At 46.8% G+C, this 72,089-nt stretch overlaps 1 protein-coding gene across 1 annotated transcript; it reads left to right on the forward strand.

The window, feature by feature from the left end:
* The first annotated feature begins 21,846 nt into the window (after positions 1–21,846).
* Positions 21,847–47,661, forward strand: LOC147092054 (putative G protein-coupled receptor 139). Its single transcript, XM_085976419.1, has 3 exons — positions 21,847–21,989; positions 26,952–27,037; positions 46,739–47,661. The coding sequence occupies exons 1-3, from the start codon at positions 21,847–21,849 to the stop codon at positions 47,638–47,640; spliced, it is 1,131 nt and encodes a 376-aa protein (XP_085832545.1). The 3' UTR covers positions 47,641–47,661.
* The last annotated feature ends 24,428 nt before the right edge of the window (positions 47,662–72,089 follow it).

Raw genomic sequence — 72,089 nt, forward strand, 5'->3', positions numbered from 1 at the left:
CAACCCTGTTGCCTGTGTCCTGTCACAGTCGCCATTACTGTAGTTGGTGGTGTGGTTGGCGCGTGTGCCCAGTCATTTATGCCCCTGACTGTTTGTGAGCAGTTCGAATTGCTCCCACGCCCCTGGGTTCTAGACACCGGACTTAGGTACAGGCGGTGATCCAGAAAAGACTCGAGTAGACAGGTTGTTGGATGTAAGAAAAGCAAGACTTTATTGAAACAGAAATTAACACAATCTTATGAGAAGTTACTAGTAGAAAGTTACAGGCAAATACAAAATAACTATACTTATACAGGGAATGGGGTACACATTGCACATCGAGGGAAAACCAGCTATCTTAACAATCCCCTTATCCTTATCCCACCCCCTATACCTAACTAGATTAAGCTATGAGGGGCCAAAATTCATGCTCACCAATCCAAAATCTGCTGAGTTCAAACAGCAGTGGGGCTTGGGGTTCACTCTTTGTGCTCTCTGGGGCCTGCGGTCGTCAATTGGTCTCGGGGCACTGCAAGGGCGTCATCCAGGTACAAGTACCCCAAGGTTAGAGTCTTTGCTTGAGTTCTTTACCTCGCTGGGATGATGGTTCCTCTTCCTCGGGCGGCATTTGGAATTTGCATGAAGATAGTCGAAGGTCAGCTGGATTGAAGGCCCGATTATTCGAAGCGTTCTTCAATCGTCTCCCAATTCATCTTGTCTCATCTCATCTCACCTCGCCTCATCTCGTCTCGTCTCATCACATTTCACCTCCTCTTCTCCTGCCTCGCCTGGCCTGGTTTCCCCATGTTCGCCTGTTGCAATGCCGGGCGTTCCTGATTGGATGGGGAAAAGACACGGGCAGTGGCCAGGTGGCAAGCATGGGAGGAAGAAAGGAACAGCAGCCACGAGGGCGAGGAGCTGGAGCAAGCGAGCAAGAAAGCGTCGGTTGTCAGTGGGCCTACAGTTATACTCCTTTGGATGGCCCTTATCTGCGCACCAAATCTGGATAGTTCATTGTCCCAAACTTGGCGGGCTAGTTTAAATAATTGTAGCAATTTAAACTAACTGTTTTTAGATGGCTGGTGATCGCACCTACTGGCCTGATGTCTGAGCTGTATCGTTATTAATGCATTTTAAGCGGCCTCCCCTGCCTCGATGGCTTCCTTAAGCTGTTTCTGATTATTTATTCAAACAGCTTGATGGCCCCAAGTAAAGGCCTAACTGGTTTTGGTCTGTCTCCGATCTGGCTTAATGCATATTCAGAGTTCTGTCTGCTTTTCAAAGTACAAATTCCTTTATCACAGAAACTGCATTAGGTTTCGATTTCCCCAAAAGCTGCTTGTGCCACAGAGTCCAAGCTTTTAAAATCTTGCTGGCTTTTGGTCACGAGGTGCGGACGCCATCTTTGTGTACCCTTTTCATTAATATGTCCATGCAGGGTCCCTTTTATTAATAATAAACTTTGGGGAAAAGTTCAAATTTTGCGAATCCTACAACTGTCGGAGCGTCTTTACTGAGGGAGTGCTGCACTGCAAGAGGGGCAGTACTGAGGGAGTGCTGCATTGTCAGAGGAGCAATTCCGAGGGAGTACTGTCTTGCCGCAGGGATCGTCTTTCGGATGCGACATTAAACCGAGGCTTCGTCTGCTCTCTCTCAGCTGGATATAAAAGACCCCATAACACTATTGGAAGAAGAGCAGAGGGGCTATCCACAGTGTTCTGGTGAAAAATTATCTCAATCATTATCACTCAAACAGATGACCTGGCCGTTATTGCAATGCTGTTGTTGGGAGCTTGCTGTGTACAAACTGGCTGCCGTGTTTCCTACAGTACAACACTGACTTCACTTCCACATTAATTATGTGGCTGTACAGTGCTTGGAACATCCCAAGGTCGTTAAAGGTGCTCTATAAATGCAAGTCCTTCTTTCTTAAGAGTGACTTTCAAAAGTTAATTCGGTATATCCTTGAAAAGGAGAAATTTTCAGGACTGAGGGGCAATGGCTTAATTGTTCACTACCATTCACGAAAGTATATGACTGCTTTGAAATAATCTGATCTGTTGCCAGTGGGATTGCTTGAATCTGTCTAATTTCATCCCACTGAGCACGAGGTAAGTGACATATCATAGGATGTATGGTGTCCTCAGTGTGAAGGCGAGGATCATTCTCCACAGATATTGTTCATTGGTCAGTCCTACCAATATCTTCATTAACAGATGCATATGCGATAGGTAGATTGGTGAGGACGAGGTCACACAGGCTATTTTCTCATGTTGATTCTCCCACCACCTGCTGCAGTCCCAGTCTGGCAGTTCTTCAGGGCTCGGTTAATGATGGTGCTTCTGAGCCACTCTTGATGATGGAGATTGAAGTCACCCCCTCCCCATTCAGAGAGTATATTTCGTGCCCTTTCTTCTCTCGGTTCTTCATCAGCTGAATCAGGGTGGTAGGTGGTAATCAGCAGGACGTTACTTTGCCCATGTCTGACGGGAAGCAATGAGACTTCATTATGTCCTTAGGCAATGGACAACCCCAACATCGACAGACAGGAATGCTGTACTGATATCGTTGGCCAGGAGTTCAGACGTTTCAACGTAGACATCATTGTCCTAAGTTAGACCCAGCGGGCAGCGGAAGGCCAGCTCATGGAGCAAGTAGGTGGTTACACATTCTTCTGGAAAGGCAAACATGAAGAAGAACGCTGCCTCCATGGGGTAGGCTTCACCATAAAAAATGAGCTAGTTGGACGCCTGACAGACTCCCCTTGTGGAATAAACGAACGTCTCATGACTCTAAGACTCACGCTAGCCCAGAACCAGTCCATTACGGTAATCACTGCGTGCGCCCCAACACTGGAAGCCACCGACTATGCCAAAGAGGAATTCTACTCCACCCTCAAATAATCCCTGTCCCAATTCCCAGCGGGTGACAAGCTAATCCTCCTTGGCGACTTTAACACCATAGTTGGAAAGGACACGGACCTCAGGTGATGTGTTATCAGCAGAGAGGTGGTAGGGGAATCCAACTCCCACAGTAACCTCCTGCTGATGAAATGCTTAGAACATGGCCTTGTCATAACCAACATCTTGTTCCATCAGAGATACAAATACAAGACCTCATGGCAACACCCTCGCTCCAAGCATTGGCACTGCTGAACTACATCATCATCTAAGCGAGGGACAGCAAGGACGTCCATATCACACACACCATGACAGGAGCTGACGACTGCTGGACAGACCACCTCCTAATCCGCTTTGTCATCTCCATCAATGTAGCCCCAAAACAACAGCAGCGACAGAAAGAATGCCACAGGAACATCAGTGCTGGAGCACTCAAAGTCCCTGCTAAGAAAGCCGTATACAGACTGCGCCTCACAACCAACCTGCTATCAGTGCTTCAATCAACTGGTGTTCTGCATAAAGATGTGCAAACACATCAGCTGAAAATGGGTGGTAGGTGGTAATCAGCAGGAAATTACCTTGCCCAGGTGTGACTGGAAGCCATGAGACTTCATTATGTGATTATCCCAGTGATTCAGGGACACAGTTTGTCTACAGCACCTGGTCTGCACTCAAGGCCTCCATAATCAGCACCTGTGAAACACCAAGACTAGTTCGACAAGAACGGCCATGGGATGCAGGAGCTAATAAGCTGCAAGCGCAGGGCATTTCTGATCTGGAAACAGCACACAACTCGAGAGCAATAAATCAGCTCTACAGACGCCTGAAGGCCAATGTCCAACAAAAAGCTCACGATCTGAAAAACAGATGCTGGGCGGAGAAAGCGCAGGAGATCCAGCAGCTTGTCGACAACTACAATATGCATGGATTCTTTAGCACAATCAAATCCACGTAGGATACAAGCACCCAATGTCCTACCCCACTGCGGGCCAAGAATGGAGAGGTAATCAGCAAGGAGAGAGAGGCAGCCAGTGCCCGATGAAAGGAGCACTTCGAACGTCTCCTTAACCGAGACTCTGTATTCGACGTGACTGTCCTCACTTCCATCCTGCAGCATGATACCCGCTGCCACCTCAGCATAATCCCAGCCCGGCATGAGCTTGAAAAGGCCACCTGGCAACTGAAGAACAACAAGGCCTCAGGAGCTGATGGAATCCCCGCTGAGGCGCTATAGCATGGCAGAGAAGCAATATTGGCGCGAATACATGAACTCATTTATTTTATTTGGAAGGAGGAGAGCATGCCAGGGGATCTCAGAAATGCCGTAATCGTGACCATCTTGAAAAAACGTGACAAGTCCGATTACGGTAATTACAGAGGAGTCTCCCTGCTGTCTGCCACAGGGAATGTCATTGCAATAATCGTCATCAATCGTTTTCTCCCAGTGGCTGAAGAGCTCCTCCCAGAGCCGCAAAATGGATTCCGCCCACTAAGGAGAACAATGGACATGAGTCAAATACAAGAGAAATGCAGGGAACCACTCCAAATGCTGTAACTCGCCTTCTTTGACCTCAAAAGCCTTTGACACTGTCAACCGTGAGGGATTAGGGACTGTCCTCCTCAAGATAGGCTGACCTCAAAAGTTTGTCATCATCATTTGCCTGCTTCATGACGACATGGAAATTGTGATGATGAAAAACAGATGCCCCATAGACCCAGTTCACATACGGCCCTGGGTCAAGAAATGCTGTGTCATCGCACCAACTCTCTTCTCGATCTTCCTGGCTGGAATGTTCTATCTCACCCTCAGTTAGCTCCCTGCTAGAGTGGAGCTAATCTACAGAAAAAACGGGAAACTGTTCAACCTCCGACGCCTCCAGTCCAGACGCAAAGCCGTCCCATCCTCTGTCTTCGAATTAAAGTAGGCAGACATCTGCGCACACTCGGAGGTCGAAATCCAAACCTCGTCAACACCTTCAACAAAAAGTACAAGAGCATCGGCCTTACACTAAACATCCGTAAGGCAAAGGTCCCCGACCAACCTGCCCCTGCCACACAATACTGCCCTCCGATTATCAAAATCCACGGCAATGCCTTGGACAACGTGGCCCACATTCCATACCTCGGGAGCCTACTGTCAACAAGGGCATCCATCGATGATGAATTCCAACACCTCCTTCAGTGTGCCAGTGCAGTCTTCTGTCGCTTGAGGAAGAGAGTGTTTGATGACCAGGACCTCAAACCCGGAATCATGCTTGTGGTCCACAGAGCAGTAGTGATTCCTGTCCTCCTGGACGCTTCAGAGACATGGGCAATGTACAGCAGACACCTCAAAGCACTGGAGAGGTACCACCAACGCTGCCTGCGCAAGATCCTGCAAATCCATTGACAGGAAAGGCGCACCAATGTCATTGTTCTCGGTCAGCCCAACAACCGCAGCATCGAAGCTTTTACCACTCCAATGGACTGGCCACATCATCGCATGCCCGACATGAGACTGCCAAAACAGGTGCTCTGCTCGGTGCTCCAACACGGCAGGAGAGCCCCAGGTGGACAGAGGAAACGCTTCAAGTGCACCCTCAAAGCATTCTTGGAGAAGTGCAACTTCCCATCCGACAATTGTGAATTCCTGGCCCAAGACCACACAAAGTGAAGGAGAAGCATCAGGGAAGGCGCCGAACACCTCGAGTCTCTTCGATGGGAGCAAGCGGAAGCCAAGTGCAGGCAGCACAAGGAGCGCACTTCAACCCAAGCACCCCACCCACCATCTGCCCCACCTGTGGCAGAGACTGTAGATCCCACATTGGACTCATCAGTCACCTGAGAACTCTTTGTTAGTGTGGACGCAAGTCATCCTCGGTCCCGAGGGGCTGCCTAGCAAGAGAAGAAGAGGCAATGTTGAGGACTCGCAGGATCTCTCCAAGCTGACTGTATATCCCCGTGACCCAACCTCTGGTGACTCTGTCCTACCGGCGGAACAGGATATACCCTGGGATGGAGATGGAGGAGTCGGGAATGTTGATTGATAGGTATGGTTCTGTGACTATGGTTATGCGAGAATTCAATGTTTCCAGAGAGTATCATGGAGTATTGAGACGGTTATAAGGCATTTATCTCATTGTTTGATATTTTAAGCGTTTTGCTTTAATTCCTTGGTGTCAAGCCTTTGCTCGTTTTATTAGCACCATTACGAGATTGGTAGTTTGAGGTCAATCATTAGAAACACCATGATGTTCTTGTTCTAGATTCAGGCAAATAGAATGCCCTGGGAATCAACTCGCTGAACTTAGGCAGGAACATGTAATCTTGGCTGCTCGGGGAATTAAATTCCTGGAATGAGGCGGGAGCAGTGTAATCTAGGCAGCCCTGGGAATGAAATTCCTGGACTGAGGTGGGAGCAGACTAATATAGATGGCCCTAGGAATCAACTTTCTAGAGTGTGGCGGGAGCAGTTTTATCTAGACGGCTCTGGGAATTAAATTCCTGGACTGAGGTGAAAGCAGTGTTATGTAGGCGGCCCTGGGAATTAAGTTCCTGGACTGAGGCTTAAACAGTGTTATCTAGGCGGACTGGGAATGACGTTCATGGTATGAGGCGGCAACAGTGTAATCTTAGCGGCCCATGGAATTAATTAACAGGACGGAAGTGGGAGCAGTGTAATTCTAGCGTCCCAGTGAATTAATTACCAGGACTGAATTGGGAGCAGTGTAACTCGGTGGCCCAGGGAATGACATTTCTTGAGTGAGGCGGGCGCAGAGTAATCTACACGGCTATCGGAATGAAAATCCTAGACTAACGCAGGGTGAAATATTGTGCATATGCGCACTTTTGATTTAAAGCTGTGTATAATAATGTGAGCATGATTGCCTTGCAGTGAAGTTTTGGGGTGACAATGGCTGTTTGTCCAATTAATGTAATTAATGCCAGTTACAGTGAGCCCCAATGATATCACTCGCGGATTTCCCGCTGCTCTAAATAAGGAGCTCCCTTAACTGTGGGACTTCACACAATCAGTGCGTTGCCTCCAGCACAAAGACCACCAACCTCTCACAGAAGGGATGTCGTGGGTTCGAGGGTCTCTATGGAAAGTAATCTTGAACAGTGACATTTAACAAGAATACATTGGAATAACAACAGAAAATGTCAAAAACACTCAGCATCCATGGAGAGAGAAAGAGTTAATGTTTCAGGTCTGTGACCGTTCGAAAGAACTGAAAAGGTTTCAAGCTGCAACAGATTTTAAGCAGGGGCAGGGAAATTGGGGAGGGGTGGAGTAAAGAACCAAAGGGTCTGACTGTGATTGGGTGGAAGGCAGGAGTGGTTCCTCTTTTTGCGAGACAAATAAGTTAAACAAATAAACTGTAAACAAAACTCTAATAACCCTTTAAATAAACCTTAACAAATCAAATTAAAATTTGGTTGTTTGAACTAATTATGCACTCCAGAGGCAGGAGTGGTTAAATGTTGCAAATGGGGATGGGAGAAAAATCAACCGCTGCCGCCTGAAAAAAAATTGGGGTGGAGGTTATGGCCCGAAATTGCGGAACTCAATGATAAGTCCAGAAGTCTGTAAAGTGCCGAATAGAATGATAAAGTGCTGTTCCTCGAGCTTAAATTGAGCTTCATTTGAACAGTGTAAGAAGCTGAGGACAGAGAGGTCAGAGTGGGTGGGGAGCAGAGAATTAAAGTCACTGGGGACCGGAAGCTCGGGGCCAAACTTACAGACTGAATGGAAGTATTCGCAAAACAATCTGCATTTGGTCTGCCCAGTGTAGTGGAGTCCGCATCTTGAGCAGTGAATACAGTATACTAAATTGCAAGAAGTACAAGTAAATTGCTGTTTCACTTGGAAGGAGTTTTGGGGACCTGGACAGTGAGAAGGGAGTAGGTAAAAAGGCAGGTGTTGCATCTCCTGCTCTTGTACGGGAAGGTGCCGTGGGGAGTGGAGGGGCTGTTGGATTGATTGAGGAGTGGACCAGCGTATTGTGGAGGTTGCGGTTCCTTCGGAATGCTGAAAGGGGAGGGGAGCATATACAAAACATTTACTATCCCCTTCTTGTTGCTGTTACCGTTCCTTGAAAGTAACTATGACATGATATTAATTCTATAAACCATATTGCACTGTAATATTATTCTTGTTATTTACCGTGGAATACTCAGTTATTAATGGTATTCTGTGTTTCAAGTTGTTACATCTTTGTTAATACAAGAGTTGTTGTTTAGAAACACATGAACATCCTCGCTGCTACTGGTGTTCTTCGTAAGTCTCTGTATCCAGAAAGTAATTCTGTAAATCATTTTCACCTGTATTACTGTTCTTGTCATTTACTCCCACCACACCCTCTCGTTATTGTTGGTTTTCCTGGTAAGTCTCTGTATTAGGTTATTAATTGTATAAATCGTGTTTAACTTTATTTCTCTCCTTTTCGTTCTCCATCCCACCCGCAATGCTGAAGGCTGTTGATTCTGAAGGTGATACAGTGTTACCAGGATTCAACTGTTCTATGTTCAACTCAGGAAAAGATATTGGATGAGACCCTTGGCTTAACGAATTTCCTTCTGCTATCTACACTGAACATTTGCAACACATCAGAAGAATGTTGTCTTTGTTGAAGAGACGTTTCACCTAATGGCGAAAGATCATCGACCTGAAACGTTCACTCTCTCTCTCTCCACAGTTGCTGCCTGGCCTGCTGAGCATTTAAAACATTTCCTGTTCTTATCTCAGATTTACAGCATCCACGGTAATTTACTTTTGTTTTCAACGAATAGTCGGCATGCTTACTAACACAGATTCACGGGACGACATCCTGACAGACCACACACACATCCTTAAATGTCTGAAATATCCGCTAATCATTCAGTTCCAGTCATGTCTCGTTTCCCACCATCTCCAGTTCTGCATTAGTGGCCCTGCTTCTGATGGTTAGAATAGGATTAAAAGGATAATTTACATTCTCAAAAAACATTCAGTCAGCCACATTTCAATACGTTTATTTCCAATCTTTGTTTTGAATTTACAATTGGAGCCCATGCCCGCCTGTCACAGTTCAGTGGATCTCTCAGTGAGACCCAGAGTGATTCTCTATTGCCTCCTGCTGTACTGCAGGATGAACAATCCCAGCTGATTGCAACTGAAGGACTTAGGATAAGAAAATCCTTTCATATTTTCTCGACTAATATTCTCTGCAAATGTTGGAAACAAACAGGTGAAAAGTACAGGGACAAATCTCTTCCATTTGTGTTCTGATACTTTAAGAAAGTGTTTGGTGGCTCATTGCCTGTGGGATAAGTCGCTTGATTATGAGTCTAATAAAAGCATTTAGTGGGATATTACCTGGTCAATGATAACTATGTATTTTAATTCAGGTTCCATTCTTCGCAATGTTATTTGGAAAATCTTCCTTTCAATGAGCCACAACTTGATTATTTCAACAAAACTATAGAAAGCTCAAACTTCAAACACTTCTTACTTCCCAGTTATCTTTATAACTGCAGTGCACTTGTATTTATTATCTTAGCACTTGCATATTACAGCCGTATATTTTAAATACTATTGCCTGCAATTATTGCATACCAAGATTGCAGTTTCTGTATTTTGCGGTTGCATTCATTTTCAGTTATAGATATAATGGATATTCTAACCATGAGCAGGACTTCAAGCGGGATTTGCCCCTCCCTAACACAGGGGTACTGAACCGAATTGCACCGCTCCAAATGCTGACTGGTCCCGGGACACAAAGGCTTCTTCAGATGTTCTGGTCCTTTGTGTCCCTGGTACCTCGGGTGGTGTTTTTGTCTGCTAGTCTAAAGGTAGATCTGTCACTTAATCTCTCATTGATCAAACATCTGTTAGTATCATGTTATATTTATCCCCGTTTCATTTATTAATTCCACAATGTATTCCCGATCACTCTTACTATAAATTCTGCATTCAGCTCCACGGGCAATAGAATTAGTTTATATCATTGAATGTCACTAATGAGTTGCAGATTTACCCAGAATTCCATCAAATGCTGTACTTGCTCCTAGCCTGATGTATAATTTCACTGTTTATTTCCCCTCCCAGCCTGATGTATAATTTCACTGTTTATTTCCCTTCCCAGCCTGATGTATAATTTCCCTGTTTATTTCCCCTCCCAGCCTGATGTATAATTTCACTGTTTATTTCCCCTCCTAGCCTGATGTATAATTTCACTGTTTATTTCCCTTCCCAGCCTGATGTATAATTTCCCTGTTTAATTCCCCTCCCAGCCTGATGTATAATTTCACTGTTTATTTCCCCTCCTAGCCTGATGTATAATTTCACTGTTTATTTCCCTTCCCAGCCTGATGTATAATTTCCCTGTTTATTTCCCCTCCCAGCCTGATGTATAATTTCCCTGTTTAATTCCCCTCCCAGCCTGATGTATAATTTCCCTGTTTAATTCCCCCCCAGCCTGATGTATAATTTCACTGTTTATTTCCCCTCCTAGCCTGATGTATAATTTCCCTGTTTATTTCCCCTCCCAGCCTGATGTATAATTTCACTGTTTATTTCCCCTCCCAGCCTGATGTATAATTTCCCTGTTTATTTCCCCTCCCAGCCTGATGTTTAATTTCCCTGTTTATTTCCCCTCCCAGCCTGATGTATAATTTCCCTGTTTAATTCCCCTCCCAGCCTGATGTATAATTTCCCTGTTTATTTCCCCTCCCAGCCTGATGTATAATTTCCCTGTTTAATTCCCCTCCCAGCCTGATGTATAATTTCCCTGTTTAATTCCCCTGCCAGCCTGATGTATAATTTCCCTGTTTATTTCCCCTCCCAGCCTGATGTATAATTTCCCTGTTTATTTCCCCTCCCAGCCTGATGTATAATTTCCCTGTTTATTTCCCCTCCCAGCCTGATGTATAATTTCCCTGTTTATTTCCCCTCCCAGCCTGATGTATAATTTCCCTGTTTATTTCCCCTCCCAGCCTGATGTATAATTTCCCTGTTTATTTCCCTTGCTCACAGTAAACTTAGTGACAATTGTGATCCTGTCTCGGGGAAAGTGCGGTCTCTCCAAATGTGTCACTCGCGACCTGGTAGCCATGGCAACGGCTGATCTACTGGTCGTTATTCTCGACCTGATATTGAGGCAGATTCCGATTGTTTATAGGGAACAGTTTCGTTTCGTGGAGTCCATCACCGTGTGTAATATCCACGCCGTCCTGCTTTATGCAGCCACAGACTGTTCTGTCTGGTTCACCGTCACTTTCACCTTTGATCGATTTGTGGCCATTTCTCGCCAGCAGCTGAAAAATAAATATTGCACCGAGAAAACGGCAGCTGTGGTTCTGGGAACAGTGACTGTGCTGAGCTGTTTAAAGAACATTTTCTGGTATTTTATGTTGTCAGATCAGTATCGGCTTCAGAAGCTCCCCTGGTTTTGTGATGTAACAGTAGATTTCACGGGTCTGGGGAGCAATCGAGCTCCTTCATTATCTTCTCACCCTGGGGGTCCCATTTGTTGTGATTCTGCTGCTCAATGCTTTCACCGTCAGACACATTTTAGTGTCCAGCAGAGCCCGCAGCAGACTCCGGGTCCCAGCAGTGGGGAGTGTCCCACAGACCCAGAGATGGTGAGCCGCAGGAAATCCATGCTTTTACTGCTTCTTATCACCGGCAACTTCATCCTGTTATGGGCAGTGTTTATGGTGTATTTTATATTGAGTATTTCTGGCCAGTGTCTATAATTCTGCCGCATTTTGTAAGGGAAATAGGATTGATGCTGCAGCTGCTGAGTTGCTGCACAAACACTAGGATTTAAGCCGTCACCCAGGCTAAGTTCAGAGAGCAGTTGAAGAATGTGGGAAAGTATCCCTTAATTCTGATTGTAAAATTCGTTAAAGGATGATGTGAAGTGGAGACTTTGCCGACTGAGAGCTCTCTGTGCCTTATATTGTGGCGATCCGCTCTACCCGGGCTGGGCCGCCCGCCGCGGGGAAATTCACATAACAAAGATGGCGGCTCCGTCGTCCCGCACAAATATGGCGGCCCGGGCACCCCGCAAAAAGATGGTGGCCTTGGCGCCCCGTACAAGATGGCGGCCCTGGCGCTCCCCACAAAGATGGTGGGCCCAGCATCACGGACACAAATGTCCCCCCGGGGTCCCAAACAATTATGGCGGCTCCGTTGCCCCACACAAAGATAGCTACTCCGGCGCCCCTAACATAAATGGCAGCTCCGGCATCCCTCACACAGATGGCGGCTCTGGCGCCCATAACAAAGATGCCGGCTCGGGCGCCCCTGAAAAAGATGGCGGATCTGGTGCCGCTAACAAAAATGGCGGAACTGGTGCACCTAAAAATCATGGCGGCGCTTGCGTCCCGCACAAAGATGGTGGCTCAGGGGTCCCATAACAAAGATGGCGGCACTTGTTACAACATTATAACTCTGTATAAATCATTGGCCCAGAAATTCGGGTCCCAACGCGTGAGTACACACAGGGTTCTCACAAGTAGGCCCAACCAAAGTGCCGGTTTCGTGCATACAATGCGCATGCGCAGGAAACCGGCACTTCCATTCCCCTGAAAGAAGGGGTTCAGAAGTCGAACGCGTGCACCGGAGAGGCAGCACGTGCGCATCGAACTTATGTTTTTTCTGCAGGTTTCTCCAGGATCTACACTTTTAAAAAGCAGGCGCAAGGCCTGCTTTTAACAAGTTAAGTGGTGAATTAATTAAAATTATAACATTTTTTCCACAGATTCATTATTTTTAAATACTTTAAAGAAAGTTAATTTATTTTTAGCGCCGTTAGAAAATGTAATTAATTTATTCAAAAATTTAAATTATTGTTTAAATTTGTTATTTCATGTCATTTATAGTTATTTTAAAAATGTGATTTTTCAAAAAAAAAATATTTGTAGTTTTAGTAATGTTTTGGGGCTCACAGTATTTATAGGTTCGACAGCTCTTCCAGTCAAATTTATGAATGAAGCATTCCCTGCTACCTTTGGCCCTGCATCCCAGGGGACACATCAAACTAACTGCACCCCTGGGATATGCAAGCACTGCGCACTGGCAGTTGGAGGTGGCCCAGGATTGGAATCCCATGCGGGCCCACAGCTCAACGGCCGGCGTGGTAGGTAAGTGCAGGTTGGGGACTTGCACCCGCGGGAAGCCTCCGACCCGAATTTCGGGGCCAATATTCTTAAGTTGGAGCTGGACAGATTACTGAACAATAAGGGAGTGAAGGTTATGGGGAGCGGGCAGGGAAATGGAGCTGAGCCCAAGATCAGATCAGCCATGATCTCATTAATGGCGGAGCAGGCTCGAGGGGTCAAATGGCCTACCCCTGCTCCTATTTCTAATATACGTATGTTCTTACACTAAATAGCAAGAAGTACAAGTCAGTCGCTGTTTCAACTGGAAGGAGTGTTTGGGGCCCTCGACAGTGGGAAGAGAGGAGGTTAAAGGGCAGTTGTTGCATCTCTTGCCTTTGCATGGGAAGTTACTGTGGGGGGGGAGGGGCTGTTGTGAGTGATTGAGGAGTGGACCAGGGTGTTGTGGAGGGAGTTGTTGCTTCGGAATGCTGTAAAGGGAGAAGAGGATATATAGAAGAATTACTATCCCCTTCTCGCTGCTGTTTGTGTTCCTACTAAGAGTTTATGTCCGGTTATTAATTCTATAAACCATGTTACACTGTAATATTATTGTTGCTATTTACCATGGCATATTCAGTTATTAATGGTATTCTGTGGTTCAAGTTGTTGCATCTTTGTTGAAGCAAGTGTTCTTGTTTAAAATGACTGGCACATCCTCGCTGCTATTGGTGTCCCTGGTAATTTTCTGTATCTAGCTATTATTTCTATAAATCATGTTTTACTGTATTTCTCTCTGTCATTCCCCAACCCTTCCACACTGCAGTTGGATATTGATTCTGAAGGTTATACGGTGTTACCAAGATTCAATTGTTTTATATTCAACTCATGAAAATATATTGGGCGACCCTCTTTGCATAAGGAATTCAGTTTTGCTATCTACACTGAACATTTGTAACAGACCAGAAGAATGTTGTCTTGTTTCAGGAGGGTTTTCACCTAATGGCGAAAGATAATCGCCCTGTAACGTTAACTCTTTCTCTCCACAGATGCTGCCTGATCTGCTGAGTGTTTAAAACATTTTCAGTACTTATTTCAGATTTCCAGCATCCGCAGTAATTTGCTTTTGTTTTCACGGTATACACGGTATGGTTACTGACACAGAGTCACAGGAACAAATCCTGGGATATCACAAACACATCGTTAAATGTCTGAAATATCCACGAATCATTCAGTTCCAGTCAGTGTCTCCCTTCCCACTATCTCCAGTTCTGCATTAGTGGCACTGCTTCTGATTGTTAAGTGAGGTTTACAAGGATAATTTACATTCTCAAAAAATGTTCATTCAGCCATATTTCAAGGCGTTTATTTCCAATCTTTGTTTTGAATTTACAATGGGAGCCCATGCCCGTCTGTCACAGTTCAGTGGAACTCTGAGACCCAGAGTGATTCTCTACTGCCTCCTGCTGTACTGCAGGATAAACAATCCCAGCTGATTGTAACTGAAGTACTGAGTATAACAAAATCCTTTCATATCTTCTCGACTAATATTCTCTGCACAAGTTGGAAACCAACAGATGAAAAAATACAAGGATAGATCGCTTCCATTTGTGTTCAGATACTTTTTAAAAGCATTCGGCGGCTCGTTGCCTGTGGGATAAGTCGAGTGTTAATGAAGCTAAAAATTCATTTCGTGGGATATTACCTGGTCAATGATAACTAATTATTTTATTTCAGAATCCTTTCTTTGAAATGTTATGTGGAAAATCTTCCCTTCAATGAGCTACAATTTGACTATTTCAACAAAACTAAAGAAAGCTCAAACTTAAGAACACTTTTTACAGCCCAGTTATCTTTATAACTGCAGTGCACAAGTATTTATTATCCTACATTTGCATAGTACAGCCGTGCATTTTAAATACAATTGCCTGTTATTACTGCACGCCAAGTTTGCAGTTTCTGTATTTTGCCGTTGCACTGATTTTCAGTTCTAACGATAATGGATATTATAACCTGGAACAGGAATTAAAGCGGGATTTACCCCTCCCTAACACAGGGGCACAGAAGCAAATTGCACTGCTCCAAATGCTGACTGATCCCGGGACACGAACACTTACCTAAGAGGTTCTGGTCCTTTGTGTCCCTGGTACCTCGGGCGGTGCTTTTGTCTGCTGGGCTAAAGTTATATCTACCATTTAATCTCTCATTGATCAAACATCTGTTACTTTCATGTTATATTTATCCCCGTTTCATTTCTTGATTCCACAATGTATTCCCGGTTATTCTTACAATAAATTAAATGTATTCAGCTCCACGGGTAATAGAATTAGATTATATCATTGAATGTCACTATTGAATTGCAGATTTCTACCCGAATTCCATCAAACTGCTGCTCTTGCTCCCTGCCTGATGTATAATTTCACTCTTTATTTCCCTTCCTCACAGTGAATTTAGTGACGATTGTGATCCTGTCTCGAGGAAAGTGCGGTCTCTCCAAGTGTGTCACTCGCTACCTGGTGGCCATGGCAGCGGCGGATCTATTGGTCGTTATCCTCGACCTGATACTGAGGCAGATTCCGATTGGTTATAGAGAACAGTTTCTTTTCTTGCTGTCACTCCCCGTGTGTAATATCCATGCCATCCTGCTTTATGCAGCCACAGACACTTCTGTCTGGTTCACCGTCACTTTCACCTTTGATCGATTTCTGGCCATTTGTCGCCAGAAGCTGAAAACTGATCATTGCACCGAGAAAACGGCGGCTGTGGTTCTCGGAATAGTGACTTTGCTGAGCGGTTCAAAGAACATTTTCTGGTATTTTATGTTGTCAGATCGGTGATCTGTGATTTATCATCACAGATCACAGATATGCTTATGAACCTGCCCTGGTTTTGTGATATAACAATCGATTTTTGGATGTCACGAGTCTGGGGTGCAATTGAGCTCCTTCGTTATATTCTCACCCCGGGGGTCCCATTTCTGGTGATTCTGCTGCTCAATGCTGTCGCCATCAGACACATTTTAGTGTCCAGCAGAGCCCGCAGTAGACTCCCAGGTCCCAGCAGTGGGGAGAGTCCCAGAGACCCAGATATGGAGAGCCGCAGGAAATCCATCATTTTACCGCTCCTTATCTCCGGCAATTTCATCCTGTTATGGGCAGTATTCATGGTGTTTGCTATATGGAACCGGATGTGGTATGTGGGGTTTTGGTCGGTAAGTCCACCTGTTCATGTACAGGAATTGCGATTGATGCTGCTGATGCTGAGTTGCGTTACAAACACTGGGACTTATGCCGTGATCCAGAATATATTCAGAGAGCAGTTGAAGAACGTGGGGAAATATCTCTTCACTGTGAATGAAAAAATTATTTTTGGATGATGTGAAGCGGAGAATTTGCAGCCTGAGAGCTCCCTGGGCTTCACATTGTGGCGTGTCGCTCTGCCCAAAAACCATGCGCCTGCCTGTGTGGAAATTCAAAGGGCTGTCCCGGCGCCCCGCACAAAGATGGTGGCGCCGGCGTGCTGCACAAATTTGGGCCCCCGGCGCTCCACATAAAGATAGCAGCACGGGCGCCCCGCACAAAAATGGCGGTCCCGTTGCTCCGCACAATGATGGCTGCTCTGGCACCCCTAACAATGATGGCGGCACTAACGCACTGCACAAAAATTGCGGCTCTGGCATCCCGTGCAATAATGGCGGCTCCGGCGCCTTTAACTAAGATGGAGGCTCTGGCGTCCCACACAAAGATGGCGGCTCTGGCGCACTTCACAAAAATGGCGCTCTGTGGCCCACTCAAAGATGTCGGTTCCGGCGCCCCGTACAAACATGGCAGCACCGTTATGCCACACAAAGTTGGCAGTCGTGCGCCCCGCACAAAGATGGCGGCTCCTGCGCTCTGCACGAAAAATGGAAGTTCCAGTGCCCCGCACAAAGATGGCAGATCTGGCACCCCCGCCATAATGGCGGCTCCGGCGCCCCAAACAGCGATGGCGGCTCTGACATCCTGCACAAAGATTACGATTCCGTTGCCCCACATAAAGATGCAGACTCATGCGCCCCGCTTAAAAAATGGGTCTTTGGCGCCCTTCCCAACAAATGGCAGCCCGGCGCCCGCACAACCTTGGCTGCGCCGGGGCCCGATACAAAGATGGGGCCTCTGGCACCCTTACCAAAGATGGCGGCGCTGGCGCACCGCACAAAGATGGCGGCCTGTTGCCCACTTGAATGTCGGTTCCGGCGCCACCCACAAAGATGGCGGCTCCGTTCCTGCGCACAAAGATGGCAGCTTTTATGGCCGACTCAAAAATGGCGGCCCTGGCGCCACTAACAAATATGGCGGCCCCGGCACCCCGCACAATGTTGGCCGCACTAGCGGCTGGCACAAAGATGGCCCCTCTGGTTCCCAATTTATAACACTTTATAAATCATTATGATCATGAATAAATCATTATTTTATTCATTCTTGGAATGTGGTCCTCGCAGGCAAGGCCAAAATTTATTGCCCATCCCTAATTGCCCTGGAGAAGGTGGTGCTGAGTCGCTTTATACAACTGAGTGGCTTGCTAGGCCATTTCAGACGAGCAGTTAATAGTCAACGACATTGCTGTGGGTGTAGAGGCACATTTAATCTAGAATGGGTAAGGACGGCAGATTTCCTTCCCGTGAGCACACCAGTGAACCAGAAGTGTTTTTCCGAGAATCTGGGAGTTTCATGGTCATGATAGCGTTTCATCGTCACCAATGCAGACACTAACTTTTTAATCCAGATTTGTTTAACTAATTGCATTTACATTCCTAGGCTCTACGTATTTGAACTCAGGATCATTCATCAAGGCATTTGGTTTGCAATCCAGCAAACATAACCACTATGCTACAGTAATCTTCAAATATATTACTGTTCCTTCATCGTCACTGGGTCAAAAGCTTGAAATTCCTTCTGTAACAGTATTGTGGGAGCACCTTCACCACACGGACTGCAGCGGCTCAAGATGAAGGCGCACCATTTCCTCATGGGTAAATAGGGATGGGCAAGTAATACCGGCCTTGACAGCATCACCATATCCAGAGAACAAATAAAGATAAATAATAAAATCACTGATTTTGAAATTCACTGATTGAAACCAGGCGAGGCATGTGATCAGAGTGGGCAGTCACACTCCCTTAAACAAATTGTCAACACAACTCGGCTCACCAATTCTAAGGTTTTATGATTGATACTACTCACACTTTCACAATTTCCCTATATTTTCAAAAGTTGCTTGATAAAGTACCACATATGACCAAAACTGAAGCCCATGGAATTAAATTGGCAGTGGCCACATTGAGTAGTGCGTGTGATATGACTATTGAATTGAGTGGTGTGGGATGTAACAGTCTAGAGTGTGGCATGCATCACAGGGTCACAATGAGACCCGTGGGGTATATCAGAGTTTTGCCGTGAGGGGTGCGGGGCATATTAGTATTACAATGGCTGGTGTGGGGTGTAACTGTCCAGAATGTGGCATGTATTAGAGTGTTACAATGAGGGGTGTGGGGTATAACAGAGTGTTACCATGAGGGGTGTGGGGTGTACCAGAGAGTGTTAGAGTGAAGTGTGCCAGTATATCAGACTGTTACAGTGAGCAGTGTGGGGGATTGCAGAGTGTTACCATGAGTGGTATATCAGAGTGTTAGTGTGAGTGGTGTGGGATATATCAGAGTGTTGCTGGGTTGTGGGGTATAGAAGTGTGTTACAATTAGTGGTGTGGGGTATATCAGTGTGTTACATTGAGGGGTGCGTGGTATATAAGAGCTTTACAGTGAGGAGTGTGGAGTTTTTCAGAGTGTTACAGTGTGGGTTGTGGAGTATATCAGAGTGTGGGGTTCTTCAGTGCTACAATGATGGGTGTGGGTTATATCAAAGTTTTACATTGAGGGTTGTGAAGTATATCATAGTTTGCTACAGTGTGCGGTGTTGGGTATTTAAGAGTGCTCCAGTGAGGGGTGAGGAGTATATCAAAATGTGTTGCGGTGATAGAGGTGGAGTTTATCATTATGTTAGATTGAGGGGGCTGGAGTATATCAGAGTGGTGCGAGGTATATTAGTATTATAGTGAGGGGTGTGGGGTGTATCAGAGTGTGACAGTGAGGGGTGTGGGGTATATCAGAGTGTTACAGTGAGGGGTGTGGGATATATCAGTATTATAGTGAGGGGTGTGGGGTATATCAGAGTGTGACAGTGAGGGGTGTGGGGTATATCAGAGTGTTACAGTCAGGGGTGTGGGGTATATTAGGATTATAGTGAGGGGTGTGGGGTATATCAGAGTGTGACAGTGAGGGGTGTGGGGTATATCAGAGTGTTACAGTGAGGGGTGTGGGGTATATCAGTATTATAGTGAGGGGTGTGGGGTATATCAGATTGTTACAGTGAGGGGTGTGGGGTATATCAGAGTGTTACAGTGAGGGGTGTGGGGTATATCAGAGTGTTACAGTGAGGGGTGTGGGGTATATCAGAGTGTTACAGTGAGGGGTGTGGGATATTTCAGAGTGTTACACTGAGGGGTGTGGGGTATATCAGAGTGTTACAATGAGGTGTGCGGGTTAAAGCAGAGTGTTACAGTGAGTGGTGTGTGGCATATCAGGGTTTTATAGTGATTGGTTACTGCGAGGGCTGAGGTCTACAGCTGAGATTTATGGGGGTGTTGGGGTATATCAGGGCGTTGCACTGAGAGATTTGGGGTATATCTGAGTGGTACATTTATGGGGTGTGGTAAATCAAAGTGTTACAGTGTACAGTATGGGGAATAGCAATGCGTTACTGTGAGGGGTTTAGGGCATGTCGGATTGTTAAAATGAGTGGTGTATTGTTTATCTGCGTGTTACATTGAGGGGTGTGGTGTATATCAAAGTGTTACAGGGAGTGGTCTGTGAGGGTGAGAGAGGGGGGAGGGGCCCGGGTCTGTGAGGGGGGGAGAGGGGCCCGGGTCTGTGAGGGTGAGAGAGGGGAGAGTGGCCCCGGTCTGTCAGGGTGAGAGAGGGGAGAGTGGCCCGGCTCTGTGAGGAGGGGAGAGGGGCCCGAGTCTGTACTGCGTGAGAGAGGGGAGAGGGGCCCGGGTATGTGAGGGGGGGAGAGGGGCCCGGGTCTGTCAGGGTGAGAGAGGGGAGAGGGGCCCGGGTCTGTCAGGGTGAGAGAGGGGAGAGGGGCCCGGGTCTGTGAGGGGGGGAAGAGGGGCCCGGGTCTGTGAGGGTGAGAGAGGGGAGAGTGGTCCGGGTCTGTCAGGGTGAGAGAGGGGAGAGTGGCCCGGCTCTGTGAGGAGGGGAGAGGGGCCCGAGTCTGTACTGCGTGAGAGAGGGGAGAGGGGCCCGGGTAGGTGAGGGGGGGAGAGGGGCCCGGGCCTGTCAGGGTGAGAGGGGGGAGAGGGGCCCGGGTCTGTGAGGGTGAGAGAGGGGAGAGGGGCCCGGGTCTGTGAGGGTGAGAGAGGGGAGAGGGGCCCGGGTCTGTGAGGGTGAGAGGGGAGAGGGGCCCGGGTCTGTCAGGGTGAGAGAGGGGAGAGGGGCCCGGGTCTGTCAGGGTGAGAGAGGGGAGAGGGGCCCGGGTCTGTGAGGGTGAGAGAGGGGAGAGGGGCCCGGGTCTGTCAGGGTGAGAGAGGGGAGGGGGGCCCGGGTCTGTCACAGTGAGAGAGGGGAGGGGGGCCCGGGTCTGTCAGGGGGAGAGAGGGGAGAGGGGCCCGGGTCTGTGAGGGTGAGAGAGGGGAGAGGGGCCCGGGTCTGTGAGGGGGGAGGGGGAGGGAGAGAGAGAGACGGGGGCGGGAGAGAGAGAGAGAGAGATGGGGGGAGAGAGAGAAAGTGACGGGGGGATGGAGAGAGAGAGAGACGGCGGAGAGAGAGAGAGACGGCGGAGAGAGAGAGAGACGGGGAGAGAGAGAGAGAGAGAGAGAGAGAGAGACGGGGGGAGGGAGAGAGAGAGGGAGACCGGGGGGGAGGGAGAGAGAGAGAGAGACTGGGGGGGAGGGAGAGAGAGAGAGAGAGAGAGACCGGGGGGGGGAGAGAGAGAGACGGCGGGGAGAGAGAGAGACGGGGGAGGGAGAGAGAGAGAGAGAGAGACGGGGGGGATATGAATGTATGTATATTATATGAATGTATATTTATACACTCAGGGATATATCTGTTTATACACTGTATGGATAGATCTGTATTTTTGTGTACAACCATGAATGTTTTTCGATGCTTTGGCAACATAAGATGTACCTTGTCATGCCAATAAAGCGATTTGAATTTAATTGAATTGAGTGTTGTGGCCAGGAATCGAATGGCGAGCTCGGTGCCAGAGATCGGGAGGCGAGCTCACGGCCAGGAATTGTGAGTATAGCTCGGGTCCAGGAGTCACAAGGCGAGCTTGGGGCCAGGAACCGTGAGTGCCGCTCGGGGACAGGAACACTAATACAAATACAGGCACAAATACAAAAAACTGATGGGGCACCACTAACCTGCGCCCGGCTAACCTTTACCAGAATATCAGTGCTAATTTTATCTTGCGAGAGGCAAAATCATTCATGTCCGAGGCCGGGACCAAGGTGCCAGGACGAGCTCAGCAGCGAGGTCAAGGCCCAGGAGTTGCACAATGTGGACCAGCAGTAGTGCCATGGACTAGGGAAGGTGCGGCATGGTCCAACAGCGAGGTCGGGAGTGCCACAATGCATGCTACTAAACCCAGGCAGAGAGGACATGTGTCAAGGAGGGAGGAGGAGAGTAGGAATAAGTTTGTGTGCGTGCGCTTGGCCGATATAGCAGAGCCTTGTCTCCAGTCATCTTGGATCCCCTTGCCATTGGACCAAGACATTGCTCTCTCAAGCCCATATGGTAGCTGGTGTCCAACGTCCACCTCACATTAAAGCATTCATGCACAGGCATCTTCCACCATTTAAAATGAAGTTCCGGACCTGGAACTTCAGGACCATCATGGACAACCCCAACAGTGATAATCTGGAACACCGTACTGCTATCATTCCCTGGGAGCTCAGGCGTTTCGACATTGACATCGCCGCCCTAAGTGAGACTTTGCAGAAAGGGTAAGGCCAGCAAAAGAACCAAGGCGGTGGCTACACCTTCTTCTGGGAAGGCAAACCTGAAGAAGAATGCATCCTCCATGGGGTAGTCTTCGTGATATAAAATTAACTAGTTGGGCATCTCATTGACTCCCATTGCGGTATAAATGATCGCATCATCTTTCTTCGGCTCACCCTAGCCTGGAAGCACTGCGCTACGGTCATCAGTGCATACGTCACAACACTGGAAGCCACAGACGAGAACAAAGAGGAATTCTACTCCAGCCTGGAAGTATCCCTGTCCCGGAGTTCAAACAGGCGACAAGCCGACCCTTCTTGGCGTCTTTAACACCAGAGTTTGAAAGGACGCAGACCTCTGGGGTGGTGTGATCGGCAGAGGGGGGGTAGGGAAAGCCAACTCCAACGGTACCCTCTTCCTGACAAAATGCTTAGAACATGGCCTTGTCATAACCACACCTTGTTCCCTCAGAGAGAGAAGTGCAAGGCTTCATGGCAGCACCCTCGCTCCAAGCACTGGCATCTGCTGGACTACGTCATTGCCTGAGCAAGAGACTGCAAGGACATCCGCATCAACCGCACCATGACAGGAGCTGATGATTGCTGGACAGACCACCGCCTAATCTGCTCTGTCATCTCCATCAATGTAGCCACAAAACAGTGGCAGCAACAGAAACAATGCCACAGGAAAATTAACGCTTGAGAACTCAAAGACTCCGCTAAGAAAGCACTACTCAGCCTGCGCCTCACAACCAACCTGACGACTCCCAGTGATTCAGAGATCAGAGTGTCCACAGCGTCTGGTCTGCACTCACGGCCTCCATAATCAGCACCTGTGAAGAGACACTCGATCACTGGTCCAGGAAACATCAAGAGTCGTTCGACGAGAAGGACCAGGTGATCCAAGAGCTAATAAGTCACAAGTAAAAGGCATTCCTGAACTGAAAACTGCAACACAACTCAAGAGCAAGAAAGCAGCTATACTGACGCTGGAAGGCAGAGGTCCAACAAAAAACTCGCGACCTTAAGAACAGATGGTGGGTGGAGAAAATGCAGGAGATCCAGCAGCTAGCCGACAACCACGATGTGAGTGGATTCTTTAGCGCAGTCAAGATCACCTACAACCCAAGCACCGAAGGTCCTACCCCACTGCGGGCCAAGAACGGAGAGGTACTCATCAAGGACAGAGAGGCAGTCAATGCTCGCTGGAAAGAGCATTCCCGTCCTCAACTCCATCCCGCAGCATGCTACCTGCCACCAACTCTGCACAACTCCAGCCTGGCAAGAAGTTTAAAAGGCCATCTGACATCTGGAGAACAACAAGGCCTCAGGAGCAGATGGAATCCCTGCCAAGGCACTAAAACATGGTTGAGAAGCACTACTGGTGCAAATTTATGAACTCATTTTTCTTATCTGGAATGAGGAGAGCTTGCCAGGGGATCACAGAGACTCCGTAATTGTGACCATTTTTAAGAAAGATGACAAGTCCGATTGCGGTAATCACACAGGATTTTCCCCGCTGTCTGCCACAGGGAAAGTCATTGAAAGAATCCTCCTCAATTGCCTTCTCCCAGTGGCTGAAGAGCTCCTCCTAGATTCGCACTGTGGATTCCACCCACTAAGTGGCACAATGCACAAGGCCTTCACCACACATCAATTGCAAGAGAAATGCAGCGAACAGCACCAACCATTGTACAAGGCCTTCTTTGACCTCACAAAGGGTATTGATTTTGTCAAACCTTAGGGATTATGGAGTGTCCTTTTCAAATTCTGCTGCCCTCAATAGTTTGCCACCATGTTCAGCTTGCATCATGACGACATGTAAGCCGTGATCCTGACCAATGGTTCCACCACAGACCCAATTCATATACGGACCAGGGTCAAGCAAGGCTGTGTCATCGCAGCAATGCTCTTCTCAAACTTTCTTGCTGCAATTCTCCATCTCACCCTCAGGAAGCTCCCCGCTGGAGTGGAGCTAATTTACAGAACGCAGTGGTAACTTTTCAACCTCCGTCATTTCCAATCCAGTTCAAAGGTCATCCCATCCTGTCGTCAAATTACAGTATGCAGACAAAGCTTGCTTCTGTGCACACTCGGAGGTCGAACTCCAAACCAGCGTAAACACCTTCACCGAAGCATACGAGAGCAAGGGCTTTACACTAAACATCCGTAAGACAAAGGTCCTCTACCAACCTGCCCCCGCCATGCAGTAAAGCTACCCGATTATCAAACTCCACAACAAGGGCTTGGACAACGTGAACGAATTTCCATTTCTCGGGAGCCTACTGTCAACAAGGGCAGAATTCGATGACGAAGTCCAACACCGCCTTCAGTATGCTACTGCAGCCTTCAGTCGTCTGAGAAAGAGCGTTGGAAGACCAGGACTTCAAACCCAGCACTAAGCTCATGGTCTACAGAGCAGCAGTGATACCCGCCCTGCTGTATGCTTCAGAGACATGGACCATGTACAGCAGGCACCTCAAAGCATTGGAGAGGTACCACCAACACTGCCTCCGCAAGATCCTGCAAATCCATTGGCAGCATAAGCACACCAACGTCAGTGTTCTTGCTCAGGACATCATCCCCAGCATCGAAGCTTTGAAAACGCTCGATCAGCTCCGATGGATGGGTCACATCGTCTGCATGCCCGATACGAGACTCCAAAAACAAGGGCTCTACTCGGAGCTCCTGCACGGCAAGAGAGCCCCAGGTGGACAGAGGAAATGCTTCAGGGAAACCCTCAAAGGCTCCTTGAAAAAGTGTAACATCCCCACCGACACCAGGGAATCCCTGGCCCAAGACGGCACGAAGTGGAGGAGAAGCATCCGGGAAGGCACCGAACACCTTGAGTCTCTTCGCCAGGAGCAAGTGGAAGCAAAGTGTAGGCAGCGCAAGGAGCGCACGTCAACCCAAGCACCCCACCCACCCGCCCCTTCAAACACCATCTGCCCCAACTGTGACAGAGACTGTAGATCCCGTATTGGACTCATCAGTCATCTGAGAACTCATTTTTAATGTGGAAGCAAGTCATCCTCGGTTCCGAGGGACTGCCTAAGAAGAAGCAGAGTGGGGTGAATCCGAGTCATACACTGTTGGGTGTGTAGTGCATCTGAGTGTTGCAGTGAGTGTTGTGGGATATATTACAGTGCTTCGGGGGTGTAGCATGTATCAGAGTGTTACAGTGAGTGGTGTGGGCTACATCATAGTTTTGCAATGACGGGTGAGGGGTAAAGCAGAGTGTTACAGGGAGAACATAAGAACCTAAGAAATAGGAGCAGGATTAGGCCAAATTCGTATCCACGTTTATAAAGTTTAATAGACTGATACCTGAAAAGGGCGGGTTTTATTATGAGGAAAGGTTGGACAGGCTAGGCTTTTATCCGCTGGAATTTAGAAGATTAAGAGGTGACTTGATTGAAACATATAGTATCCTGAGGGGTCTGGACAGGTTAGATGTGGGGAGGATGTTTCCTCTTGTGGGAGAATCTAGAACTAGGGGTCACTGTTTAAAAATAAGGGGTCGCCCTTTTAAGACAGAGATGAGGAGAATTTTTATTTCACAGAGGGTCGTGAGACTTTGGAACTCTCTTCCTCAGAGAGCCGTGGAAGCAGAGTCTTTGAATATCTTTAAAGTAGATTTAGATAGATTATTGATAAGTAAGTGGTAGAAAGGTTGTTGGGGTAGGCTGGAATTTGGAGTAATCAGATCAGCCATGATCTTATTGAATGGCGGAGCAGGCTCGAAGTGTTGAGTTGCCTACTCCTGCTCCTAATGCATATGATCGTGCTCCCACTGTGCTGTTACAAAGGGAGTTGCAGGATTTTGACCCAGTGACGATGAAGGAATGGCAATATACTTCCAGGAATGTGTGTGACTTCGAAGGGAGCTTAGAGGTGGTGATGTTTCCGTGGGCTTGCTACTCTTTTCTAGGTAGTAGAGTTCGTGGGTTTCGGAGATGCTGTCGAAGAAGCCTTGCTGAGTTGCTGCTGTGCATGTTGTAGATGGTACACACTGCGGACATGGTGCACCGGCGATGGAGGGATTGAATGTTTAAGGTGCTGCATGGGATACCAATCAAGCGGGTTGCTTTGTCCTGGATGATGTCGAGCTTCTTGAGTGTTGTTGGGGCTGCACTATTTAGCCAGGTGGAGAGTATTAGAAACACTCCTGACTTGTGCCTTGTAGACGGTGGAAAGGCTTTGTGGAGTCAGGAGGTGAGACACTCGCAGCAGAAAACCGAGCGTCTGACCCGCTCTTGTAGCCACAGTTTTTATGTGGCTGGTCCAGTTAAGTTTCTGTTGAATGGTGACCACCAGGATATTGATGGTGGGGGATTAGCCGAAGGTAATGCCATTGCATTTCAAGGGGAGATGGCTCTTGTTGGAGATCGTCATTGCAGGACACTTGTGTGGTACGAGTGCAGCCCTCATGTATCCCATTCAGACTGCGGAAATATTCTACTTTACTGTGGTGCAAAACTTGCTGGATTGAAAGGAGTTAACTGAAGCTGTTTGTTCAGTGACTGTAATTAATGTCAGTCTCCATGGGTTAACTGAAGCTGTTTGTTCAGTGACTGTAATTAATGTCAGTCTCCATGGGTTAACTGAAGCTGTTTGTTCAGTGACTGTAATTAATGTCAGTCTCCATGGGTTAACTGAAGCTGTTTGTTCAGTGACTGTAATTAATGTCAGTCTCCATGGACCCTAATTGAATCAGTGCAGGGTTTCCCTCTTCTATTAATAAGGGATTCCTTTCAAAGTGTTATCGCAGAGTGACAGTGAAAGCATCACCTCCAGCATTAACAGGGATCAGCGTGCTGCTCGACAGGGAGGGAGTCGGAATCTGAGAAAAGTTGATTGAAATTTTACAGCAATGAATCAGAATCTGAGAACAATAGATTGGAATGTCACAATCATGGCAAAGAGTTTCATCTGGGAGATTGACCACCTTTCTGCATATTATTGCAGAATATCATTAGAAATGTTGATCTATTTTGCACTTAAGGTTATTGAACACTTCTACTATCCACTCATTGCTGCAGTTGGTGTTCCTGGTAAGTCCATCTATCCAGCTATTCTATTAACCATGTTTAACTGCATTACTGTTCTTGTAATTTACTCTCCCCTCCTTGTTGCTGTTGCTGCTCCCGGTAAGCCTCTGTAACCAATTATTAACTCTGCAAAGCTTTGCTAACTGCATTACTGTTCTTTTAATTTACTCTCTCATCTTTTCCCTGTTAAATCTCTATATCCAGCAATTAGATCGGTAATCCTCTGAAGCACCAGCTCCACAATATCCCCCGTCTCTGCCCCGTCTCAGACATTCCGCTGCATTAACGCCATTTGTTAAATCCAGACTCGACTATTCCAATGCTCTCCTGGCCGGGCTCCCAGTTACAAGCCTCCATAAAGTAGAGCTCATCCAAAACTCTGCTGTCCAAATCCTAGCACACATCATGATCCGTTCAAACATTACCCATGTGTTCGCTGACCTACATTTGCACCCGATCCGGCAACACCTCGAGATTAATATTCTCCTCCTTGTGTTCCAATCCCACCATGCCCTCACCCCTCCAATTAGCCCCATCCCCCTGCTCTTTTCCCATCGTCCTGCAAATTATTCCCTTCAAGTATTTATACTATTCCCCTTTTAAAGGTAATTTATTTTCCTCTGTACCTCTCCCAGTCTATCAGTTCCTATTTTTCTTCCTCTCTTTCTCTTTATCTCTCCCCCTTCTCTCTCTCTCTCTGTTTCCTGCTCATTGACTCATAGAATGGTACAGCACAGAAGGAGGCCATTCGGCCCATTGTGTCCATGCCGTCTCTTTGATATAACTATCTCATTAGTCCAAATCTTTAGCCAGGGCCCTGTAAAAAAATCTCATTCAAATAATGATCCAATTCCCTGTCGAGACTTACTTTTGAATTTGCTACCATCACGTTCACAGACAGTGCATTCCAGATCACAACAACTCACTGCAAAATGAAAATTCTCCTCATCTCTCCTCTGGTTCTTTTGTCAATTACCTTCAATCTGTGACCTCTGGTTACCCAGCATTCTGCCATTGGAAACTGTTTCGAATTATGTATTCTATTAAACCCATCATGAGTTTGACCATCATTATTCAATCTCCCTTTATGGAAAAGGACAAAGGTAGACCATATGTAAAAATTCTCATTTGCTGAAAGGCTATTTTTAATAAGCTGCGATGTGATTTTACAAAAGTGGACTGGATTCAGTAACTTCAAGGGAAATCAGTGCGAGCATTGTGAAGCATTAGAGGGGTAGATAATGATGTTTCGGAGCAAATATGGACCACAAAGAAATAGGATTTGTCCCCCAATTCTAGAGTCCCCTGGATGTCAAGAAACATATATGTTTGGATAAGGGAAAAAAGGGAAGCATTTGCCAGATAACGAGAGCTCAATACTCTAGAAAACTGAGAGGAGTGTAGAAAGTGCAGGGGTGAAATTAAAAGTAAAATTAGGAAGGTAAAGAATGGGAATGAAAAAATATTGCCAATAAAATCATGGAACGCAATGATGTTTTAAAATATATAAAGAGCAAGACCTTAACTCAGGAAAGAGTAGGGCCTATTAGAGAACAAAAGGTAACCTGTGTGTGGAGGCGGAAGACGTGGGTATGGTTCTTAATAAATACTTTGCGTTTATCTTCACAGCAGAGAGTGGCGCTGCTGACATTGTGGTTGATGAGGAGGAGTGTCAAATATTAGATGAGATAAACATAATGGGGCAGTAATTCGGGTCGGGGGCTTGCCGCGCATGCAAGCCCCCTATCTGCACTTACCCGACGCGCCTGCCGGACACCTCCAGGGACGCCTGGAATTCCATTTTGAAATTGAAGAATCCCGGGCAGCGTCTGACGTCACGCCGCCCAGGAGTGCCGCCAGCGCGAAGCCTGGAGCGCGCTGTGCAAGTGAGACACGCCCCTTGAGGTCTCAGTTTAAAAGGACACGCCCCCAATGCTTCTCACAAGCTGCAAAGCATTTTTACATGTAGGTTTTCTGTATTTTTAAGAAGCTTTTGGTAACTTTTATAAACTTTTAAAAACGTTTAAATTATTTTGAAGAATCTGAAGTAGTTTTAAACAGAATTAAAGCGATATCAGGACTTTTAAAAGCCCTGAAAGCATTTTTTTCATTCCATTTATTTAATTAGCAACGCCATCATCGTACGTGTCTTCACACTGTGGTGGAAGGATTTCTGGCCGTGATTAACGCTCCTTCTGTGACCGTAACCATCTTTGTACCAGCCATTAGGGTGGTTAGATCCTATGGCGGGAGGGTTTTACGAGCTCCCACAACCTATACGAGGAGGGGGTGCCACCCACAGCCATGGACGCAAATATCCCACTGGATGTCTACCCAGAATTTAGAGCCGGAGCTCCGACTCCACTTGCCGGGATCGTCTGGAGCGGGGTTTGAAAACCCTACGCCGTGTGGCCCAGTGGCGAGGATGCTACCGCTACGCCAAAGGCCCACTCAGATTAGCACCGTGAAATGGCTGGAATGAGCACAATTCACGGCATTAAATGAACTCACAATTGAACTGATGATGACCTCAGCAATCTCCTCAATGAAGTGGAGGTGCAGCGCCTGCTCATCATTGGCAATGAGAAGTTCAAGGCGCCGCAAAAAGGACAGATGATAGCTTGGTCTTTCAAGTGGCAGCATAGAGCTCCAGTCACGGGGAGGGAAAAGGTGCAGGAAACGTAAGGGTGTCATCTTTTGCGCGGAGTGGGCCTTTTGCGTAGCGGTAAGCATCCGCGCCGCTGGGCCAGAAGGAGTAGGGTTTCGAACCCCGCTCCAGCCAGTCCCGGCAAGTGTAGTCGGAGCTCCAACTATAAATTCTGGGTGGACATCCAGCGGGATACTTGCGTCCGCGGGTGTGGGTGGCACCCCCCCCCTCGGATGGGTTGTGGGAGCCCGTAAAACCCTCGCACCATAGGACTAACCACCCTAATGGCTGGTATGAAGATGGTTATGGTCACGGAAGGAGTGTTAACGTGGCCAGAAATCCTTCCACCACTTCATACAGTTCCCGAAAGGGAACAGTGTGAGGATACGTACGACGATGACCTCTTGCGCAATGCACCTCCTCGGACCCTCAGTCGCAGATGCGAGGGGGCAAATCGTGCAATTGTTAAATTTTTCATTTTATTGTCATATAAAATGTTGGCCCAGTAATTCCCTTCCAAATGCGCGAGTACGGTCGGGGTACTCACGTGTCTGGCCGGAGGAAATGCCGGTTTTCAGCATGCACAGCGCATGCGGGGAAAACTGGCATTTCCTGTCCTCTGAACGAAGGGGTTCAGAGGCAAAATGCGTGCGACTGTACAGGCAGCGCTGTGCGCAGTAAAATGCACCGGTTTCATTCATGCTTTCAGTGAGGTTAAGTCCTTACAACTTACACATGAAAAAAGCATTAGTACAGTTGCTCCAGAGGCTGCGGAGGAAGATATTTTTTATCGTGGAGCTTCTGAAAGGCAATAGTTTTGTTTGGGAAAGGGAGGAAAGTTATTTTAAGAAATGCTGAGGTAAGTTTTAAAGTTTATTTTTGTTTTATAAAACGGGTTTTCAGTACTGTAGGTAGAAGGATCAATTGTGGCTATGTCAATTGAATTTGCTGTGTTTATTAAATGTAAAAATGACTCCAACATTTTTAAGAAAGAAGCTTTTCATCAGTAATATATTCTTTTAAGTAATTATGTATGTATGTCTGTATATATTCCTTTGCGTGTATGTATATATTCCTTTACTTATGTGTATGAATATATGTATTTAATTATGACTTTCAGAGAAAGTAACTTATTGGCAAATCATAATTAAAAACATACATTCATACACATAAGTAAAGGAACATAAAACATACATACATATACGTAAAGGAATATATACGGACATACATACATAATTACTTATTACTGATGCAAAGTTTCTTTCTTAAAAGTGTTGGAAATGTTACATTACTCATTTTAGAACACTCATTTTCACATTCAATTCACATTCAATTTAAACCTGTTTAAAAAAAAAATTTTAACTTTAAAACTTACCTCAGCATTTCTTAAAATAACTTTCCTCCCTTTCCCAAACAAAAATAATGCCTTTCAGAAGCTCCACGATAAAATATATCTTCCTCCGCAGCCTCTGGAGCAACTTTACACATGCTTTTTTCAAGTGTAACTTGTAAGGACTTAACCTCACTGAATCCATGAATGAAATCGACGAAGTTCACTGCGCAAGCGCTGCCTGTGCAGTCGCACGCGCTGTGCCTCTGAACCCCTTCGTTCAGAGGACTGGAAATGCCGGTTTTCCCCGCATGCGCTGCGCATGCTGAAAACCGGCATTTCCTCCGGCCAGACGCGTGAGTACCCCACCGTACTCACGCGTTTGGAACGGAATTACTGGGCCAATGAGAGAGGAAATATTAAGAAGTTTAGCATCTTTCAATGTAGATAAACACGAGGCCTAGACGAAAAGATTCCCAGGCTGTTAAGAGTGTTAAGGGAGGCAATAGCAGAGGCTCAGACCATCATTTCCCGATCCTCGAAGGCTACTGGCTTGGTGCCAGATGACTGTTTAAAAAGAGAGAATGTGATTGGCCAATGACAGGTCAAACAGCCTAACCTCGGTGGTGGGAACAGAGGAGGCTGAGGGGAGATTTAATTAAGCTGTATATATTTATGAGGGGCCTCGATAGAGTGGATAGAAAGCATCTATTTCCCTTAGCAGAGAGGTGAATAACCAGCTGGCATAGAGTTAAAGTAATTGTTGGAAGTGTTAGTCGGAAGATGAGGAGATTTGTTTTCACACAGAGGGCGATGGTGATTTGGAACTCATTGCCTGAATAAGTCGTAGGACAGAAAACGTCATCACGTTAAAAAGTACTTGGATGTGCACTTGAAGTGTCACAACGTTCAATGCTACAGACCAAGAGCTGGAAAGTGGGATTAGGCTGGATGGCTCTTTGGCGACCGGTGCAAATGCGATGGGCTGAATGGCCTGCTATTGTGCTGGAAATTTCTATGATTCTATAATTCTATGTTTCTTAACCTTCGCTGCCCTAAAAAGAACAATCCCAGCTTCTCCAGTCTCTCAAAATAACTGAAGTCGCAGATCCGTGGCACAATTCTGGTAAAACTCCCACATCTTCTATAATCCTTGACATGTTTGCCAAAGTGTGGTGCCCAGAATTGGATACAACACTGCAGCTGGGGCCTAATCATTGATTTATAAAAGATTAGCATTACTTCCTGGATTTTGTTACTCTGTGTCTCTGTTTGTATATCCAAGGACTCAGTCTGTTTTATTAACAGCCGTCGCAACTTGTCCTTCCATCTTCACAGCTTTGTGTAAGTACAGGCCAGGTCTCTCTGATCGGACACCCGCTTTAAAAATGTACCATTTAGTTTATATTGCTTCTGCTCATACTTCTTTCTAAAATGTGTCACTTCACCCTTCTCTGTGGTAAATTGCATCTGCCATGTATCTGTCCATCTCACCAGTCTGTCTGTGTGCTCCTCAAGTCTGTTGCTACCCTTCTCACTGCTTATTAACATTTCCGACTTTCCTGACATCTACAAACTTTGAAATTATGCGCTGTATACCCAAGTCCATGGCATTGATGTACATGACAAAAGCAGTGGTCCCAGCACCGACACCTGGGGAGCACCACTGTATACTTCCCTCCAGTCTAAAAAACAACTCTGCATTCTGTCTCTTAGCCAATGTCTGAGCCATGTTGCCACTGCCACTTTAATCCCATTGACATCAATTTTGTTATTATGTGGTACTTCATCAAACGCCTTTTTAAAGGCAAGCGAAATTGGGAAAGTATGGGCAGTAGTAATCATATAATCATAGAATTGGTGAACCAACATTTGTTGATGCCCCGCTCTGATTGCAGGCCTCGCCTGGATTTAATCAATGAATTACAAAATCATTAATTGCATTCCCATTTTATTATTTATATATATTGGTTCTCAGGATATGGTGATGCTGAAAAGGCCGGTATTACTTTCCCATTCCTAGTTACCCATGAGAAAATGGTTGGCCTTCATCTTAAGCCGCTGCAGTTCGTGTGGTGAAGGTGCTCCCACAGCACTGTTACAGATGGAATTTCAGGCTATTGATCCAGTGATGATGAAGGAACGATGATTTGCTTGACGTGTACGGTAGCATAGTGGTTATGGTGCTGGACGAATAACCCTGATGCTTGAATTAATGATCCAGAGTACAAATCCCAGCAGCTGGGGAATTTAAATTCAATTAATTAAACAATTCTGTAAGGAAAAAACAAGTGTCAGTAATGGTGACAATAACACTATCAGAATGTCGTAAAACCCATCTGGTTCAGTAATGTCCTTTAGGGAAGAAAATCTGCCGTTCTTACCCATTCTGGACGAAATATGACTCCAGACCCAGAGAAAAGTGGTTGATTATTAACTGCCCCTCTGAAATAACCTAGCAAGCCTTTCATTTGTATAAGGCGTCTCACCACCACTTTCTCCAGGGCAATTGGGGATGGGCAATAAATGTTGGCCTTGCCAGCGACGCCCACATCCCTAGAATGATTTTTTTATAGTCTAAGTCTGGATGGTGTGTGATATAAAGGAGAAATTGGAGGTGGTGGTGTTCTGTGCTACAGTCCGAGCCGAATTCTACCCACTCCCCTTTACCTCGTCCCCCTGCTGCCAATTGTAGGAATCCAACTGGGGGTGAAAAGTACTTACGGTAAAATACTACACATAAACAAGCGAACGTTTGGCATTTTCGGGATGCAAATCCTTTACTGGACACTTGGCAATGATTTGGAGCTGAACAGGAGGATGAGAATTTTAAAATCGAAGCATTGCCAAACCGGGAGACAAAATAAGTCAGCGAGAACAAGGGTGATGGGTGAACGGGACTTGGTGAGAGTTAGGGCACGGGCAGCAGATTCTTGGATCAGAATAATAATAATAATCATCATCATCAACTTTATTGTCATTGTTAGTGCACAAGTGCAGTACAACGAAATGTAAGCTTGCGGCTCCTGAGAGTGTACATTTTGATTAAGACATTTAAAATACATTTGGCTTGTAACATAAACATAAACATAATAAAGTGCATTGACAGATGTGCAGGCTTCAGGGTTTATTAGCAGAGTTCAGTAGGATGACAGCCCTGGGAAAGAAGCTGTTCCTAAATCTGGTCGTGCGGGTGTGAATGCATCTGTAGCATTTCCCAGATGGCATGGGGGTGAACAATCTGTGGCTGGGGTGGGGAGGGTCTTTGATGATGGTCAATGACCTCCTTAGACAGCGTTTCTGGTAAATGTTCTCAATGGTCGGTGGCCGGGTGCCGGTAATTTTAGACATAATTCTTAAATCTCCACACCCCTGGAGCATTCTGACATGGAAGATAACAAATGACTCTGAATGGGTTCAAGCCTTCCCTTTGAGAGGCAACGTCTTCGCCCAATTCGTCAGTTATCCACTTTAGTGTCAAAAACAGGAAAGCTGATTATTATCTGAATAGTAATTGATTGGGAAAAGGGGAAATGCAACGACACTTGGGTGTCCTTGTGCACCAGTCGCTGAAGGTAAGCATGCAGGTGCAGCAGGCGGTTAAGAAGGCAAATGGTATGTCGGCCTTCGTAGCGAGAGGATTCGAGTACAGGAACAAGGATGTCTTGCTGCAGTTGTACGGGGCCTTGTTGGGAATACACACTGAGTATTGTGTGCAGTTTTGGTCGCCTTATCTGAGGAATGATGTTCTTGCCATGGAGGGAGTGCAGTGAAGATTCACCAGACTGATACCTGGGATGGCAGGAATGATGTATGAGGAGAGATTGGGTCGATTGGGCTTTTTCTCGCTGGAGTTTAGAAGAATGAGAGGGGATCTCATTGAAACTTATAAAATTCTAACAGGACCAGACAGACTAGATGCAGGAAGGATGTTCCCGATTGTGGGGGAGTCCAGAACCAGGGGCCACCTCTCTGGATAATGGGTGAGCAATTTAGGTCTGAGATGAGGAGGAATTTCTTCACCCAGAGAGTGGTGAACCTGTGGAATTCTCTATCACAGAAGGCAGTTGAGGCCAATTCATTGAATATATTCAAGAAGGAGTTAGATATATTTCTTAAAGCTAAAGGGATCAAGGGATATGAGGAGAAGGCAGGGACAAGGTGCTGAATTTGGATGATCAGCCATGATCACGTTGAATGGCGGAGCAGGCTCGAGGGGCCGAATGGCCTACTCCTGCTCCTATCTTCTATGTTTCTATGTCTCCACGCTGTGACATTTAATATGAGCCGATGTCGGCAGGCCATGGCCGAGAAATTCATCTCAGTCGGTGGCGCTAAATATGCAGTGGCGCTAAGCGGGTGGTATCGGATCATAACAACATAAGACATAGGAGCAGCAGTAGACCATTTGACCTTCGAGCCTGTTCCGTCATTCAGGAAGATCATGGCTGACGTTATAACTCATCTCCACTGTCCTGCACTCTCCCCAAATCCCTTGATTCCGTTAGTATTCAAAAATCTATCGATGTCTGTCTTGCATATACTCAACGACTGAGCCTCCACAACCCTCTGGGTAGAGAATTCCAAAGATTCATTACCCTCTCAGTGAATAAATGTCTCTTCATCTCATTCATAATTGGTCCACCCCTTATTCTGAGACTGTGGCCCCTGGTTCTAGGCTCCCATGCCAGGATAAACATCCTCCCTTCATCTACCCTGTCAAGCCCCTGTAAGAATTTTGATTGTTTCAATGAGATTATATCTCATTCTTCTAAACTCGAGAGAATATAGGCCTAGTCTGCTTAATTGCTCCGCATAAGTCAATCCCCCCATCCCAGCAACCAGTTTGGTGAACCTTCGGTGAACTCCATCGATGGCAAGTATATCCTTCCTTAGGTAAGGAGACCAAAACTGTACACAACATTCCAGGTGTGGTCTCACCAGGGCTCTCTATAATTGCAGTAAGACGTTTTTACTTTTATACTCGAATCCTCTAGTCATAAAGGCCAAAATACCATTTGCTTTCCTAATTGCTTACTGTACCTGCATGTTAAATTTCTGTGATTCGTGTACAAGAACACCCAGGTCACTCTGAACACCAACATTTCCCAATCTCTCACCATTTAAAAAATACACTGCTTTTCTATTTTTCCTACCAAAGTGGATAACATCACATTTCTCCACGTTATATTCCATTTGCCATGTTCTTTCCCACTGATTAGCCTGTCTAAATTACCTTGAAGCCTCCCTGTATCATCCTCACAACTTACATTCCCACACAGCTTTGAATCATCAGCAGCCTTGGATATATTACATTTGGTCCCCTCATCCAAATCATTGACGCAGATTGTGAATAGCTGAGGCCCAAGCACTAATTGTTGCGGTCCCCCACTACGTACAGCCTGCCAAACTGAAAATGGCCCGTTTATTCCTATTCTTTGTTTTCTGTCCGTTAACCAATCCTCAATCCATGCCAGTACATTATCCCCAATCCAATGAGTCCTAATTTTGTTTAATAACTTCTTGTGTACCAATATATCGAATGCCTTCTGAAAATCCAAATACAGCACATCCATGGTCTCCTTATCTATACTGCTAGTTGCAACCTCAAGATTTGTAAAACACATTTTCCCTTTATAAAATCCGTGTTGACGCTGCCCAATTCTATTATAATGCTCTAAGTGCCCTGTTATGAAGTCCTTAATAATAGATTCAAGCATTTCACTGCTACTGATGTCACGCTAACTGGTCAGTAGTTCCCTGTTTTCTCTCTCCCTCCTTTCTTAAATAGTGGGGTTACATTTGCTACCTGCACTACACGGAGCACCTGATATTCAGTTCCACCACAGTCAATGACGCATTTCTAGGCCTAGGTCTTCAATTCTTAACACTAATTTTCCAGCAAAGGTTTCTCCATATTTTCTGTGAAGCCACTTCTGTGTCAAAGAACTAGTCTCAGAAATCCTGCACCATCAACACCCCTGTGGCCCTTAAACGCATGGTTCCTTGTTTAAAAAAAACAAAATCCATTCCGGCTCTTCGTAACATTCAATGAAACATAGAAACAAAGAAGATAGGAGCAGGAGTAGGGCATCCGGCCACTCGAGCCTGCTCCGCAATTCAATGAGATGATGGCTGATCATCCAAATTCAGTACCCTGTCCCTGCCTTCTCCCCATACCCCTTACTTCAGGTCTCTGGATTACCAGTCCAGTAACATAACCACCATACTACTCTATTCGGTGTTTACACAGAGTAATCCATAACACTCTTATCTTCTAGGTGTTGGACATGCTTTCAGGAGTCAGGAGGTGAATTACTCACCGCAGAATAAAATCTCTGACCTGTAGTAGCCACGGCATTTATGCGGCTGGTCCAGTTGATGTTCTGATCAATGGTGACCCCTAGGGTTTTGATGGTGGAGGATTCGGTGATTGCAATGCCAATGACTGTCAAGGTTAGACTATCTTTTGTTGGAGGTGGTCATCTTCTGGCGCTTGTGTGGAGAGAATTTATCGTTAATGACACCAGGGATGAGGGATTTCAGTTATGTGGAGAGGCTGGAGAAGTTGGGATTGTTCTCCTTAGAGCAGAGAAGGTTTGGGAGATTGAGAACAAGTCCTCCAGTCATAGAATCATAGAATCATAGAAAGTTACAGCACGAAAGGAGGCCATTTTGGCCCATCCTGCCCACGCTGGCCAACAAAGAGCTATCCAGCCCAACCCCACCGCCCAAATCTTGATCCCTAGCCCTGCAGGTTAGAACATCCCAAGTGCACATCCAAGTACTTTTTAAATGTGGTTAGGGTTCCTGCCTCTACCACCCTTTCAGGCAGTGCATACCAGGCCCCACAACCCTCTGGGTAAAGATATTTCCCTTCAAATCTCCTCTAAACCTTCCAGCAATTAATTTAAATCTGCACCCCTAGTTTTTGACCCCGCTGCTGAGGGAAATATGTCCTTTCTATCCACTTTATCTATATCCCTCATAATTTTATACACCTCAATAAGGTCTCCCTTCAGCCTCCTCTGTTCAAAGGAAAACAGACCCAGCCTATCCAGTCTTTCCTCATAGCTAAGATTCTCTACTCCCAGCAACACCCTTGTAAATCTCCTCTGTACCCTCTCTAGTGCAATCAGAACTTTCCCGTGATGTGGTGACCAGAACTGCACGCAGTACTCTAGCTGAGGCCTAACTAGTGTTTTATACAGTTGAAGCATAACCCCCCTGCTCTTGTATTCTATGCCACGGCTAATAAAGGCAAGCATTCCTTATGCCTTCTTAACCACATTATCTAGTTGGCCTGCTACATTCAGGGATCTGTGGACATGCACTCCAAGGTCCCTTTGTTCCTCTACACTACTCAGTGTCCTACCATTTAATGTGTATTCCCCTTCCTTTGTAGTCCTGCCCAAATGCATTGCCCCACACATCTCCGGATTGAATTCCATTTGCCACTGTTCTGCCCACCGGACCAATTTATTGATATCTTCCTGCAACCTACAGCTTCCTTCTTCAGTATCATCCACACATCCGATTTTAGTATCATCTGCAAACCTCATAATCATACCCCCTATATTCAAGACAAGATCATTGATAATTACCACAAAAAGCAAGGGATCTAGTACCGAGCCCTGCGGAACCACACTGGAAACAGCCTTCCAGTCACAAAAACACCCATCAACCATTATCCTCTGCTTCCTGTCGCCGAGACAGATTTGAATCCAACATCAATTATGTGGAGAGACTGGAGAAGCAGGAATTCTTCGCCATAGAGCAGATAAGTCTTGGGGGATATTGAATAGAAGTGCTCAAAATGTTGAGGGTTTTGGTACAGTAAGTAAGGAGAAACTGTTTCCACTGGCTGACTTATCATTACCAAATGGACGAACATGGATCACGCAATGAGGTAACCTGGAATGAATTATCTGAAATGCGGGTGGAAGCAGATTCAATAGGTTCAGTTTGCAGCAAACTCGCCTCTAAATCATAAGGTTATGAGTTCAAATCCCATTCCAGCGACGTGAGTCCAAAACTGTAAGCTGAAACTCCAGTGCAGTACTTAGGAAGCATTGCACTGTCAGAGGGTCCGTACAAAGAGTGCGTTGAACTGTCGGAGAGTCAGTACAGAGGGAGCACTGCACTGTCAGAGGGTCAATACTGAGCGAGCACTGCACTGTCGGAGGGGCAGTACTGAGAGGGCGCTGTACTGATAGAGGATCAGTACTGAGGGAGCGCAGCACAGTCCGCGGGGCAGTAGGGAGGGAGCGCTGCACTGTTGAAGGGGCAGTGCTGAGGTAGCACTGAATTCTCGGAGTGACAGTACTGAGGGAGTGCTGCACTGACAGAGTGGCATTATTGAGGGAGCGCCCTACTGTTGAGGAGGCAGTACTGAGGGTGTGCTGCTTTGTTGGAGGGGTGGTGTTGAGGGAGCGCTGCACTATAGGAGATGCAGTACTGAGGGTGCGCTGCTTTGTTGGAGGGGCAGTTTTGAGGGAGCGCTGCACTGTAGGAGATGCAGTACTGAGGGCGTACTATCTTGTCAGATGGGCCGTCTTTCGGATGCGACTTTAAACCAAAGCCATGTCTGCTCTATCAGGTGAATGTATATGATCCCAGTGAACCATATGAAGAAGAGCAGCGGAGGTATACCCAGTGTTCTGGCCAATTTTTATCTCAATCAACATCACTAAACCAGATGACCTGTCGTTAATACAATGCTGTAGGTGGGAACTTGCTGTGCACAAACTGACTGCCGTGTTTCCTAAAATACAACACTGACATCACTTCAAAGTACTTCTTTGGCTGTGAAGTGCTTTGGGACATCCCAAGGCCGTGAAATGCGCTCTATAAATGCAAGTCTTTCTTTCTTAGTAGTAACTTTCAAAAGGTAATTCGATATATTCTTGTAAAGGAGAAATTTTCAGGACTATGTGGAAACTGCTTAATTGTTCACTGCCATTCACGAAATGATATGACTGTTTGAAATAATCTAATCGGTTGGATGAAGATGTACTGATTCATCAGCTGAATGAGGGTGGTAGGTGGTAATCAGCAAGAAGTTACATTGCTCATGTCTGGCTGGAAGACATGAGAAGTCATTGTGTCCTTAGGCAATGTTGAGGACTCGCAGGATCTCTCCCAGCCGAATCTATACCCCTGTTCCCCCGACTCTAGTGAGTCTGTCCTGCCGGTGGAACAGGATATACGCTGGGATGGTGATGGAGGAGTCTGGAATGTTGACTGCTAGGTATGGTTCTGTGACTATCATTGTGCGAGAATTCAATGTTTGCAGAGCACTTCATGGAGTATTAACACGGTTACAGGATATTTATCTCTTTGGTTAATTTTTTAAGCGTTTTCCTTTGTCGTCTTATTATATGAGGAATTTAAAGAAATTATTATTAGTAAAAAAACAGTTCTAGCAAAATTAATGGATGTAAAAGTCGATAAATCCCAAGGACCGGATGGCCTACATCCTACGGTTTTGACAGAGGTGGCCATTGGTATAGTGGACGCATTGGTTGTCATCTTCCAAAATTCTATAGATTCTGGAACGGTTGCTGCTGATTGGAGGATAGCAAATGTAATCCCGGTATTCAACGAAGGTGGAAGAGAGCAAACGGGGAACTACAGACCTGTTAACCTCACATCAGTAGTTGGGAAAATGGTGGAATCTATTCTAAAGGATGCAATAACTGAGCACTTAGAAACCAATAGAATGAATGGGCAGAGTCAACATGGATTTATGAAAGGGAAATTATGTTTGACCAACCTCCTGGAGTTTTTGAGGATGTAACGAGTGGAGTGGACAAAGGGGAACTGGTAGATGTGTTGTATCTGGATTTTCAGAAGGCCTTCTATAAGGTCCCACACAAGAGGTTGGTGAACAAAATTAGGGCACATGGAATGGTGTTAATATACTAGCATGGATTAAGAATTGTTTAACAGAGAGAAAACAAAGCATAGGAACAAACGGGTTTTTTCAGGATAGCAGGCTGTGCCAAGTGGGTTGCCACAATGACCGGTGCTTGGGCCCCAGCTATTCACAATCTATACCAATGATTTGGATGAGGGGACTAAAAGTAACCTTTCCAAATTTGCTGATGATACAAAGCTAGGTGGCTGTATCAGTTGTGAAGAGGATGTGAAGAGGCTTCACAGGGATCTCGACAGGCTCAGTGAGTGGGTGAGAAGATGATAGATGGAATATAACGTGGATAAATGTGAAGTTATCCACTTTGGTAGAAAAAACAGAAAGGTAAAGTATTTCCTAAATGGTGAAAGGTTGGGGAATGCACTTGCTCAAAGGGACATGGGTGTTCTTGTACATGAGTCACTGAAAGTGAATGTGCAGGTGCAGCAAGCCATTAGGAAGGTAAATGGTATGCTGGCCATCAATACAAGAGGATTTGAGTACAGGAGTGAAGAAGTTTACACCAATTATATAGGGCCTTGGTGAGACCACACCTGGAGTACTGTGCAGAATTAGCTCTGCTTACCTAAGGAAGGATATACTTGCCATCGAGGGAGTGCGACGAAGGTTCACGAGGTTGATTCCTGGGATGGCGGGACTGTCATATCAGAAGAGATTGCGTAAACTAGGACTGTATTCTCTTCAATTCAGAAGAATAAGAGGGGATCTCACTGAAGCACACAAAATTATTACACGGCTTGTTAGGGTTGATGCTGGGAGAATGCTTCCCTTGGCTGGGGAGTGTAGAACCAGGGGCCACAGCCTCAGGATAAAGGGTAGGACATTCAGGACTGAGATGAGAAGAAATTTCTTCACACAGAGGGTGATGAATCTTTGGAATTCTCTACCCCAGAGGGCTGTGGAGTCTCATTCATTAGTAATAATCAACACAGAATTCGATAGATTTCTGACTAGTAAAGGCATCAAGGGATATGGCGATAGGGACTGTGAAAGGAGTTGAGCCATGATCTCACTGAATGGCGGAGCAGGCTCGAAGGGCAGAATTGCCTACACCTGCTATTTCTTATGTTCTTAATTTCTTATTTTCTCCACCTCTGTAAAGCACCATTACACGATTGGCTGGTTGAGGTCAATCATTACACTCACCTTGTTGTTCTTGTTCTAGATTCAGGCAAATACAATGCCCTGGGAATCAACTTGCTGGAATAAGGCAGGAACATGTACACTTGGCAGTCCTGGGAATGCAATTCCAGTACTGAGGCAGGAGCAGCGTTATCTAGGCTGCCCAAGGAATTAAATTCCTGTCATGAGGCGGGAGCAGTGTAATCTATGTGGTAAATGGAAATAAATTACTGGATTGACAAGTGAACGGTGTTTACTTGATGGCCCTGAGAATTAAATTCCTGGACTGAGGTGGGAGCAGTGTGATCCAGGCGGAGCAATGAATTAAATTCCTGTTATGAGGTGGGTGCAGTGTAATCTTGCTGGCCGTGGGAATGCAATTCCAGGATTTAGGCTGGAGCAGTGTAATATAGGCGGCTCTGGGAATGAAATTCCTAGACTCAGGCAGGAACAGTTTAATCTAACCGGTGTTGGGAATGAAATTCCTGGGCTGAAGCAGGAACAGTTTCATCTAGGAGGCCCTTCGAAATAAATTCCTCGACTGAGGAAGGGTGAAATGTTGTGCATACGCTCACTTTTAATTTAAAGCTGTGTACAATAATGTGAGCTAGATTGTGTTGCAGTGAAGTGTTGTGGTGGCAATGGATCAATGAATCTGTTTGTTCAATGACTGTAATCAATGCCAGTTACAGTGAGGCCTAATGATGCCAATCTGCTCTAAATAAGGAGCTCCCTTCACTGTGTGACCTCACACAATCAGCGCATTGCCTCCAGCACAAAGACCACCAGCCTCTCACAGAAAGGATGTCGTGGGTTCGAGGGTCTCTGTGGAAATTATTCTTGAACAGTGGCAGTTAACAAGAGTACTTTGCAATAACATCAGAAAATGTAAAAAAAATATATATTCAGCATGTCAGGCAGCATCTGTGAAGAGAGAATCAGTACAGTATTACCGTTTCTGGACTGTGACACTTCGGCATGACTGGAAAAAATTAAGGATGTAACAGGTTGTAAACAGGTGCAGGGGCAGGGAAAGGGTGTAGTGGAGGAACGAAGGAAAGGGATCGTCTGTGATAGGGTGGAAGGCAGGAGTGGTTAATTGTTGCAAATGGGGATGGGAGAAAAATCAACAGCTGCCGCCTGAAAAAAATAGAGGCCTTGTTTATGGTCTGAAATGCAGAACCCAATGTTCAGTTCAGAAGTCTGCAAGTCCCTAATAGAAAAATAAAGTGCTGTTCCTCGAGCTTAAATTGAGCTTCATTGGAACACTGTAAGAAGCTGTGGACGGAGAGTTCAGAGGGGAGCAGACAATTAAAGTGACAGGCATGCAAAAGCTCCGGGTCACGGTTACATACTGAACAGAATTGTTCGGCAAACCGATCGCCCATTCTGCATTTGTTCTCCCCAATGTACAGAAGACTCCATCGTGAAAGGAACGAGAGTCTGTGGAACTCTGCCCCAGAGAGCTTTGGAGGCTGGGTCATTGAATATATTTAAGGTGGAGAAAGACTGATTTTTGAACAATAAGGGAGCGAAGGTTATGGGGAGCGGGCAGGGAAATAGAGTTGAGCCCAAGGTCAGATCAGCCATGATCTCATTAAATGGCAGAGCAGGCTCGAGGTGTCAAATGGCCGACTCCTGCTCCTAGTTCTTATGTTCTTATACTAATTTGCAAGAAGTACAAATAAATCGCTTTTTCACCTGAAGGATTGTTTGGGGCCCTGGACAGTGGGAACGGAGGAGGTAAAACGACAGCTGTTGCATCTCCTGCGCTTGCACAGGAAGGTACCGTGGGGAGGGGAGGGGCTGTTAGGGGTGATTGAGGACTGGACCAGCGTGTTGTGGAGGGAGTGGTTCCTTTGGAATGCTGAAAGGGGAGGGGAGGATATACAGAAGATTTACTATCCCCTTCTCGCTGCTGTTAGTGTTTCTAGGAAGTATCCATGTCCAGTTATTAATTCAATAAACCATAATTCAATAAACCACTGTAATATTATTCCTGCTATTTACAATGGCATACTCAGTTATTAATGGTATTCTGTGTTTTAAGTTGTTGCATGATTGTTGATGCAGTAGTTGTCCTTTAAAAAGACTGGCACATCCTCACTGCTGTTGGTGTTCCTGGTAAGTCTCTGTATCCAGCTATTAATTCTATAAATCATGTTTAACTGTATTCCTCTCCTTGTCATTCCCCATCCCATCCGCACTGCTGTCAGCTATTGATTCTGAAGGCGATACGGTGTTACCAAGATTCAATTATTCTGTATTCAACTCAAGAAAAGTTATTGGACGACACTCTTTGCTTAATGAATTTAGTTTTGCTACCTACAATGAACATTTGTAACTGATCAGAAGAAGGTTGTCTTGTTTGAGGAGAGTTTTCACCTAATGGCGAAAGATCATCGCCCTCTAACGTTAACTCTCTCTCTCTCCACAGACGCTGCCTGACCTGCTGAGTATTTAAAGCATTTTCAGTTCTTACTTCAGATTTCCAGAATCCGCAGTAATTTGCTTTTGTTTTCGCCGAATGCTCTGTATTGTAACTGACACAGAGTCACAGAAACAAATCCTGGCAGATCACAAACACATCTTTAAATGTCTGAAATATCCGCGAATAATTCAGTTCCAGTCAGTGTCTGCTTTGCCACCATATCCAGTTCTGCATTAGTGGCACTGCTTCTGATGGTTAGATAAGGATTACAAGGATAATTTACATTCTCAAAAACTTTCAGTCAGCCATATTTCAATGCGTTTATTTCCAATCTTTGTTTTGAATTTACAATTGGAGGCCATGCCCGCCTGTCACAGTTCAGTGGATCTCTCAGTGAGACCCAGAGTGATTCTCTATTGCCTCCTGCTGTACTGCAGGATAAACAATCCCAGCTGATTGTAACTGAAGTACTGAGGATAAGAAAATCCTTTCATATTTTCTCGACTAAGAATCTCTTCCATTTGTGTTCAGATACTTTACAAAAGCGTTCGCCGACTCGTTGTCTGTGGGATAAGTCACGTGATTATAAACCTAAAAAGTGTAATTAGTTGAAGATTACCTGGTCAATGATAACTATTTATTTTAATTCAGAATCCACTCTTTGCAATGTTACATGGGAAATCTTCCATTAAATGAGCTACAATTTGATGATTTCTGCAAAACTGTAGAAAGCACAATCTACAAAACACTTCTTACAACCCAGTTATCTTTATAACTGCAGTGCACTTCTATTTATTATCTTATATTTGTATAATACAGCCGTACATTTGAAATACAATTGCCAGTAATTATTGCACACTGTTTGGAGTTTCTGTATTTTGCCGTTGCATGCAGTTTCAGTTCTATCTATAATGGATATTCTAACCAGGACCAGGAATCTAAGCGGGATTTGCCCCTCCCTAACACAGAGGCACAGAAGCATATTGCACCGCTCCAAATGCTGACTGATTCCGGGACACGAAGGCTTCCTGAGAGGTGCTGGTCCTTTGTGTCCCTGGTACCTCCGGCGGTGCTTTTGTCTGCTGGGCTAAAGGTAGATCTATCATTTAATCTCTCATTGGTCAAACATCTGTAACTTTCATGTTGTTTTTATCCCCATTTCATTTCTTATTTCCACAATGTATTCCCGATTACTCTTACAATAAACACGGTATTCAGCGCCACGGGCAATAGAATTAGATTATATAATAGAATGTCGCTAATGAGTTGCAGATTTCTCCTTAATTCTATCAAAATGCTACTCTTGATATATATAGCCTGATGTATAATGTCCCTGTTTATTTCCCTTCCCAGCCTGATGTATAATTTCCCTGTTTATTTCCCCTCCCAGCCTGATGTATAATGTCCCTGTTTATTTCCCCTCCCAGCCTGATGTATAATTTCCCTGTTTATTTCCCCTCCCAGCCTGATGTATAATGTCCCTGTTTATTTCCCTTCCCAGCCTGATGTATAATTTCCCTGTTTATTTCCCCTCCCAGCCTGATGTATAATGTCCCTGTTTATTTCCCTCCCAGCCTGATGTATAATTTCCCTGTTTATTTCCCTCCCAGCCTGATGTATAATTTCCCTGTTTATTTCCCTCCCAGCCTGATGTATAATTTCCCTGTTTATTTCCCTTCCCAGCCTGATGTATAATTTCCCTGTTTATTTCCCCTCCCAGCCTGATGTATAATGTCCCTGTTTATTTCCCCTCCCAGCCTGATGTATAATTTCCCTGTTTATTTCCCTCCCAGCCTGATGTATAATGTCCCTGTTTATTTCCCCTCCCAGCCTGATGTATAATTTCCCTGTTTATTTCCCCTCCCAGCCTGATGTATAATGTCCCTGTTTATTTCCCCTCCCAGCCTGATGTATAATTTCCCTGTTTATTTCCCTCCCAGCCTGATGTATAATTTCCCTGTTTATTTCCCTTCCCAGCCTGATGTATAATTTCCCTGTTTATTTCCCCTCCCAGCCTGATGTATAATTTCCCTGTTTATTTCCCCTCCCAGCCTGATGTATAATTTCCCTGTTTATTTCCCTCCCAGCCTGATGTATAATTTCTCTGTTTATTTCCCTCCCAGCCTGATGTATAATTTCCCTGTTTATTTCCCCTCCCAGCCTGATGTATAATTTCCCTGTTTATTTCCCCTCCCAGCCTGATGTATAATTTCCCTGTTTATTTCCCTTGCTCACAGTGAATTTAATGACGATTGTGATCCTGTCTCGGGGAAAGTGTGGTCTCTCCACATGTGTCACTCGCTACCTGCTGGTAATGGCAGCGGCGGATCTACTGGTCGTTATCCTCGACGTGATACTGAGGCAAATTCCGATTGTTTATATGGAACAGTTTATTTTCCTGCTGTCACTCCCAGTGTGTAATATACATGCCGTCTTGCTTTATGCAGCCACAGACTGTTCTGTCTGGTTCACCGTCACTTTCACCTTTGATCGATTTGTGGCCATTTGTCGCCAGAAGCTGAAAACTAAATATTGCACCGAGAAAACAGCAGCTGTAGTTCTGGGAACAGTGACTGTGCTGAGCGGCTCAAAGAACATTTTCTGGTATTTTGTTTTCACAGATCGATATATGCTTATGAACCTCCCCTGGTTTTGTGATGTAACAATCGATTTTTGGAAGTCAAGGGTGTGGGGAGCAATGGAGTTCCTTCATTATATTCTCACCCCTTTTCTCCCATTCGTTCTGATTCTGCTGCTCAATGCTCTCACCGTCAGACACATTTTAGTGTCCAGCAGAGCCCGCAGGAGACTCCGGGGTCCCAGCAGTGGGAAGAGTCCTAGAGATCCAGAGATGGACAGCCGCAGGAAATCCATCATTTTACTGTTTTTTATCTCGGGCAACTTCATCCTGTTATGGGCAGCATTTATGGTGTCTGCTATATGGAACCGGATGTGGTATGTGGAGATTCGGTCTGTAAATCCCCCTCTTTACTTGCAGGAATTGGGATTGATGCTGCAGCTGCTGAGTTGCTGCACAAACACTGGGATTTATGCCTTGACCCAGACGAAGTTCAGAGAGCAGTTGAAGAATGTGGCGAAATATCCCTTTACTCTGATTGTAAAATTCATTAAAGGATGATAAGAAGCGGAGACATTGCAGCCTGATAGCTCCCTGGGCCTGATATTTTGGCGAGCCGCTCTCACCCGGGCCGCCCGCCAGCGGGGAAATACATGTAACAAAGATGGTGGCCCCGTCGCCCAGCAAAGCGATGGCGGAACCCACGTCACGCACAAAGATGGCGGCTCCGTTGCCTCGCACACAAATGTCGGCTTCGTTCTCCCGCACAAAAATGGTTACTCCGGCGCCCTTAACAAAAATGGCGGCTCCGGTGTCCCGCTCAAAAATGGCGGCCCTGGAGCCCCTAACAAAGATGGCGTATCTGGGGTCCCGCACAATGATGGCGGCTCTGGTACCCCTAACAAAGTTTGCGGCTCTGGCGTCCTTAACAAAGATGGCGGTTCTGGCACCCTAAAAATGATGGTGGCGCTTGCTTCCCGCGCAAAGATGGCAGCTTTGGTGTCCCTTACAAAGATGGTAACTCTGGCAGCCCTCACAAAGATGGCGGCCTTGGTTACGACATTATAACCCTTTATAAATCATTATGATCTTTAAGAAATTATTGTTTGATTCATTCTTGAAATGTGGATGTCGCAGGCTCTGGCGCCCCTAACAAAGTTGGCGCCCCTGTCGCCCCTGACAAAGGTGGCGGCTCTTGCGTCCCTTACAAAGATGGCGGCTCTGGCGGCCCACACAATGATGGCAGCTTTGGTTACAACATTATAACCCTTTATAAATCATTAAGAAATCATTGTTTTATTCATTCTTGGAATATGGACGTCGCAGGCATATCCAGCATTTATTGTCCATCCCTAATTGCCCTGTAGAAGGTGGTGGTGAGCCGCCTCAGACAACAGAGCGGATGGCTAGGGCATTTCAGAGAGTCATTAATAGTCAACCACGTTGCTGTGGGTTTGGAGTCACATTTCGTCCAGAATGGGTAACGACGGCAGATTTCCTTCCCTGAAGGACATTAGTGAACCAAATGTGTTTTTAACGACAATCCAGTATTTTCCTGGTCACCATTACTGACACTAACTTTTTATTCCAGATTTGTTTAATTAATTGAAGTTAGGTTCCCCAGCTGGTGGGATATGAACTCAGGATCATTCGTCCGGCATCTGGTTTACTCGTTCAGCAAGATAACCACTATCCCACTGAACCCTTCAAATACCTCAACGTTCCTTCATCATCATTGGGTCAAAAGCTTGAAATTCTTTCTGTAATAGTATTGCGGGAGCACCTTCACCACACGGACTGCAGCGGCTCAAGATGAAAGCTCAGCAAGGGCAGCTAGAGATGGACAATAAATGCTGGCCTTGCCAGCGGTACCCACATCCCATAAAGAAACGAGTAAAAAAAACACTATCCAATCAATCAGTTCCAGAGCAGGTACAACACGGGTTAGACACAGAGTAAAGCTCCCTCTACACTGGCCCATCAAACACTCCCAGGGCAAGTACAGCACTGGATAGATAAAGAGTAAACCTCCTTTCACACTGTCCCATTTAACCGTCACAGGGCATGCAACTCAATGGTTAGATAAAGTTTAAAGCTTCCTCGACATTGTACCGCTACACTTTCCCAACAAGCACTCCTAGGGCAGCTCCAGCAAGGGTTAGATACAGAGTGAAGATCCCTCTACACTGCCCAATCAAACACTCCCAGGGCAGGTACAGCACAGGTTAGATACAGACTAAAGCTCCCTCTACACTCTCCCGTCTAACACTCCCAGGGCAGGTAAAGCACGGGTTAGATACAGAGTAAAGCTCCCTCTACACTGACCCATCCAACACTCCCAAGGCAGGTACAGCACGGGTTAGATACAGAGTAAGTCGCCCTCTACACTGTCCCATCAAACACTCCGAGCGAAGGGCAAGCAACATTGACTCCTTTCGCCAAGAAGACGCATAGCTTCAGGTCAAGAATCCTGCTGATTTCCACATACCGGCCTCCCTCAGCTGATGAATCAGTACTCCACCATGATGAATACTACTTGGAAGAAGCTCTGAGAGTAGTAAGAGCACAGAATGAACTCTGGGTGGTGGACTTCAATGTCCATCACTAGGAGTGGCTCAGTAGCTCTATCACTGACCGAGCTGGCCGAATACTGAAGGGCATAGCAGTCTGGGCCTGCGACAGGAGGTCAGAAAACCAACACGAGGCAAATATTTTCTTGACCTCGTCCTCAAAATCTGCCTGTCGCAGATGCATCTGTCCAGGACAGTATTGGTAGATGTGACAATCTCACAGTCATCATGGAGAAGAAGTCCCGCATTCCCACTGTGGACACCCTCCAGCGTGTTGTGTGGCACTACCACCGTGCTAATGGGAAAGATTCAGAACAGATCTAGCAGCTCAAAACTGGGCATCAATGAGGCGCTGTGGGGCAGCAGTAGAATTGTATTCTACCACAATCTATAACGTCACAGTCCGGCAGATTCCACACTCTACCATTACCACCAAGCCAGGGGATCAACCCCAGTTCAATAAGGATTGTAGCAGAGCAAGCTGGGAGCAGCACCAGGCATACCTAAAAATGAGGTGCCAATCTGGGGAAGCTGTAACACAGGACTATATGCATGTTAAAAAGCGGAAGCAGCATGCTATTGACAGTTCGAAACGATCCCACAATCGACGGATCAAATAAAAGCTCTGCAGTCATGCCACATCCAATCATGAATGGTAGTGGAACATTAAACAACTAACGGGAGGTGGAGGCTCCATGAATAACCGCATCCTCAATGATGGTGGAGCTCAAGATGTCAGTACAAAAGACAAGGCTGAAGTATTATCAACCGTCTTCAGACAGAAGTGCAGAGTGGATGATACATATCGGCCTACTCCAGAGGTCCCCACCATCACAGAAGCTAGTCTACAGCCAATTCGATTCACTCCACGTGACATCAAGAAATGACTGAATGAACTGGATACAGCAAAGGCTATGGGCCCCGGCAACATCCCAGCTGTCGTGCTGAAGACTTGCGCTCCACAATTAGCTGTGCATCTAGCCAAGCTGTTCCAGTACAGTTACAACACTGGCATCGATCCAACATTGTGGAAAACTACCCAGGTATGGCCTGGCCACAAAAAGCAGGTCAAATCCAACCTGGCCAATTACCGCCCCATCAGTCTACTCTCAATAATCAGCAAAGTAATGGAAGGTGCCATCGACAGTGCTATCAAGCAGCACTTACTCACCAATAACCTGCTCACTGGTGCCCCGTTTGGGTTTCGCCAAGACCATTTGGCGCTCGAACTCATTCCAGCCTTGGTCCAAACATGGACAAAGTACCTGAATTCCAGAGGTAAGGTGAGGGTGATTGCCCTTGACATCAAGGCAGCATTTGACCGAAAGTGGCATCAAGGAACCCTAGTAAAATTGAAGTATTTGGGAATCAGGGGGAAACGCTCTACCGGCTGGAGTCATACCTAGCACAAAGGAAGACAGTTGTGGTGGTTGAAGTCAATCATCACAGCCCCAAGACATCGCTGTAGAAGTTCCTCAGGGCAGTGTCCAAGTTCCAACCATCTTCAGCTGCTTCATCAATGACCTTCACTCCAACATTAGATGAGAAATGGGAATGTACGCTGATGACTGCACAGTGTTTCTACAATTCACAAATTATCAGATAATGGACTACCTTCAGGCTTGGACTGATAAGTGGCAGGTAACATTCGCACCACAGAAGCGCCAAGGAATGATTATCTCCAACAAGCGAGAGTCTAACCACTGCTCCTTGACATTACCATCACTGACTCCCCTACCATCAACAACTGGGGGTCACCATTGACCAGAAGATTAACTGGATCAGCCACATAAATACTGTGGCAAAAGAGCAGGTCAGAGGTTAGGTATTCTGCAGCGAGTGTCTCACCTCCTGGCTCACCAAAACCATTCCACTATCTACAAGATACAAGTAAATAGCCTGAATGAATACTCTCCACTTGCCTGGATGAATGCAGCACCAACAACACTCAAGAAACTTGTCACCATCCAAGACAAAGCAGCCCGCTTGGTTTGCACCCAATCAACCACCTTATATATTCACTTCTTTGTCAGCACCTCCCACACACGTGAACTCCTCCACCTCGAAGGACAAGGACAACAGACGCATGGGAACACCACCACTTCCAAATTCACCTCCAAGTCACACACGATCCTGACTTAGAAATTTATCGCCGATCCCACTTCGTCGCTGGGCCAAAATCCTGGAACTCTCTCCCTAACAGCACTGTGGGAGTTCATTCAGCACATGGACTGAAGCGGTTGGAGAAGGCGGCTCACCACCACCTTCTCGAGGGCAATTATGGATGGGAATTCATTGCTGGCCTTTCCAGCGACGCCCACATCCCTTCAACGAATTAAAAAAATTACTGGCCCTTCGACACTGCAGCGTTCCTTCAGTACTACCCCTCTGACAATGCAGCGCACCCTCAGTAATGCCATTCCCTCAGAAGAGCGCTCCCCCAGTATTGCTCCTCCGAAAGTTCAGTGATCGATCTGTACTGCCCCTCCCAAAGTGCAGCGCTCCCTCAGTACTGTCCCTGCTACAGTGCGGCACTCCATCAATACTGCCACTCCCACAGAGAAGCGTTCCCTCAAATAAAGGACTCCAAAAGCGCAGCGCTCCCTCAGTACTTACCATCCGACAGTGCAGTGCACCATTAATGCTGTCCCTCTGACAGGACAGTGTTCCCTGATTACCGTCCCTCCAAAAGTGCAGCCTGTTGTGTATGTGCCTTTAAGGGGAGAACTACTTTTTACAGCTCCTGTATACTGTAGTAACGGCAGTGAACACACCTGTATATAAACCCTGAGTAGTTATCTGTACTTTAGTTTTTAGAGCAACCCTCATCCAGTAAACACATGTTGATTATTACTCTGCAGTCTCTGTCGATTATTTGAAGGACACACTAACTAAAGATTCACGGATTCAACATTGGCGATGAGGTGATTCGAACCTACCTGCAACTCTGCAGAAGAAGTCCGATTCTATCAGTGTGGGCGTCGACCATCCTGAGAGGACTTGAGCAGGCAGAGGAGGCTGTGGAGAGCTGGGCTTGGTTCTCCAGCCGCAACAATCCAGCACAGCAGGCTGGCAGCAGGTACGGCACAGACCCTTCCCGGACAGCGGTGGCGGGAGCCGACCGACGGCACAGAAAAAGCCTGAGCAGCGTCGACGGGGTAAGAGAGAGGCTAAAGCGCACAGGGCGCAACCGGGGTTGAAGACCGAGTGGCATCAATGAGAGAGGGTAAAGCGCACAGGGTGCAGCCGGGGTTCAGGACCAAGCAGCATCAACGAGAGAGGCGCACAGGAAAATGCGCAGAGCGCAGCCAGTGTTTAAGGGCTGAGCAGCGTCCGCGGAGAAGAAGGGAGACACCATTTTTTTTTTTAGCCACAGCGGAGAAGAAGGGAGAGCGCGGGAAGAAAGGAAAGCGCAGGAGATGCCATTTTGAGACAGCGGAGAAGAAGGGAGAGCGTGGGAGATGCCATTTTGAGCCGTTCTAACCACACCGAAAAATAAAAAATAAAAAATAAAAAATGCCGAAGAGTGGCAGTATCACAGCGTTCGACAATGAAGTCGAAGATTGGACGACATATGTCGAACACATTGAAGTGTACTGCAAGGTGAATGAATTGCCAGATGACAAGAAAGGGCTGGTATTGTTGAATTCAATGGGTGCAAAAACATATGGCTTACTGCGAAACCTTGTAACCCCAGAGAAACCAGCGGAAAAGAATTTTGAAAACATAGTGTCAATCCTACGGGACCACTTAAACCCCACACCGCTGCTGATAGCAGAAAGATTTAAGTTTCACAAAAGGAACCAGCATAAAGATGAAAGCCATGCTGAGTATTTAACGGAACTGCGCAAGCTATCGAAACACTGCCAGTTTGGAACGGGACTAACAGATACTTTAAGGGACAAGTTCGTGTGTGGGCTTCAAAGTGATGGAACCCAGAAACGGCTTCTATCCGAAAAGGATCTTACGCTGGACAAGGCATTCAGCATGGCAGTATCACACGAAGCAGCAGCACGGGGCGCGGCTGAGATACAACGAAGACTGCAAGAATATGGCACAAATGAAATGGCATACAGAACAGTGCGGTGCTATCGCTGCGGCAGAACAACACACGACCATAAGGATTGCTGGTTCAAGGACCAAGTGTGCAGGCAGTGTGGAAAAGTAGGACACATAGCAAGAGTCTGCAGGTCGGAAAAGAAAACCAGCAGCAAGAAATCCCCACAGGAGAAGTACAAGAAGGTACATAAGGTGATGGAGAGTAGTTCAGACGAACTGAAGAGTGACACAGACTCCGGAAGCAAGGAGCTGGGTTGTCTGAAACTACATAATGTGATCAAAACGGAGGATCACCAAACTATCTGGGTCATGCTCAAGATAGCCGGACTCCAAGTGAAAATGGAATTGGACACAGGATCAGCCCTAACAGTCATAAACCAAAGCGACTACAAGCGGCTATTCTCACATACACCCTTGAGAGATACAGAGATCGTCTTGAAGATGTACACCGGGCAAAAAGTCTACCACAGAGGAAAAATAAGGGTGAACATTATATATAACAGCAAGGAAACACCAAAAATGGACCTATATGTATTGCCAGAGGGAGGACCACCACTACTAGGACGTGAATGGATCCGGAAGATACAGCTAGATTGGCATTTCATACAAGCACTGACTGTAGATGCCAAAAAGGATGACGACATCACAACTGGACGACTGTCAAAAATGTTAACTGACGCACAAGAAGTGTTCCAGGAGGAACTCAGAACACTAAAAGGCATAACAGCGACGATCAAAATAGAGGATAATGCAATCCGCCCAGCCGTCGAAGCAGAGCTGGAAGGTTCGGAACGTTCAGGAGTACAGTCCAAAGTGGACTGGAATGAGTGGGCTACACCCATCGTTCCTGTAATGAAGAGGTCATTGAGTAATATGCCTGGGGAACCAAAGAAGGTTCGCATCTGTGGGGACTTTAAGGTGACAGTGAACCCAGTCCTTCACACGGTACAATATCTGCTTCTGCGGATTGAAGATATTTTCACCTCGCTATCTGGAGGGAAACACTTCACTAAGATTCAACTGCCCCAGGCGTACCTGCAAATGGAGGTAGAAGAAGCCTCGAAACAGTACCTCACGATCAACACTCATAAAGGTCTCTACCAATAAAATCAGCTGGTGTTCGGGGTAGCATCAGCTCCGGCTATTTGGCAAAGGGCAATGGATCAAGTCCTGCAAGGGATTCCAGGGACCCAGTGTTATTTGCATGAAATCCTGGTCACGGGCAATAATGACAGTGATCACCTCACCAACCTGGAGCAGGTGCTCACTAGATTGAAGGAATATGGGCTCCGAGCTAATCGCCACAAATGCGAGTTTTTCCAGAAGCAGATCTCATATTGTGGCCACGTTATTGATGAAGAGGGGTTACATAAGTCCCCTGAAAAGATTGAGGCAGTAGTCAAGGCTCCAGTACCGGAAAATGTGTCACAACTGAGGTCGTTCCTCAGGCTGGTAAACTACTACCATAAGTTCTTGCCAAATTTGTCTACCGTACTACACCCACTGAACACCCTACTGCAAACGGGGTACCATGGAAGTGGAATGACGAATGTAAACAAGCTTTCCAGAAGAGCAAAGAATTGATCACATCAAAAGAGGTGTTGGCTTATTTCAACCCAGCTCTACCAATTAGGTAGGCCTGTGATGCATCACCCCATGGCATTGGAGCGGCACTGTCGCACAAATTATCGGACGGCTCAGAGAGGCCAAAAGCCTATGCATCACGATCACTAACCTCAGCCGAGCGTAACTACGCCCAGATTGACAGGGAGGCCCTCAGCCTAGTGTGGGGAGTGAAAAAGTTCAACCACTATCAGCACGGGCAGAAGTTCACCTTGCTGACTGACCACCAACCACTTGTCTCCATCTTTAATCCAAAGAAGGGCGTTCCGGTGATGACTGCGCAACGGCTACAGAGATGGTCCCTTTTTCTAGGGGCGAACCAATATGAAATCGAGTATAAGGGCACGAAACAGCATGGAAATGCTGATGGGCTATCACGCCTGCCATTGCCCACTGCGGAGGTAGCACCAGCAGTGGACCCTGTCGAAATATTTCATTCGACTATAATTGAACACATGCCTGTAACTAACGCTGATATAGAGAAGGAGACCTGAAATGACCCGACACTGTCTTGGGTATATGACTTGACGGTGACGGGATGGCCAACACATGGCGACTGTGTTGGCATATGGGATACTTGCCTTCATTAGCCGAGGCATTGAATATAAGAGCAAGGAGGTTATGATGGAACTGTATAAAACACTGGTTAGGCCACAGCTGGAATACTGTGTGCAGTTCGGGTCGCCACACTACAGGAAGGATGTGATCGCGTTGGAGAGGGTGCAGAGGAGGTTCACCAGGATGTTACCGGGGCTGGAGCGCTTCAGCTATGAAGAGAGACTGGGCAGATTGGGTTTGTTTTCCTTGGAGCAGAGGAGGCTGAGGGGGGACATGATTGAGGTGTACAAAATTATGAGGGGCATAGATAGGATGGATGCTGAGGAGCTTTTTCCCTTAGTAGAGGGGTCAATAACTAGGGGGCATAGATTCAAGGTAAAGGGCGGGAGGTTTAGAGGGGATTTGAGAAAGAACTTTTTCACCCAGAGGGTGGTTGGGGTCTGGAACTCACTGCCTGAAAGGGTTGTGGAGGCAGGAACCCTCACAACATAAGAAGCATTTGGATGAGCACTTGAAATGCCATAGCATACAAGGCTACGGACCAAATGCTGGAATATGGGATTAGATCAGACAGGGCTTGATGGCCGGCGCGGACACGATGGGCCGAAGGGCCTCTATCCGTGCTGTATAACTCTATGACTCTATGACTGTTGCCAGTATTCTCATCCAGAAGAGAACAGCTGTCAGTATGCCAGGGGACCTTGATGTGTGGATCCCGAGTGGTAATTCCACCCAAGTTAAGGGAGAGAGTGCTCAATGTGCTTCACGAAGGCCTTCTGGGAGGGGTGAAAATGAAAAGCCTTGCTAGGGCTTATGTGTGGTGGCCAGGGATCGATCAGCAAATCGAGGACCTGACAAAGAGCTGCTCAGGATGCCAGAAGGTCCAAAATGCACCACCACATGCTCCTCTACACCCATGGGAGTGGCCCTCATCTCCGTGGCAACGGGTGCATATTGATTTTGCTGGTCCATTCATGGACTCAATGTTTTTAATAGCCGTGGATGCGCACTCGAAATGGCCTGAGGTGATCAAAATGTCCTCCACCACCACGGAGAAAACTATTGCAGTCCTACGGACCATATTTGCCAGGAATGGCTTGCCAGATCAGATTTGCTCTGATAACGGACCACAGTTTGTGTCCGAGGAGTTTCGAAGATTTATGAAGAGGAATGGGGTAAGGCATTACACATCCGCCCCGTATCATCCAGCCACAAATGGATTGGCTGAGAGGTTCGTACAAACCTCTAAAAAAGCAGTAATGGCCATGTGCGATGACGACATTCCACTGCAGCATAAGGTGGACAATTTCCTATTAGCCTACAGAAATGAGACACATGCAGTCATCAACCAGACCCCGGCCATGATGTTCTTTAACCGAAGGGTGAGATGTCGTATGGATTTGCTCAGAGCAAATGTATGAAGAGATGTTGAGAAAAAGCAATTCCAGCACATCAATGAGAAGCCAACAAGGAGCTTCAATGTAGGGCAACCAGTCTTGGCCCGCGACTACCGAACAGAGAAATGGCAACTAGGAACGATATGCACATGGCAGGGGCCATTAATGTACACAGTGGATGTTGGGGAGAACATTGTGAGATGCCATGTTGACCAGATCCTAGAGTCACAGAAACGAGTCAACCCCATGTTTCGCGTACCTGGTGGTGAACCCGACATACAGGTAGCATCTACCCCAGAAACAGTAGCATCGGAAGCTGATGAAACAACCGACGACAGGGGGCCAGCATCGCCTCCGCACCAAGAGCAAGACACTCAGGAAAGGCGCTATCCAGAAAGGATCAGGAAGCCGCCCCAAAGACTGAATTTATAAATGGACTATTTTCAGTTAATGTTGCATGTTAAAAGTGTTAACTGTTAAATGAAGGTTATGGTATTGTTAATCTAAAAAGGGAGGAATTGTTGTGTATTTACCTTTAAGGGGAGAACTGCTTTTTACAGGTCCTGTATACTGTAGTACCGGCAGTGATCACACCTGTATATAAACCCTGAGTAGGGATCTGTACTTTAGATTTTAGAGCAACCCTCATCCAGTAAACACCTGTTGATTGTTACTCTGCAGTCTCTGTCGATTATTTGAAGGACACACTACCTAAAGATTCACGGGTTCAACACTGCCCTCCCTCCGTCCCGCCACCCCGACATGCAGCGTTCCCTCTGAACTGGCGCTCCAACAGTGCAGCACTCCCTCAGCACTGCCCCTCTGACAGCGTAGCGCTCCATCAGTGCTGTCCCTCTGACAGTGCAGCGCTTCCTCAGTACTGTCCCTCCAACAGTGCAGCATTCCCTCAATACAGCCCGTCCGACTAGCAGTGCTCCTTTAGTACTGTCCCTCCGACAGTGCGTCGTTCTGTCAGTACCACCCCTCCAACAGTGCAGCGCTCCCTCAGTGCTGCTCCTCCAAATGTGCAGTTCTCCCTCAGTACTGCACATTCGATATTGCAGCGCTGCCTCGATACCGCCCCATTGACAGTGCAGTGCTCCCTCAGTACTGCCCCATAGAGTTCAGCACTGCCTCAGTACTGCCCCTCCGACAGTTCAGCGCTCCCTCTATATTACCCGTCTGGCAATGCAGTGCTCCCTCGGTACTGCCCCTCCGACAGTGCAGCGCTCCAGCAGTACTGACTCTCCAACATTGCAGTGCTCCCTCAGTACCACCCCTCTGACAGTGCGGCGCTCCCTCAGTTTTGCCCCTCGGCTGCCCGAACACATTCTATGGGAGCGAATGATTTATGGGATGGTCATACCAATCCTGATCGGGCCTTGATTTGTTCCTCCACCCTAGGGATTTGCCAGCAAATGACCACGAGGAAGATGGCCATACTCATGTTGTTGTTGAGGTTGAGCTAGGACAGGATGATTTCTCGCTTTTGTTTGAACCACTCTACATTACCCTGACAGTGTGTCCACACTTTATACCCAGTGTCAGCATCGAGCACTCCCAGGGAAGGTACAGCACGGGTTCGATACAGTGTAGAGCTCCCTCTACATTACCCTGACAGTGTGTCCCCACTTTATACCCAGTGTCAGTATCGAACGCTCCCAGGGCAGGTACAGCACGGGTTAGATACAGTGTAGAGCTCCCTCTACATTACCCTGACAGTGTGTCCCCACTTTATACCCAGTGTCAGCATCGAGCACCACAATGGCATGTGCAGCACGTGTTAGATACAGTGTAAAGCTCCCTCTACATTACCCTGACAGTGTGTCCCCACTTTATAGCCAGTGTTAGCATCTAGCTCTCCCAGGGCAGGTACAGCCCGGTTTAGATACTGTGTAGAGCTCCCTCTACATTACCCTGACAGTGTGTCGCAACATTAAACCCAGTGTTAGCATCGAGCTCTCCCAGGGCAGGTACAGCACGGGTTAGCTCCAGTGTAGAGCTCCCTCTACATTACCCTGACAGTGTGTCCCCACATTATACACAGTGTTAGCATCGAGCACTCCCAGGACAGGTACAGCACGTGTTAGATACAGTTTAGAGCTCCGTCTACATCACCCTGACAGTGTGTCTCCACTTTACACCCAGTGTCAGCCTTGAGCGCTCCCAGGGCAGGTACAGCACGGGTTAGATACAGTGTGGAGCTCCCTCTACATTACCCTGAAAGTGTGTCCCCCACTTTATACCCAGTGTCAGAATCGAGCGCTCCCAGGGCAGGTACAGCATGGGTTAGATATAGTTTAGAGCTCCCTCTAGATTACACTGACAGTGTTTCCCCACTTTATACCCAGTGTCAGCATCGAGCACTCCCAGGCCATGTACAGCACGGGTTAGATACAGTGTAGAGCTCCCTCTACATTACCCTGACAGTGTGTCCCCCACTTTATACCCAGTGTCAGCATCGAGCACTCCTAGGGCAGGTACAGCACGGGTTAGATACAGTGTAGAGCTACCTCCACATTACCCTGACAGTGTGTCCCCCACTTTATACCCAGTGTCACCATCGAGCGCTGCCAGGGCAGGTACAGCACGGGTTAGATACAGTGTAGAGCTCCCGCTACATTTCCTGACAATGTGGCTCCACTTTATACCCAGTGTCAGCATCGAACGCTGCCAGGCAGGTACAGCACGGGTTAGATACAATTTAGAGCTCCCTCTACATTACCCCTGACAGTGTGACCCCACTTTATACCCAGTGTCAGCATCAAACACTCCCAGGGCAGGTACAGGATGGGTTAGATACAGCGTAGAGCTCCCTCTACATTACCCTGACAGTGGTACACCACTTTATACCCAGTGTCAGCATCGAGCTTCCCAGGGCAGGTACAGCACGGATTAGATACAGTGTAGAGCTCCCTCTACATTACCCTCACAGTGTGTCCCCACTTTATACGCAGTGTCATCATCGAGTGCTCCCAGGGCAGGTACAGCATGGGTTAGATACAGTCTAGAGCTCCCTCTATATTACCCTGACAGTGTGCCCCCACTTTATACGCAGTGTCAGCATCGAGTGCTCCCAGGGCAGGTACAGCACGGGTTAGATACAGTTCAGTGCTTGCTCTACATTACCCTCACAGTGTGTCCCCAATTTATACACCGTGTCAGCATCGAGCGCTCCCAGGGCAGGTACAGCACGGGTTAGATACAGTGTAGAGCTCCCTCTACATCACCCTGACAGTGTGTCCCCACTTTATACCCAGTGTCAGCATCGAGTGCTCCCAGGGCAGGTACAGCACTGGTTAGATACAGTTTAGAGCTCCCTCTACACTACCCTGACAGTGTGTCCCCACTTTATACCCATTGCCAGCATCGAGCGCTCCCGGGGCAGGTACAGCACGGTTTTGATACAGTGTAGAGCTCCCTCTACATTACCCTGACAGTGTATCCCTCAATTTATACCCAGTGTCAGCATCGAGCGCTCCCAGGGCAGGTACAGCACGGGTTAGATACAGTGTAGAGCTCCCTCTACATTACCCTGACAGCGTGTCCCCCACTTTATACTCAGTGTCAGCATCGAGCGCTCCCAGGGCAGGTACAGCACGGGTTAGTACAGTTTAGAGCTCCCTCTACATTACCCTGACAGTGTGTACCTACTTTATACCCAGTGTCAGCATCGAGCATTCCCAGGGCAGGTACAGCACGGGTTAGATACAGTGTAGAGCTCCCTCTACTTTACCGTGACAGTGTGTAACTACTTTATACCCAGTGTCAGCTTCGAGCGCTCCCAGGACAGGTACAGCACGGGTTAGATACAGTGTAGAGCTCCCTCTACATTACCCTGACAGTGAATCCCCACTTTATACCCAGTGTCATCATCGAGCGCTCCCAGGGCAGGTACAGCACGTGTTTGATGCAGTGTAGAGCTCCCTCTACATTACCCTGACAGTGTGTCCCCACTTTATACCCAGTGTCAGCATCGAGCACTCCCAGGGCAGGTACAGCACGTGTTTGATGCAGTGTAGAGCTACCTGTACATTACCCTGAACTTCTGTCCCCTACTTTAAAGTCAGTGTCAGCCTCAAACGCTCCCAGGGCAGGTATAGCATTGGTTCGATACAGTGTAGAGCTCTCTCTCCATTACCCTGACAGTGTGTCCCCCACTTTATACCCAGTGTCATCATCATGCACTCCCAGGGCAAGTGCAGCGCTGGTTAGGTACAATGCAGAGCTCCCTCTACATTACCTTGACTGTGTCTCCCCCACTTCATTCCCAGTGACAGCATCGAGCGCTCCCAGGGCAGTTACAAAACGGGTTAGAAAGAATGTAGAGCTCACTCTACATTACCTGGACAGCGCTTCCCCACTTTATACACAGTGTCAGCACTGAGCGCTCCCAGTGCAAGTACAGCATGGTTTAGATACAGTGATTAGCTCTCTCTTCAATACCGTGATTGTGTGTCCCCAACTTTATACTCAGTGTCAGCATCGAGTGCTCCTAGGGCAGGTACAGCACGTGTTAGATACAGTGTAGAGCTCCCTCTACATAACCCTGACAGTGTCTCCCCCACTTTATACCCAGTGTCAGCATCGAGTGCTCCCAGGGCAGGTAGAGCATGGGTTAGATACAGTGTAGAGATCCCTCTACATTACACTGAGAGTGTGTCCCCCCACTTTATACCCAGTGTCAGCATCGAGCGCTCCCGGGGCAGGTACAGCACGAGTTAGATACATTGTAGAGCTTTCTCTACACTACCCTGACAGTGCACCTTGTTAAAGACAGGAGCACCGTACAAGTGATATTGCAAGTCTCTGAAGAGAGATGGTGATGCAAGCTGCGGCAAGGTGTTTAAAGTGAACACAATGACTCAACGACTCTCGGGTGATATGAAATGTTATTGCACACGTGTGGTATGGACTGACCATGTAACTCTTTATTCATTGAATTAACATAATACAGCAGTCACACCATCTAATTCCAATGATATAACTCGTACTCTCGAGAGGATATGTGTCAGCACATTCACAGATAAATTGCAGTTGAAAGCACAGGCCATCAGCGCCGGAGGTCAAACTCCTCTATCCAGGGTGGGTGTTGGGGAGAGGGTGAGGTTTGGGGAGATGGGGTGACTGAAGCCCCCCCCGCCGCTCCCTCACCCCGTCTGAAGGCACTTTATTCAAGCAGCGTGGAAGCGGGAGTCACGTATAGGCCGCAGCAGATGATTTGGGTGGAAATGACAGATTCCCTTCCCTTGAACAACAAATCAGCCAGGATCTGACTGAATGATGGAAAAGGCTCGAGGGGCTGAATGGACTGCCTCCTGTTCCTGTGTAACAGGCCCGAGAAGCTAAATGGCCTCCTGTTCCTGTGTAACAGGCTCGAGGGTCTGAATACCCACCTTTTCCTGTGTAATAGGTTGGAGGAATGACTGGCAACCTCCTGTTCATGTGTAACAGAATTGAGGAGCTGAATGTCCTCATCCAGTTCCTGTGAAACAGGTTTGAGGGGTTGAATTGGCCTCCTCCTGTTCCTGTGTAATGGGCTCGAGGGGGCTGAATGACCTCATCCTGCTCCCGTGTAACAGGCTCGAGTGGCTGAATGGCCTCCTCCTGTTCCTGTGTAAAAGGCTCAAGGGGCTGATTGGCCTCCTCCTGTCCCTATAGCAACAGGCTAGAGGGTGCTGAATGGCCTCCTCCTGTTCCTCTATAACAGGCTCAAGGGTGCTGAATGGCCTCCTCCTTTTCCTAGATAACAGGCCTGAGGGGCTGAATGTCCCCATCCTGTTCATGCGTAAAAGGATCGAGGGGATGAATGGCCTCCTCCTTTTCCTATATAACAGGCTCGAGGGGCTGAATGGCCCCCTCCTGTTCCTGTGAAAAAGGCTCGAGGGGCTGATTGGCCTCCTCCTGTTCCTGTGTAACAGGCTCGAGGGGCTGAATGGCCTCCTCCTGTTCCTATATAACAGGCATGAGGGGTTGATTGGCCTCCTCCTGTTCCTATATAACAGGCTCGAGGGGCTGAATGGCCTCCTCCTGTTCCTGTGTAGCAGGCTCGAGGGGCTGAATGGCCCCCTCCTGTTCCTGTGTAAAAGTCTCGAGGGGCGGAATGGCTCCCTCCTGTTCCCGTGTAACAGGCTCGAGGGGCTGAATGGCCTCCTCCTTTTCCTATATAACAGGCTCGAGGTGCTGAATGGCCTCCTCCTTTACCTATATAACAGGCTCGAGGGGCTGAATAGCCCCCTCCTGTTCCTGTGTAAAAGGCTCGAGGGGCTGAATGGCCTCCTCCTTTTCCTATATAACAGGCTCGAGGGGCTGAATGGCCTCCTCCTGTGACTGTGTAACAGGCTCGAGGGGCTGAATGGCCCCCTCCTATTCCTGTGTAAAAGGCTCCAGGGGCTGATTGGCCTCCTCCTGTCCGTATAGCAACAGGCTCGAGGGGCTGGATATTCTCCTCCTGTTCCTATATAACAGGCTTGAGGGGCTGAATGGCCTCCTCCTTTTCCTGTGTAACAGGCCCGAGGGGCTGAATGGCCTCCTCCTGTTCCTGTGTAACAGGCTCGAGAGGCTGAATGGCCTCCTCCTGTTCCTGTGTAACAGGCTTGAGGGGCTGAATGGCCTCCTCCTGTTCCTGTGTAACAGGCTCGAGGGGCTGAATGGCCTCCTCCTTTTCCTGTGTAACAGGCTGGAGGGGCTGAGTGGCCTCCTCCTGTTCCTGTGTAGCAGGCTCGAGGGGCTGAATGGCCTCCTCCTGTTCCTGTGTAACAGGCTCCAGGGGCTAACTCGCCTCCTCCTATTCCAATATAACAGGCTCAAGGGGCTGAATCGCCTCCTCCTGTTCCTATAGCAGCAGGCTCGAATGTAGTCTGGGCGCATCCTGCTCTGTGTGTGGGGCTCAGTACCTCTTCGACTGAGAACAACCGAAGCACCACAGGCCGGGAATGGAGCCTGGTCACATACTGCTTTGTATATGGTGCTAAGTATCACACCGGTCAAGCTCAGTACCTGAGCGAATGAGAATGACAGGTCGGGAATGGAGCCTGGTGCCTGCCTTCTCTCTGTGTGGGGCACAGTACCTCACCGAATGAGAATTACTGAAACACCAGAAGCTGTGAATGGAGCGTGGGCACTTCATGCTCACTGTGTGGGGCTCTGTACATCACCAAATGAGATTAAATGACACACCAGAGGCCGGCAATGGAGAATAGGCCCATCCTGCTCTCTGTGTGGTGCTCAGTATCACACCAGGTGAGATCAGGAAACAAACCAGACAGGGAATGATCCTGGGCCCTTCCTGCTCTGTGTGCAGGGCAGAGTCCATCTCCAAATGAGAACAACTGACATTGGCTAGGATGGATTGGGGAATGTTACTTTATGGGTTGATGGTGAATAGGCAATGGCAAACATTTAATGATCGCATGGATGGACTACAGAATTAGTTCATCCCTGCTTGGTATAAAAATAAAACAAAAAAGGTGACTCAACTTTGGCTAACAAGGGAAATTAGGGATAGCATAAGATCCAAGGAGAGGACATATAAATTGGCCAGAAAAAGCAGCAAACCTGAGGATTTGGAGCAGTTTAGGATTCAGCAACGGAGGACAAACGGATTGAAAGAGGGGGAAAAAAGTGTATGAGAGTAAGCTTGCAGGGAACATAAAAACTGACTGTAAAAGCTTCTATTGATATGTGAAGAGAAAGAGATTGGTAAAGTTAAGCGTAGGTCCCTTGCAGTCAGAATCAGTGGAATTTATAATGGGGAACAAAGACATGGCTGACCAATTAAATACATGCTTTGGTTCTGTCTTCACAAAGGAGGGCACAAAAAAACTCCCAGAGATGTCGGAGATCAAAGGGTCTGATGAGTGGGAGGAACTGAATGAAATCACATTTTTAGGGAAATGGCGTTAGCGAAATTAACGGAATTGAAGGCCGATAAATCCCCAGGGCCTGATAATCCACATTCTAGGGTACTTAAGGAAGTGGCCCTAGAAATAGTAGATGCATTGCTGGTCATCTTCCAAAATTCTATAGACTCTGGAACAGTTCCCATGGATTGAAGGGTAGCTAATGTAACCCCACTATCTAAAAAAGGAGGTAGAGAAAAAATGGGGAATTATAGACGGGCAAGCCTGACATCGGTAGTGGGGAAAATGCTAGAGTCCATTTTAAAAATGTAATAGCAGAGCACTTGGAAAACCGTGACAAGATCAGACAAGGTCAATATGGATTTACTAAAGGTAAATCATGCTACATAGAAACATAGACACATAGAAGATAGGAGCAGGAGTAGGCCTTTCGGCCCTTCGAAGCTGCTCCACCATTCAATGAGATCATGGCTGATCATCCAAATTCAGTACCCTGTCCCTGCCTTCTCCCCAGATCCCTTGATCCCTTTAGCCTTAAGAAATAGATCCAACTCTTTCTTGAATATATTTAATGAACTGGCCTCCACCGCCCTCTGTGGCAGAGAATTCCACAGGTTCACCACTCTCTGGGTGAAGAAATTCCTCCTCATTTCAGTCCTAAATGGCTTACCGCTTATCCTTAGACTATGACCCCTGGTTCTGGACTCCCCGGCCATCAGGAACATCCTTCCTGCATCTAGTCTGTCCAGGCCTGACAGAATTTTATAGGTTTCAATGAGATCCCCTCTCAATCTTCTAAACTCCAGTGAGTATAAGCCCAATCGACACAATCTCTCCTCATATATCATTCCTGCCATCCCAGGTATCAACCTGGTGAATCTTCGCTGCACTCCCTCCATGGCAAGAACGTCCTTCCTCAGGTAAGACGACCAAAACTGCACACAATACTCAAGGTGTGGTCTCACCAAGGTCCTGTACAACTGTAGCAAGACATCCTTGTTCCTGTACTCGAACCCTCTTGTTACGAAGGCCAAAATACCATTTGCCTTCTTAACCGCCTGCTGCACCTGCATGCTTACCTTCAGCGACTGGTGCACAAGAACGCCCAGGTCTCTTTGCACTTCCCCTTCTCCCAACCTATTGCCATTCAAATAATAATCGGCCTTCCTGTTTTTGCCACCAAAGTGGATAACCTCACATTTATCCACATTATAGTGCATTTGACATGTTTCTGCCGAATCACCCAACCTGTCCAAATCATATTGGAGTTTCACGACATCCTCCTCTCAGCTTACCCTCCGACCCAGCTTTGTGTCGTCTGCAAATTTGGAGATACTACATCCAATTCCCTCGTCCAGATCATTAATATATATTGTGAACAGCTGGGGCCCTAGGATCGATCCTTGCAGTACCCCACGAGTCACTGCCTGCCACTCGGAAAACGGCCCATTTATTCCAACTCTTTGCTTTCTGTCCGCCAACCAGTTCTCTATCCAAGTCAATACCTTGCCCCCAATCCCATGTGCCTTAATTTTGCACGCTAATCTCTTCTGTGGGACCTTATCGAAAGCCTTCTGAAAGTCTAAATACACCACATCCACTGGTTCTCCCTTATCTATTTTACCAGTTACTTCCTCAAAAAATTCCAGTAGATTAGTCAAGCATGATTTACCTTTTGTAAATCCATGTTGACTTTGTCCGATCCTGTCACTGCTTTCCAAGTGCTCTGCTATTACATCTTTTATAATAGACTCTAGCATTTTCCCCAGTACCGATGTCAGGCTTACCGGTCTATAATTCCCCGCTTTTTCTCTACCACCTTTTTTGAATAGTATAATTTTAGAATAATAATCCACTGGAATTTTTTGAGGATGTAACTGGTACAATAGATAAGGGAGAACCAGTGGATTGTGTGTATTTGGAATTTCAGAAGACTTTCAATAAGGTCCCGCATAAGAGACTAGCGTGCAAAGTTAAAGCACATGGGATTGGCGGTAAGGTACTGACTTGGATACAAAACTGGTTGGCAGACAGGAAGCAAAGAGTTGGAATAAACGGGTCTTTTTCCGAGTGGAAGGCAGTGACTAGTGGGGTACCGCAGGAATCGGTGCTAGGACCCCAGTTATTCACAATATATATTAATGATCTAGACAAGGGAACTAGATGTAATATCTCCAATTTTGCAGATGACACAAAGCTGGGTGGGCATGTGTGCTGGGAGGAGGAGGCAGAGAAATTCCAGTACGATTTGGACAGGTTGGGCGATTGGGCAGATGCATGGCAGATGCACTATAATGTGGATACATTCGAGGTTATCCACTTTGGTGGCAAAAACAAGAAGGCAGGTTATTATCTGAACGGCAATAGAATGGGAAAAGGGGAAGTGCAACGAGACCTGGGTGTCCTTGTGCACCAGTCGCTGAAGGTAAGCATGCATGTGCAGCAGGCTGTTAAGAAGGCAAATAGTATGCTGGCCTTCATAGCGAGAGGATTCGCGTACAGGAACAAGCATGTATTGCTGCAGTTGTATAGGGCCTTGGTGAGACCACACCTTGAGTATTGTGTGCAGTTTTGGTCGCCTTATCTGAGGAAGGATGTTCTTGCCAGGGAGGGAGTGCAGCGAAGATTCACCAGGCTGATACCTGAGATGGCAGGAATGACGTATGAAGAGACATTGGGTCGATTAGGCTTACATTCACTAGGGTTTAGAAGAATGAGAGGGGATCTCATTGAAACTTATAAAATTCTAACAGGAATAGACAGACTAGATGCAGGAAGGCTGTTCCTGATGGTGGGGAGTCCAGAACCAGGGGTCACAGTCTAAGGATAAGGGGTAAGCCATTTCGGACAGAGATGAGGAGGAATTTCTTCACCCAGAGAGTGGTGAACCTGTGGAATTCTCTACCACAGAAGAGAGTTGAGGCCAATTAATTAAATATATTCAAGAAGGAGTTAGATATATTTCTTAAGGCTAAGGGGATCAAAGGATATGGGGAGAAAGCAGGGACAGGGTACTGAATTTGGATGATCAGCCATGATCTCATTGAATGGCGGAGCAGGCTCGAGGGGCCAAATGGCCTACTCCTGCACCTATCTTCTATGTTTCTACGTTTCTATACCACAGGTGAAGGAATTCTCCTAGACCCTTCCTGCACTGTGTGGAGCTCTCTACCTCACCGAATGAGAATAAAACACATATCGCAGGTCGGGGATGAAGCCTGGGCCCTTCCTATTCTGTGTGAGTGACTCAGTAATACACAGAATGAGAAAAATTGACACACCACAAGCCGTGTAATGATCCTGCGCCCAACATGCTCAGTGTGGTGCTCAGTGCCAGACGGGTGTTATCACCTAACACACCACCAGCACTGGAACAACCCTGGGCCTACCCTGCTCTGTGCGGGTCTCAGTACCACACTGGGTGATATCTGCTAACACACCACAGGCCGGGAATGACCCTGGGCCCAACCTGCTCTGTGTATTGGACTCAGTACCAAACCGGGTGAGATGAGTAAACACACCACAGGCCGGGGAATGTTCCTGGGCCTTCTCTGCACTGTGTGTGGTGCTCCATATCACACCAGCTGGGAGCAGCTCACCCAGCATAGGCTGGGGATGGAGCCTGGCATCTTCCTGCTCTGCGTGTGACTCCATACCACACGAGGGAGATCAGTTAACACAGGATAAGCCGGGATGGATTCTGCATCTATCCTTTAGGGGTTGGTGTGTTGAGTCAGCTTTCCCTCTGAGTGTTTTGAGCGGTTCGAATCGCTCCCACACCCCTTTGGTTCTAGACTCTGGACTTAGGTACAGGCTGCGATACAAAATTGGAGTAGACAACTGGTTTGGTGCAAGAAAACTGCGTTTTATTATAGTCACAATAAAATTTTAACACTGAAGAATTACACTTAGATTACTGGAATAGTTACAGACATTCAAGAGTACACTTAATTAGGAATGGGGAACACACGGCAGAACGAGGGAAAAATCACATTAATAATCCCCCTACCCTTGTCCCACCCCCCAATATCTTAACTAAATTGTACTAAAAAGAGCCAGGGATCATGCTCACCAACAGGGGTTTCTTGACAGTTCGAATCCTGTCAGTTAAGCTGGTTGCGTTTCTGCGGTTCGCTCTTTGTGTCCTTTGGGGCCTGCCCTCTCCAAATGGTACTAGTCTTAGAATCTGTGCAGGTTCTTCAGTTGGGTGGATTCCGCTGATGCGGTTTGGGTGCGGTTGTGGATTTGTCTGGTAAGTACCCACTTTTCTTAGTTAGAAATAGGGAGAGTAAAGTCTTTGTTGGGTACCTTAGCTTGTAGGGTGGAAAATTTCGGGTTTTGTTCTTCCGGTGGTGGTCTGGTCGCCGAGTTTTGTTGCAGTTGGGGTTCGGTTGGCAGTCTTCGGTTTCGGCTCGGTCACGGTGGCCTAGCTTATTACCTGTGTAGTGGTAATGATCTGAAGATATGGTTTATCCGGCCCTTTTGTTACCGCGGTGCTCGTGGTCGGTCTTTGTGTAGGGCTGCGGTTGCAGCCTTGTTTTCTTTGGTCGAGCCTGCCCCGCCATGTCCCCTCGCCATAATGTTCCATGAGCCTTCCTGTTGGCTTCCGAATGAAGATGCAGGGTGGTGTCATTGTGTGTTTGGTTACCGGTGGGCCTACAGTTATACTGTTTTTGAGTTTGTTATCTGCGCGCCAAATCAGGGTTAGTTCTTTGTCCGATTTTTGGCCGGCTCGTTAAGGTGATTACAGCCATTCACCTTAAATGGATTTGGGGCGGTTGTCTCGTTGCTAAATGGCCTTTAATGTCTTGGGAGTTTATCATGAATAATGTTAATCGGTGTCTTCCTGGCTTGGTAGCTCGTTTGAACTGTATCGATTATTTGTGCAGAGTTTTGATTGGCTTTAGGTTTGTGCAAGATTAAGTCTTTTCCTGAGTTGATTTGTTTATAGGGAAGAATGTGTGTTCTGTCTCCTCCAGTTGCCTGATTTTGAAATAACAATTCAAAGCTGTCTCCCACAGGCCCAGGCATGTCAAGTTTTAAGCTTTTGAACTTGACATCCTGCCTGCTGGGTCCCACTTTAACCTTGCAGTTTTGCCATCAAGCCCAAAAGCCATTCCCTTCAGGGTTCCCTTGTTAATAACTTGTCCTTCAGGGTCCCTTATTAATAATTTAGGAAATGTGGGAATTTTGAGAATCCTACACTCCCCCCTGTGATACTGAAACGCGCTTCAAGTATCATACTTACAAAGTTGAGCTAAATTCCCGACCCTCCATAGCAAGTTTTCCCTGTAATTACCTATCTAAAATCCCATGACACACACATTCCCCATTCTTTAAAAATGTAGTCTACATAAGTATACATAGGCAAAATACAGTTATCTACACACATCCAAGCATGGAGGGGGTCCAACACCCCTGTAGCACTTGGTACACATACATCTTTATTAAAAATAACACATCAAAGTCTTTATTAATAATAACAAAACACACAAAAAAGCAACAATCTTTATTCAGAAACACAAAAATAAAAAGATTCAAACAGATGTATCTCTCTCCACCTTAACTTAATGCTTCTTCTAAGTCCTTTTGTTACAGAATTCTAGTGTTTTGCATTTTCCCTTGCACTGAGTGCACAACAGATACAATACTTTTCCCAGCTGGCAAACCACGAGGATGTGGGAAGCCATTCTAACATATGAAGGGACCTCTATGTTTTCAAAAATGTCCCACCAGGGTGGGACTGTGATACCTTGAATCTCTCCCTCTATATTGTTTGTTTTCTGTTCTAAAGTGTAGACATGCTTTTGTAATATCTCTACAGCTTTTAGTAACTTGGTAAGATGTTCTGGTAGAGGAGGAATTTCATAGCAGAAATGTGCTACATATTTTTGCAGGTTGGTGAAATTTTCTGTTACAGTGAGGTGAACAGTGGAGGGTTTAGGAATGGGGACAATCCGTTCCTGGGCCACTTGAACTTCTGCCTCAGGTTTAAAGCAGAAACTGCTGTCACTTACCGGACACCAGTTATGTTGTCCAAGCTGGTAGTGGGGCACACTTGTGGTGGCACAATATGTCCCACCTCCTATATATGCTACCTGTGGGGGAATATGGTCTTGTGCCATTACCTCCATGGTGCAGTTTATAGGTCTTGCACCAGCAGCTTTAAACTGTGGTTTAGAATAGGCATTCAAGTATTATGTGTGCTTCCCGGCTCCGGCACCCCGAGAGGTCAGTACCTGTCATAGCGTGCTCCCACTTTATGACATAAGGTGGGACTGCTGTGAAACGGATGTGTGCACCCCCTTGAATGATCCCAATGTCCTCCACCCTGTATACTGGTGCGGGTCGGGCCGTCCCACCCATGACCGGCATCCTCACTACTATCCCAATGACAGTGTGATTGGAACGTCCACAATCTACTGGGACAGGGTAGGCCTCAGAAGCTAGCCGAAGTTGACGCGGGCTTAATGAATTCTCAAATGGGTGGAGGGCTGCGAGGTGCTTGTTGCTGATCGAGGAGGGGACTAATCCCTGTTTTAAATCCTCCAGGCCCTCGCCTAGCAACCATGCCCCGTACAGTATGCACAGCTCATTCTGTGCAGCTTGATCTGAAGCATTCCTGTCCTCTCTTATGAAGGCATTTACAGTTTTTGCATGTCTCTCCAGATCAGCAATGATCTCTTTTAAATGGACCGTCATATCTTGGTCTTGGGTAACTCTGAGCCTACTACTGTATTTTCATCCATTAAGATTTTCCGTAATTGTGTTTTTAAACCGTTTATCTGTATCTGCAATTCTATGTCATCCAGTCTGTTTATAACAGAGGATCCCGTGTTATATGCAGTGAAAACATCATTCCAGGTTTCCCTTCTTTGTCCCCCCTCCGTGTTGCTAAAGTATTCAGTGTGTGTAGTGTACAGTTCGGTTTTGTCTACGTT

Source organism: Somniosus microcephalus, unplaced genomic scaffold (assembly GCF_052327205.1).
Source record: "Somniosus microcephalus isolate GS21.2 unplaced genomic scaffold, FLI_Smic_1.0 unresolved_chr2, whole genome shotgun sequence".
In the NCBI taxonomy this organism is placed as follows: Eukaryota; Metazoa; Chordata; class Chondrichthyes; order Squaliformes; family Somniosidae; genus Somniosus; species Somniosus microcephalus.

Coding starts and splice junctions, on each gene's coding strand:
- LOC147092054 (XM_085976419.1), top strand. CDS start 21,847: ATGAAGTTCCGGACCTGGAACTTCAGGACCATCATGGACAACCCCAAC. Junction 21,990..26,951: donor AGTGAGACTTTGCAGAAAGG/GTAAGGCCAGCA, acceptor ATATTATTGCAG/AATATCATTAGAAATGTTGA. Junction 27,038..46,738: donor TGCTGCAGTTGGTGTTCCTG/GTAAGTCCATCT, acceptor CCTTGCTCACAG/TGAATTTAATGACGATTGTG.